At 34.7% G+C, this 72,089-nt stretch overlaps 4 protein-coding genes and 1 pseudogene across 6 annotated transcripts in view; 3 read left to right on the forward strand and 2 right to left on the reverse strand.

Annotated features, from left to right (window-relative positions):
* The window catches only part of LOC132299553 (jacalin-related lectin 3-like), a 17,576-nt gene extending 13,496 nt beyond the window's left edge, over positions 1-4,080 (forward strand). Inside the window, exons 3-4 of the mRNA XM_059796259.1 lie at positions 2,407-2,883; positions 3,591-4,080. Of these exons, the coding sequence (XP_059652242.1) occupies positions 2,407-2,883; positions 3,591-3,854 (741 nt within the window). The 3' untranslated portion in view covers positions 3,855-4,080. The remainder of the gene's footprint in view (positions 1-2,406; positions 2,884-3,590) is intronic.
* Positions 4,081-33,640: 29,560 nt separating this feature from the next.
* Positions 33,641-38,300, forward strand: LOC132274110 (probable 2-oxoglutarate-dependent dioxygenase AOP1; annotated as a pseudogene).
* A 624-nt stretch (positions 38,301-38,924) lies between these two features.
* On the forward strand, positions 38,925-39,359 carry LOC132274119 (S-protein homolog 5-like). Its single transcript, XM_059775292.1, has one exon. It carries the CDS (start codon positions 38,925-38,927, stop codon positions 39,357-39,359), a length of 435 nt encoding a protein of 144 aa, XP_059631275.1.
* A 2,236-nt stretch (positions 39,360-41,595) lies between these two features.
* On the reverse strand, positions 41,596-47,220 carry LOC132299563 (probable leucine-rich repeat receptor-like protein kinase At2g33170). Of its 3 annotated transcripts, XM_059796289.1 has the most exons (4): positions 46,976-47,219; positions 43,629-46,820; positions 43,409-43,504; positions 42,096-42,255 (listed from the first exon to the last, which is right to left on the reverse strand). In XM_059796289.1, the coding sequence occupies exons 2-4, from the start codon at positions 46,347-46,349 to the stop codon at positions 42,238-42,240; spliced, it is 2,835 nt and encodes a 944-aa protein (XP_059652272.1). In that variant the 5' UTR covers positions 46,350-46,820; positions 46,976-47,219; the 3' UTR covers positions 42,096-42,237. The 3 variants fall into 3 exon arrangements, with proteins under 3 accessions (XP_059652253.1, XP_059652263.1, XP_059652272.1); XM_059796270.1 differs by having other exon boundaries at positions 41,596-42,255; positions 43,409-46,820; positions 46,976-47,220; XM_059796280.1 differs by having other exon boundaries at positions 41,596-42,255; positions 43,409-46,820; positions 47,094-47,219.
* A 16,904-nt stretch (positions 47,221-64,124) lies between these two features.
* Positions 64,125-72,089, reverse strand: part of LOC132299579 (beta-glucuronosyltransferase GlcAT14A-like) — a 19,082-nt gene continuing 11,117 nt past the window's right edge. The window contains exon 4 of the mRNA XM_059796299.1: positions 64,125-65,078. Coding sequence (XP_059652282.1) covers positions 64,570-65,078 — 509 coding nt within the window. The 3' untranslated portion in view covers positions 64,125-64,569. The remainder of the gene's footprint in view (positions 65,079-72,089) is intronic.

Here is a 72,089-nt window from a genome sequence, read left to right on the forward strand (position 1 = left end):
TGTTTTGTGTCATTTGTACCTTTGTAATCAGCCCACCATTTTTGTTTTTGACCACACACACATCTTTATTGAAGCGTACATCATTTCCCTTTTACAGAATCTGTCCAACACTTAAAAGATTGTATTTAAGACCTGGAGCATAATATACTTTAGTAATCTTCTGCACTCCCTTCTTGCTTTTAACAAAAATGTCGCCTTTTTCCTCTAACGTAATGCCTTTTTATTATTACTAGTTTTGACTTCACTTAGGATAGATTCATCCAAATTTGCAAAGGCATTTTTATCTCCAGTAACATGATTGCTGCAATCACTGTCGATATACCATATATTTTCTGAGACTTCTTCTTATGTATTGCAAGCCAACATGAAAATTCATTCTTCCTTTTCTTCCTCCTTTTGTATGAATGTCAAACTGCTGCTTGCTTCATTGGCATTCTTTTTGAACCAACAATCTACTTGAAAATGCCCCAATTTTCCACAATTGAAACACTGGAGATGATATGAGTCACCGTGACCTTTACCTTGTCCTCTGGCTCGGCCTCGGCCTTGACCTCTATTCATTCCTCTTCCTCTTCCTTTATTAGGAGGAAAATTAGCATTTTCCTTAGACTCAAAAATTCTTCCTTCACTATTTATTCCTCATCCTCAGCCACCTCGATCACTTCTTGTTCCCCTCGAATCTTCTCTAAAAGAAGTTTGAGTATGAAATGCTTGTTCTAGAGGCGTTGAATCAAAATTCTTTAATCGAAGCTCATGAAATTGGAGTGATCCCATCAAGCTATTTAATGACAAAGTCAACAAATCTTTCAACTCTTCAATTGCTACAACAATGTGTTCGAATTTTCTAGGCATACTTCGGAGAATTTTTTCAACAATTCTTTGATCTTAAATATCTTCTCCATTCACCTTCAATTGGTTAGTGATCGAAAGAATACGATTAAAGTATTCTTCTACACTTTCAGAATCTTTCATCTTAATCGTAACGAATTCAACTCGAATAGCTTGCAATATCACCACTTTAACTTTATCTTCACCCTTATAAATGGCCTGTAACGTATTCCACGCTTGCTTTGCTGTAATGGCTGTCGAGATTCTTTCAAAAATTACTTCATCAACTGCTTGATAAATGAAAAACAACGCATTCCTGTCCTTCTTTCGATTCTCCTTTAACTCATTGAGTTGTGCATGACACAGCCCCGTTTAATTCTCTGGTTCTACAAAACCGTTTTCAATAATTTCCCATAAATCTTGGGATCCATACAACACCTTCATTTGTATGCTCCACTGATTATAATTCTTCCCATTAAACTTGGGAAGTTAAGGCCGCAACATGTTGTTAGACGCCATTTTTCTTTGTCGATCTTGTGACAAGGCTCTAATACCACTTTATTGGAGTTTGGTGGGCAAGTGAACATAAATGGGATACACTCACGTGTATTCAACTGAATTAGCAAACACACAATTCAGAAACATTCACTTCTACATTACTGAATTCTTATATCTTGTATTGCTCAATTGTTTGTGTGTCTATCATTCACTAACATGACTCACCTATTTATACTACTCCAAGGATACTTCTAATACATGAATTTAATACATACAATGAACCATAATATTTCATATGAACCAAAATGTTCCATGTACTAGTAATTATTATGATAATCTTTCTACCTTCCCAAGTGTCACTTGGTCTTCTTAAATGAATCTAGACAAGTCTAAATTAATCTTCCAACAAAATTTCCTATTTACAATACACGACATCAAAACCCTAGTATTTATAATTTTATGATCTGTTTGTCTATCCCCTTTCTCCCTCATCTCTTTATGGTTATATATTTGGCCCCGAACAGAGGCTCTAATAAAGATTTCATACCCTTTAATCAAAACCTTATAGTTTTGGAGGAGTGACAGTGAAAAACAAGAGAATATCTAAAATCGTTATTCCTATGTTCTAATGAGTCAACCTTAATTCATTCCAAGTATACTAAGAAGAAGAAGAGGAGCAGTGGAGTGGAGAGAGAGTGGCTGTGGCATGAAGAGTGGCAGTGGTGGTGCGGCGGCTGAGGAGTGATGGTGATTAAGGTTTCGGAATGAAATACTCCTCGATCTGTAATCCCTCATTATATATATATATATATATATATATATTGGTACACATGTCAATCTTTTATTATGACACATCACCCATTAGAAGAACTTCCTTCTTATAAAGCCTAAGGTAAGTATTATCCTTTAAATTTATCCTACGAAAATAACTCACTTTTCTTTTTTTGCGCTTTTATGCTTGACCAATACTTTGGTAAAACTTGATCTCATTATAAATTTTTTTATTCTCTATTGTGTAATCACTTGCAAATCTCAATGCTATTGCCTAACTTCCTCATTTTGGTCGATCAATCGTTATAGGTCAAATTTGACTACCGGTCTGAATATCTCCTTTCAATCTGGGGCTATTATAGTTCGGATTGTGCACTGACATGTGTTCAATCTCTCACAATTGAAAGTAATCAGAGAATATACGGACCATTTGGTACAGAGAAAGGAAAATATTTCAAGTTTCCATTAACAAGTGGCAAGATTGTAGGATTTCATGGTAGATCTCATCACTATCTTGATTGCTTTGGAGCATATTTGGAGCCAAGTTCAGATCCCAATCAATCCAAATCTGTTGAGTCATTCCCATATACACGCCAACAAACAGTTGTTGGACCTTTCGGAGGCTACGGTGGAGATCAGTGGGACGATGGTATTTACACTTCAGTGAGACAGTTTATCATATATGCTGGAGTAGTGGTTGATTCCATACAGATTGAGTATGATAAGAATGGAGAGTCAGTATGGTCTCATAAGCATGGAGAAAGTACTGGCGGGAACAAACAAACGGTTAGTCCATTTTCTTCCATTTGATATATACTCATATATATATATATATATATATATATATATATATATATATATATATATTTCTGATAGATATTCACATTTCACACAAACGGTTAGTTCTTAATTGTTTCTCAATTTTCTTTTCGGAAGATAAAGCAAATACACACCAACAAATTGTCCCACTAGAAGCTCCAACTCTTTATCTCTCGTCTACTATTTGATGTACACAGAGTGATAGAAATTGTTTTCAAAGTAACATGTTTTCAAGACACTCTGAAATGATCTCAATCGTTCTCAGTAAAAGAGTATGGGAGAGAATTTTGTTTCATGTGTAAATACTATATTTTGCCATGTGAAATAAATGTCCGCAAGGCTGGTAAATAACCTATATATGTCTATATATATATATATATATTATTTATCAAAAGAAAAAAGAAAAAGAAGGCGATAATATTCGCACTCCACTTTTCTTCCATTGTACTTCATTATACTTTTTCTTTTAAAAAAATGACAATAAGGTCCCTAAGCTCATTAAAACATTATCCCTTCTGATAATATTGTTAAATTTCATTCTACTTTTTCTTTTAATTGGCTATATAAAATATGAGGTGTTTGTAAGAATATTGTTAAATTTTCTTCTCTGAAGGTATTTATATGTTATGCTAAAAATGGTATCCTTATTAATTTTGTTAATGGGACTCTTGTAGGTTAAATTTGACTATCCAAATGAATTTCTTCTTTCAATCTCGGGCTACTACAGTTTGGAATCTGCATTTGTTGCACTCCAGTCACTCACAATTCAGAGCAATAAAAGAACGTATGGACCATTTGGCAGTGAAATCGGGAACCATTTCACATTCCCGACATCATATATTGGCAGCAAAATTATTGGACTTCATGGAAGGTCTGGTTCTCATCTTGATGCGATTGGTGCATATTTAATGTCAAGGCGGATTTCATCTCCAAGCTGATTTGGGAAGATTGTTGAGTTCTGTGGAAGGTCCGGACACTGTCTTGATTCCATCGAAGCACATTTTTAGTTGTTCGAACCACTTTAATTATATATACTAGTATTTGGATCAATAAACCTGTGCTTGCATTGGATGTGATCAGAATAATGGATGCTCTGTGTTGTACTTCCTTGCTAAAGCTAGCGAGGTGCAAATAGTAAAGGCAACACAGTAATTTCCTAGTTCATGATGTTCTTGTTTTCATATGTATATATGCTTGTATGTTTGATTTGGTATTTTATCCTGTGAAAATATTTCTACGTACCTTGTAATAAGATATTAGAGGAACAACCTGGTATGTTGTCTCTGATTTCTCTTATAATAAAGGTTGGTCTATTTAATATAATAGAACTTCTTGCTGGGTCTATCAGGTGAAACTCATTTCCATAAATTATTTTGTGACATTACATATATATATATCTTGTGTTGTTATTGTAGATTCGGAGATAAGGAGTATGAGATTTGAAAAATAAAAAAATAAATAAATAAAAAATAAATAAATAAATAAAAATTATATAATATATATTGTAATAAGACTATCGAACTCCCGACTTATAGATGAGGGTACTTGAAGGGATGACCCTTAACCCTCCAACAACACTGCCACACCTGTAATAAGACATCAATAGAATCACTCCTTAAACAGCTTTGCCTTGTGTGATGAATTCCCTTATTGCTTTTATGATCGAATTATCAATGGTGGGCCACGATTGTAGAAAGAAATGCCTATCCATCAGCTCCTAGGGCCTTTTCTTTGTTAAGTGAGGACATACAATGTTTGACAACTTTGTAGTATTTTTGGTTGCTTATGATTGGAACTCATTCTGGGGTAAAAATTTAGCCTTTATGTCACGCCCCGCAACTAAGAGGCTACGCCATGCAAGCGCCACACAAACGCCCAACAGACGATGACATGGAGCCTGCATGGACCGGAGCTTTCTAGACTTCTCTACAAAAGTATAGAACTTTCCAGAATTCTCTAGATTAGTGTGGAGTTGTCTAGCCTTTTCTAGACTTGTCTAGAGTTATATAGAATTCTCTATAATTCTCTAGACTTGTCTTGTACATTGTAGATAGTTCTAGAATTGTGTAGATATATTTTTGGAGGATTCTAGACACTTAATCTAGGCCACACATTTATACACATCTAGAATGTTCTTGTAAGGCCAAAGGCCTATAAAATAGGAGGTGGGAGTTCATTTGCTCCTCACCAAGCAACCTAAGTTGTAATCTTCTCTCAAGTAATACAAGTGTTCATACATTCCCAAACTCTCTTGCTCACTTGCCTAATCTCTTCCTACACACCCAAGTAAGCAAAGTATTTGTCTAGCCTTAGTCTTCACTAAGCTAGCACACTCAGGTAGGCTGACTTAGCGCTTCAAGGGGGCTTGAAAGTGTCTAAGGCCGCACGTGAGCTTGGAAAGGTCCAAGTATGTGACATTTAGTACTGTTCAGGACAAGTTGATGTACTTAAACCATCAAAGGGAATACCTAAGCAATGGACTATCAAGTTTCTCTATCAACATGCCATGAAAACCACTCATAATCTTATTTCCATTGTCGCCATGAAAATGTAAGCATTAAGATTAATATAAGGATCATCAAAGACAAGATAATTAACTTACATCAATCATTTATGAACATTGAAATTCATTACAAAAAGTAATATGCTCTAGATTATGAGAAGACCAAAAATTATACATATTTATCCCCAAAATAGAGCCTAATCTAAAACATGATTACAAGGGAAGGCATCATCACCTCCCTAGATGGAGGTTTAGTTACCCATTAATGCAAGGGGTGGAGAGAAGGAAGAAAAAGAATTCTCCATTGTTGCACCTTAAGCTCCAAAAACACCCAAAAAGCTTTCCACCTCCCCTCTAGCTTTTTAAATTTGAGATATGAGATATATATGATCATACCCCCTTCTTATCCTTCCAAAACCTACTCCCCATACTCCAAAATCCCGAGCTCCCCCCTCTGGCTCAATCTCCACCACATAAAAGGAAGATAAGGGAACAAAAATGCTGAAAAAAAGGGGCAGGTGAACTGCTTGCAGAGGGCCGGCGGGCTCTCGCGAGGCGTCGGCGGGCGCCCGTCGAAGCTGCGGCTCGCGAGGATGTTACTGGCATGTTTGGCGGGCGCCCGCGAAGCGATGGCGAACGCCCGCGGTGGTGCGCGGGAGCTACTGCGGGGGCTTCTGCAAGGCACCGCGAAATTAAACAGAGAGGTGAGGCATTCGGCCGGCGCCCGCGAGAGCTTGCCTTTGCAACATTATCAAGGCTTCTTGCAAGCCTTCTTCAAGCCGGACCGTGGATGAACTCCCACGACGAACACTCAGTCATGACTTCATAAAATGGCAACAGGAGAAGTCAAGTCCAAAAGATGACTCCCCGGCACAGCGCACGTATTTTAACATAATTGATGCCAAAACCGCTTCTTTGATCAAATTCAGGGAGACCGACCTGAAACAAGACAAAAGTGAAAAAATAAATTAAAACTGTACATTCTACTCCATTAACAGACTTAACTAATGCCAAGAAAAGGGCGCTTGAATATGCAATATTCAGCGCTTATCACACCCCCAAACTTACATTTTGCTAGTCCCTTAGCAAAATAAAATATAGAATCTAGGAAAAATGACAACATGCATCAATCATTAAGCAAGAAATTTATCTATGAAGCTCCAATGTAACATGGAATGACAAAAAAAAATAGAGGAAGTTCCATTAAACAGACTACCTTGCATATATGAAGCCTTAATAATCAAAATGGCAAAAATGAGTTCAATCTTAAATGCATCAATCATTAAGCTCTATATAAAAACTTCAATTATCATCTCTTGAATAACATGAACTCTAACTTCAGTGATAGTGGGCCGAATTCCCAATATGCGGCTTTTACCCTCTTTTTCCAATCCCAAGAACACATTTTCACATCCTTAAATCTCCTTCAAAATGAGGTCCCCATGGCATAATTTTATTCACAATGCAACTTTTATTACTTATTGAGAATTCTATTGTTCACACAAAAGAAAACTAACTATTGGTTGTGCAATGCCAAAATCCCTTAAGCTTTCTAACCAACCCATGTAGCAAGCGTTAGGCCAACAACTCCCAAACCAGATGGCTTTAGGGTGCTAAGTGTAGAAACACTCCTAGGGCTTAATAACTCGAGCTGGAAAGGCTACGAACTTCGACGAACCAAATTTATTTATTTATTTTTTGAATAACCGTGCAATGTCTAGGTTCTTTAAGCTTTCTAACCAACCCATATAACAAGTGCTAGGCCAACAACTCCCAAACCAGATGGTTTTAGGATGCTAAGTGTAGAAATACTCCTAGGGCTTAATAACTTGAGCTGGAAAGGCTACGAACTTCGACTGGTCATTGATTGCTCTCTTTTTTTTTTCTTTTCTTTTTTTTTTTCTTTTTTTTTTTAACTTAAATGCCAAGGGTATCCATTCATTAGGGTCATTAATTCAGATCACTGAGTCCCGATCAAGGTCAATTCGGGTTGCATGCCTCACAATTAGGTTTCCGATGTGCAAATATGCAATGTGAAGCATAAAAGAGTATGAACTCTGACAGAAATTTAATTAAAATCTTTATACAAACCAACTATGAATCAACATGTTTATTTCAAAAGTTTCCTTATTTTCAAAAATTATATTGGCTTCTATACACAAAGTATTACGTACATGCTTCAACTTTCAATAAGTTCCATAGTTACACTATCATTGCTTTAAACAACATGATTTTATTAACTTATGAGCATAAAAAATGAGCAAAAATCATACGAATGAAAGCACATGCACCCCCAAACTTGAATGTCACATTATCCTCAATGTGAGAAGACAAAGGATAAGAGAATTAGAAAGAAAACTGGAGAGTGCGAAGAACAATAGTACCAAGTTGAGGAGGAATAGAGTAGCGGTGCAAAAATAAGCCACTTTGTGAATTCCAAGAGCATACCCCCAAACTTGAAATCAAAAACCTGTCAAAAGCATCTATATAGAGCAAGAATCAAATGAATCCAAAAATTACTAACGATAACTGCAATTTATTTCAAAGCTAGAATCCATGCAAAATAACAAAAGAGATGCAGTTAAAAGTTGAAAAGAACTTGGAAAAGAAATGCCAAACGCGGCCCAAAAGAAGTCTAAAAGTAGTACTACTGCAAAAGGGAAATAAAATGAGAAACGGGAAATCAATCCTCCATCGGCATGGAGGAGGAAGCACCAGGTGCGCCTGGCGCTCGGTCTATCAATGACTGGAGCATAGCCTACAAAATCGCTTGATTCTCTTGGGTTTTCTGGACGGTACCCTCTATAGCATCAAAGCACAAGGAAAAAGTATCGAGACAAGCATCCAAGGCGAGATAGTCGGCGCGAGTCGTGACATCCGGCGATGGGACAAAAGTGGCAGCTGGAGAAGCGTGGGCACCAGGAGAAGGAGGAGCAGGAGCCACAGGGGGGGCCGGAGCACCCCAATCCAACTCGTCACCAATGCGGGCCTGACGAGACGTCTAAAGTTGAGCTGTGCTGGACTTCCAGACTCCAAGGGTGAAGTTCAACATAATTTTCTCTTTCTGTTCACCACGGGGAGCTCGGAACCCCATATTTTTAAGCAACCTTGTAATAAGGTATGGAAATGGGAATACCCAGGTTATGGTGGTGCGCGACCAAACCAAGATTAATTCCTTGTAGATTTTTAGCAATTGGTCCCAGACAAGTTGTGGGATACAAAACCAACACTCATTTTCAGCATAGTAGAGGGTTTTCAGAAATTCCCCCTTTCGCTCAGGATGGCCTGGCACGGGTAGGACGTTCTTGGCCAGGACCGAATCGAGAAACCATAGCCGGCAAGGTAAGAAAGATTTATTGGTGCTTGTGGTTCTGTTTCCGGTGAATTGACCATGACAAATTTCTCCCACAATGTCCGCTAAGGTAGGCTGATCAGGACCTTCAACATAAAGGGGGAGGCCCGCCTCATCCACTGGCGAAATCAAAGGGCAATCCATAGCCATAGCAAGGTCATCGAGGTCGAATTCATAATCATTATCATCAATGGTGGTTTTGATTTTGTCTGATTCCTCACATGAGTGGACCATGTTGGCATAGAATAGACGGACCACACGCGGGAAGTAAGAATGAGCGCGCGGTTTGAAAATAGAGGCTACGCCACGAGCCCTTAATTCGTGGACGGACTATGCGGTCTCCACATTGCTCTCGAAAGTAGGTGTAATGTCAAAACGAGCTTCGGTTTCAATTGGCCATTCAGCCCAATTTAGGGGCAGAGGAGCATTAGAAGGGCCCTCGGATGACCTAGCACGCTCGGAAATAACCCTAGGAGCCATTGGAATGAAGAAAATTGGTTCAGGACTTTTGTCAAACACCTGGTATGTAGCAAAAATTAGAAGAGAGCAAAATTAGGTTAGAAAGGTGAAAATTCCAAAAATTTGCAACTAAAATCAACCATGCACAATCCCAACAAAGTCTACAACCTTCACCACATCAATGCCATCCTCCATTGATCCACAAATTGAAAGAAAAGAAGAAGAAGACTTACCTCAAGTTGAAGAATCAAAAACTCTCTTGTTGGGGCTTGGGGATGGAAGATTAAGAGGATGAGAAAGATGGATGGAGATTAGGATGGAGGAGGATCGATGATAATGAAGCGAGAGTGAGAGATTTAGGGGTGAAGGAAGGTTTGGGGCGCAGGTTGAGAGAGGAAGGAGGGTTTATATGAAATAAAAATGGGGGAAAATGGGCTTAAAAGCCCATTTAATCTGCCAATGATGGGTGACGGGCGCCCGCGGATGACCTGAGTGTACTGACTAGTTTGGCGGGCGCCCGCGGGAGCTTATGAAATGCTGCCTTGTGCAGCATAGTCAGGTTTGGTCAACCCACGGACGGAAGCACATGAACTTCCAGCATAGATTGGAGAGCAACGATATCATGATGACTGCAAAGAATGAAATGGAATGAACTAATTCACCACGATAGTCCTACGATGCAAACTTTGGATAGAACGGGAGATGTGTCCAAACGACTTCGAATATTCCCCGAAGTTGAACAAAGATTTGGATATAATGAATAAAACCAAATGGAATTGCCGGAATGCCCAACATAACAATTCAGGAAACATGCACATTCCTGGTCGACTTCGTAACTTCCTGGGAAAGTCTTGGCACTGAACGTGTAGAACACAGAAGCTAAGAATTCGGAAGAATTGCTTCTCATGAATGCTAAATTTAATGTCGATAGCTAGACGAACCAGGCTTAGCATGGCGCACTAGTCCTCATAAATTGGGTCCGTCAATAGGACCTTCTCAACTTTCCGGATAGGGACTATACCATCAACATAAGGCTTAAGGCGTTGGCCGTTAACCTTGAAGAAAGATTCATTGGTAGGATCTTGGAGTTCGACTGCACCATGAGGGAAGACGGCGGTGATGATATATGGACCATCCCACCGTGAGCGGTATTTACCGGGAAAGAGTCTCAATCTAGAATTGAAAAGCCAAACCTTTTGTCCTGGGGTAAAAGACTTTTTGACAATGTGCTTGTCATGAAAAGCTTTAATCTTTGCCTTATAGATTTTGTCGCTTTCATACGCATCATTTCGAAGTTCCTCAAGTTCATTGAGTTGCAATTTACGAGTAGAGCCGGCTTGTTTGAGATCAAAGTTGAGTCTTTTTATGGCCTAATAAGCACGGTGCTCTAGTTCAACTGGGAGATGATAAGCTTTTCCAAAGACAAGTCGATATGGTGACATGCCAATGGGTGTCTTGTAAGCCGTTCGGTAAGCCCAAAACGCATCGTTTAATCTTAATGACCAATCTTTGCGGTCCGGTCGAACCGTTTTTTCCAAGATATGCTTAATCTCCCGATTAGATACTTCCACTTGACCACTCGTTTGAGGATGGTAAGGTGTGGCAACCTTGTGGAGGACGGAGTACTTGGAGAGGACGGATTTAAGATAACAGTTTCGGAAATGAGATCCACCGTCACTGATGATTGCTCGGGGCGTACCAAAACGACTGAAAATGTTTGATTAAATGAATTGGATCACGACTTTATAATCATCGGTTCTGGTAGCCTCGGCTTCAACCCATTTGGAAACATAATCCACCGCTACAAGGATATACTCATAGCCATAAGAAGATGAAAATGGTCCCAAGAAGTCGATCCCCCACACATCGAAAATTTTGATAATTAGGATTAGAATGAGGGGCATCAGGTCTCTCCTAGACATGGATCCGAGCTTTTGGCAGCACTCACAAGATTTGCAGAAGTTGTAAGCATCCCGAAACAAGGATGGCCAATAAAATCCACTTTGAAGGACTTTGTCGGCTGTCTTTTTGGCACTAAAATGGCCGCCACAAGCAAGGGTATGACAAAAATTTAGAATGCTAGTGGTTTCAATTTCGAGAATGCATCGCCGGATGATTTGGTCCGGGCAATACTTGAACAGTTCCGGATCTTCCTAAAAGAAATGCTTAACTTGGGAGAAGAAACGGTCTCTTTCCTGTTTGCACCAATTGGAGGGAATTTTGCCTACCGCAAGGTAGTTGACAATATCTGCAAACCAAGGGAGACTTGAATGGGAAATCTGGAAAAGTTGCTCATCCGGAAAGGAATCACGGACGGCAGCAAATTCTGAGGATTTTTCAATAAGTAAGCAAGAAAGATGATCAGCGACAACATTGTCAGTCCCTTTTTTGTCCTGGATTTTGATGTCAAACTCTTGAAGTAAGAGTATCCATCGAATTAGGCGAGGTTTGGTCTCTTTTTTCGCTAACAAGTGCCATAGAGCGGCATGATCCGAGAAGACTATGACCTTGGAACCAAGAAGATAGGAGCGGAATTTATCCAGGGCATACACCACAGCTAGCAATTCTTTTTCAGTGGTGGTGTAATTTAACTGAGCATCAGAGAGAGTCTTCTTCGCATAATAGATGGCATGCGGAAGCTTGTCCACATGCTGGCCAAAAACCGCACCTAATGCATAATCCGATGCATTACACATGATCCTAAAGGGGAGAGACCAATTGGGCGGTTTCATGATTAGGGCGGATGAAAGAAGAGTACGAAGTTTAATGAAAGCTTCCATGCAAGCTTCATCAAAATTAAACAGAACATCCTTGGCAAGAAGATTACATAAGGGCCGAGAAATTTTGCTAAAGTCCTTGATGAAGCGACGATAAAATCCGGCATGACGAAGAAAGGAACGGATTTGACGGACAAAATTCGGAAGAGGAAGATTAGAGATTAACTCAACTTTTGCCTTGTCCACCTCAATTCTCCGTTTAGAAATGACATGTCCTAGAACAATGCCTTCTTGGACCATGAAGTGACTTTTCTCCCAACTTAGAATGAGATTTGTTTCCTTACACCTTTGAAGCACAAGGGATAGATTGTGGAGACACAAGTCAAAGAAGGATCCAAAGATAGAAAAATCATCCATGAACACCTCTAAGAATTTTTTAACCATATCCAAAAATATGGACATCATGCATCTTTGGAACATGGCCGGAGCATTGCATAGCCCAAAAGGCATGTGTCTATAGGCAAAGGTTCTGAAGGGGCATGTGAGTGTGGTCTTCTCTTGATCTTGCGGATCAATTGCCACTTGGTTATAGCCGGAATAACCATCAAGGAAACAATAAAAGCTTTGGCCAACTAACCTCTTTAGGATTTGATCAATGAATGGGAGTGAAAAATGATCCTTCCTAGTGGTGGAGTTAAGTTTCCGGTAGTCAATGCAAACACACCAACCGGTGGTAGTGCGTTGTGGCACGAGCTTTCCTGTGGAATTTTCAACGACGGTGAGGCCGGATTTCTTAGGAACAACTTGACTGGGACTCACCCATTTGCTATCAGAGATGGGGTAGATGATTCCCGCATCTAGCAATTTTATCACTTCCTTCATTACCACTTCCTTTATGCTAAGATTTAACCGGCGCTGAACCTCTCTAGTAGGCTTTGCGCCCTCCTCTATATAAATGCGGTGCATACAAATGTAGGTGTCAATTCCTTTCAAGTCAGCCACTGCCCAACCAATAGCTTTTTTGTGCTCTTGTAGCACCGCTAAAAGGTTGGTTTCTTGGTCCTTTAGAAGGTCCGATGCAATGATGACCGGGAGAGTTTGATTTGAACCAAGGAATACATACTTGAGATGGGCCGGGAGTGGCTTAAGCTCAAGTTGTGGTGGAGATTTCAGAGATGGAACCGGAGGAGTAATGGAGAGCTGAGGAAGTGGCTCTTTTGGAATTTTCCAAGGGGGAATGTCCATGATAGCATCAACATCAAGCAGAGAATTAACTTCTTGGATGGATTGATCAATGTCAAAGTTTGAGAAGTCGAAATGAGACATGCAAGTTTCAAGGGGGTCCTTTCTTAGAATGAAGGGGAGAGATTCTTCGACCACTTCATCAATGACATCAACAAAGAAACAATCATCCTCATTGGAAGGATGTTGAGTTGCATGAAAGATATGGAGTTTGACTTGCATGTTTCTAAAAGCAATGTTCATCACCCCGGTTTGACAATTAATTGAGGCATTAGCCGTAGCTAAAAATGGCCTACCAAGGATCACGGGAATGTGCTTTTTTGGATCATGGACCGGTTCCGTGTCAAGAACCACAAAGTCTACCGGGAAATAGAATTTGTCCACTTGGATGATAATATCCTCAAGAATGCCTCGTGGATGCTTAACCGATCTATCGGCAAGTTGCAAAACCACGGAAGACTGTTTTAGATCTCCCAAACCAAGATGTAAGTAAACTGAGTATGGAATTAAATTCACACTAGCTCCTAAGTCAAGGAGGGCCCTCTCGATTTTGTTGTCACCAATGACACAAGAGATTGTGGGGGCACCCGGATCCTTATACTTTAGGGGAGTGCTGTGCTGAATGATAGCACTAACATTTTCAGTAAACCTCACTTTCTTTGGCAAATGATTTTTAGAAGTGCGCTTTTGAGTGCACAAGTCTTTGAGAAATTTTGCATAGAAAGGGATTTGCTTGATAGCATCCAAGAAGGGCAAGTTGATCTTCACTTGCTTAAAAACTTCCCACATGTCTTGAATATTACAATTCTTGTGCCCAATATGTGTTGACTCTTGAAGACGTTAAGGAAACGGAGCTTTTGGCTCATAAGTAGTTTCCGCATTTGGGTTAACATGTGTGGGATTTCCGTGAATGGTATTTGGACGAGAAGAGCTTGGAATTTGATTGGAAGAGCTTGAATTTGGATTTTGTAAAGGAGGTTCTTTTTCATTTTTGTCTCCATCAACCTTATTGTCAACCACTCTACCACTCCTAAGGGTGGTGATTGCTTGAACATGCTCATGACTCGGCCCACTCGATAGAGGGGTTTCATCAATCACATGCATCCCTCTAGGATTTTCAAATGGTTAAGCGAGAAGCTTACCTTTGTCCTTTTGAAGTAATTGGTTCACAGAGTTAGCTATTTGGCCCACTTGATTTTCGAGCTTAGCTATGGATTGAGTATGAGAATGAACCATTTGAAGAGTAGGCTGCAAAGATGTCAAGAGTTGCTTGTTGGAATCCATAATTTGCTTGTTTAATGACTCCATCATTTGTTTGTTTGTAGCCACAATTTCATCAGTTGGGTACACCGGAGGTTGATTGGAGACATTTGGATTGTACGGAGGTCGGTAGCTTGAAGAGGCTTGAATGGTCTACCTTGATATTGCGAAGAGGGTTGATTTTGATGCCCTTGATGTTGGAATTGGGAATTTTGTTGAGCTTGTTGCCTCCACGAAAAATTTGGATGATCTCTCCAACCCCGATTGTAGGTATTGGAATATGGATTATTCCCGGATCTTGAGAACATGGCATTAACTTGCTCTTGATTTGGATTGGAAAATTGCTCCAGTGTGGGGCAATCTTCCATGAGATGGAATGGACTAGTACATGATGAGCATACCGAACTTGCCGAATTTTGAGATAATGAAGGAAAGAGATGTGGTGCCATCAATTGATAGAACTTATGAGCTATGGCATCCACTTGAGATGATTCCTCCCTTATTGATTTTGGTTGACAAGGGTTGGTGTTCTTTGCATTGGTTGAGGTCGGGGCCCTACGAGAATTATGTTGAAGTGAATTTTCGCTTAAATTCTCTAGTAGGGTCCAAGCCTCATCCGCATTCTTGGACATGAACATCCTACCACAAGAAAAGTCAACCATGAATCTATGGGGTTCAGTTAAGCCAACATAGAAAGCTTGCACTAATTGCCATTTTGGAATCAAATGATGCGGACATTTTCTAAGAAGATCTTGTAACATTTCCCAAGTCTCATGGAGTTGTTCTCCATCCGTTTGAGAAAAGCTAAGAATGGAACGCCTCATTTGGTTGGTTTTACTCACCGGATAATACTTCTTAAGGAATTCTTGCTATAATTGAGCCCAAGAAGTGATGGAATTTGGAGCGAGTGAGTTCAACCAATACTTTGCCCTATCTTTTAAAGAAAATGGGAAAAGATGTAGATGGAGTGCATTCTCAGGGAAACCTCTTAACCGGATGGTCGAACAGATTTCAAGGAATTCATCAAGATGCTTATAAGGATCTTCATTATCAAAACCATGAAAGGATGGAAGCATTTGAATGGTACTGGATTTGATTTCATATTGAGCTGCATCAATGTTTGGCATCACTATGCAAGAGAGATAAGCATAAGTGGTAAGGATGACATGGTTCCTAAGAGTCACGGGAACCACATTTGGAATATCGGCCCTATCATTATTATTTCCCTCGTTTCCGACATTTCCTACATTTTCATCCATTGTGTTAAATTTAGTTTCAAGCTCTCTTATGCTAGAAGATTCCCTAAGGGTTCGTCTAAGAGTTCTTTCAAGAGAATTTATATCAACCGGAGATTCAAGAGTTGGTAGGGAAAGTGATCTACGGCCAAACATCAACGACTCACAACACAATCATCACAACAATTTATCATCATCAACTCCACATACGATGTTCCCTTTCTCCTCAATTATCAAGATAGGAATTAAATGGTCACGACAAGGACCGATGCTTTGCAATGTAAATTCACAATAAGTAGCCTCGACAAGGGCTTCACAGTTTAAGTATTGCTAATTTTAACACATGCACGATATTAACAATGTCGAAACTAGAAGGTCGAGAGACTTACCTGGAGTCCTCTAGACTTACAAATTTGCTAGCGTTCCCTCGGCAAGCATCAAATCCCTAGAATCTCACAGACAACTTACAACACCAAAATGGTCAAAACCACACAAGAAATATTCGCAAATCACAATATTAACAATCAATCCAAAATTAACCCTAGAACTTTGGTTACAAAAACCGTTTGCAGTCCCCGACAACGGCGCCAAAAATTGATCGACGGATCGATTACAATTATAAATCAACCCATTTTGCAATAGCACAAATCATTGTAAAATAGGGCTATTGGTCAGGTAAGTCGAACCACTGGGACTGCTAGTTTATGGCAACCTAAGTGTCTAAAATCATCTTTTAGAATGACAAGGGAGGTTTATAGAGGATTTGTTGGTTTGTCACTAAAACTATGAATTGAGAAATGCATAAAATGGTAATGCTACGAAATAAATAGGCAAAGACAATTAAAAAGAACTAGGGAAGTGAATCCGCACTAAACCCTAAACACATGCTAAATCAAGACTAAATTGGGGATAGATAATATATATATAATGGTCAAGAATTATATAGCAACACATGGTTACCCTATAATCAACAAGAAGTTCATTAAATCAAAACAAGAATGATCCATCAAAAGTTCATACATTTGAACTACCTAAACTAGGGTGTAGCATTAAACCTACTACCTTAAGCAAAAGACCATCAAGCCATTAATCAAATAATAAAGCACATGAAGTTAGGAATCAAGTATAAACCATCAAAGGGAATACCTAAGCAATGGACTATCAAGTTTCTCTATCAACATGCCATGAAAACCACTCATAATCTTATTTCCATTGTCACCATGAAAATGTAAGCATTAAGATTAATATAAGGATCATCAAAGACAAGATAATTAACTTACATCAATCATTTATGAACATTGAAATTCATTACAAAAAGTAATATGCTCTAGATTATGAGAAGACCAAAAATTATACATATTTATCCCCAAAATAGAGCCTAATCTAAAACTTGATTACAAGGGAAGACATCATCACCTCCCTAGATGGAGGTTTAGTTACCCATTAATGCAAGGAGTGGAGAGAAGGAAGAAGAAGAATTCTCCATTGTTGCACCTTGAGCTCCAAGAACACCCAAAAAGCTCTCCACCTCTCCTCTAGCTTTTCAAATTTGAGATATGAGATATGTATGATCGTACCCCCTTCTTATCCTTCCAAAACCTACTCCCCATACTCCAAAATCCCGAGCTCCCCCCTCTGGCTCAATCTCCACCACATAAAAGGAAAATAAGGGAACAAAAATGCTAAAAAAAAAAGGGGCAGGTGAATTGCCTGCAAAGGGCCGGCGGGCGCCCGCGAGGCCTCGGCGGGCACCCGAGGTGGTGCGCGGGAGCTACTGCGGGGGCTTCTGCAAGGCACCGCGAAACTAGACAGAGAGGTGAGGCATTCGGCGGGCGCCCGCGAGAGCTTGCCTTTGCAACATTATCAAGGCTTCTTGCAAGCCTTCTTCAAGCCGGACCGTGGATGAACTCCCATAATGAACACTCAGTCATGACTTTATAAAATGGCAACAGGAGAAGTCAAGTCCAAAAGATGACTCCCCGGCACAGCGCATATATTTCAACATAATTGATGCCAAAATCGCTTCTTTGATCAAATTCAGGGAGACCGACCTGAAACAAGACAAAAGTGAAAAAATAAATTAAAACTGTACATTCTATTCCATTAACAGACTTAACTAATGCAAGAAAGGACGTTTGAATATGCAATATTCGGCACTTATCAACAAGGGGCAGTATGCTGGCAAAGGTGGGGGAGACAAGAGTGCTGCACCCCACAAGGATTGGTCCCGTAAGCCAGGTAGTGGCCACGGTGGCAAAGAGGGAAGGGAGAACAAAGAAGGAGCACCTAAGCCTAAGGGTTCTTGCTTCATATGTGACGGGCCACATTGGGTGAGAGATTGCCCTAAGAGGAAAACCCTCAATGCCATGACAAGCCACTATGAGGAACAACAACAGCAACAGGAGGCGCAGATGGGTTCACTGCAAATCCTTAACGCTATCAAGGCTAAAACTAAAGTCCCTAAGGCAGCAGCTAAGGGCTAATGTTCGTAGAGGCGAGCATCAATGGGACACCCACACGAGCTTTGGTGACACCGGTGCATCCCAGAACTTTGTGAACCTTGACGAGGCCAAAAGGTTGGGCCTCAAGTATAGCAAAGAAGGGGGCTCTATGAAGGCAGTTAACTCAGCGGCAAAGGCTATACATGGCATGGCACACGGCGTCAGAGCATACATTGGCGAGTGGGGTGGCCACATAGACCTATCGGTGGTACCCATGGACGACTTCAAACTAGTCCTTGGGTTAGAGTTCTGAGACAAGGTGAGAGCCTTCCCCATTCCTTTTGCTAACACTATGTGTATTATGGAAGGCAACACAGCATGCATGGTTCCGGTGGAGCGAAGCACCAAGTTGGAAGCCCAAGCCTTGTCAGCTATGCAGTTCAAGAAGGGAGAGACTAGCTACCTTGCTACGTTGCTGGAGACACTTGATGATGAACTAGTCCCTTCCCCACAAGAAGATGTGCCTAAGGAGATACGAGCTGTGCTAGACGAGTACATGGACGTGATGCCTAAAGAGCTGCCCAAGAAGCTTCCACCTAAGAGGGAAGTGGATCATAAGATTGAGCTAGAACTGGGTTCTAAACCCCCTACTTTGGTGCCCTACCAGATGCCACCCCCAGAGTTGGAGGAGTTGCGGAGACAACTTAAGGAGCCGTTAGATGCGGGCTATATTCGACCCTCGAAGGCCCCATATGGCGCACCGGTGTTGTTCTAGAGGAAGAAGGACGGGTCCTTGCGTATGTGCATTGACTACCGGGCACTAAATAAGGTGACTATCAAAAACAAGTACCCCATTCCTCTTATTGCTGATCTTTTTTATCAGGTTGGTGGAGCACGCTACTTCATTAAGCTAGACTTGTGCTCGGGGTACTACCAGGTGCGGATAGCGGACGAGGATGAGCCTAAGACTACATATGTGATGAGGTATGGCTCTTATGAGTTCCTTGTTATACCATTTGGTCTCACCAATGCACCTGCTACTTTCTGTACTTTGATGAACAAGCTCTTCCATCCCTACCTAGGTCGCTTTGTGGTGGTGTACTTGGATGATATTGTTGTGTATAACACCACTCTAAAGGAGCACGTGCAGCACTTGAGGGTGGTCTTCCAAGTCCTACGGGAGAACGACCTATATGTGAAGACGGAGAAATACTCATTTGCCCAAGAGGAAGTGTTGTTCCTAGGGCATAAGATATAAGATGGCAAGCTGATGATGGATGAGGCAAAGGTGAGGGCCATTCAAGAATGGGAGCCGCCCACTAAGGTGACAGAGCTACATTTATTTCTTGGGCTTGTTAACTACTGCCGCCGTTTCATCAAGGGTTACTCGACGAGAGCAGCCCCATTGATAGACCTTTTAAAAAAGGCGCATGCTTAGAGTTGGACAGAGTCATGCCAGGGGCATTTGATGACTTGAAAAGGGCAGTTACAGAGGAGCCGGTACTTAGCTTGCCCGATCACTCCAAGCCATATGAGGTGCACACGGATGCATCAGACTTTGCTATTGGGGGCGTCTTGATGCAGGAAGAACACCCCATAGCTTATGAAAGCCGCAAGCTTAATGACGCCGAGCGGCGCTATAAGGTGCAGGAGAAAGAGATAACGGCGGTCATCCATTGCCTACGTACTTGGAGGCACTACTTGCTCGGGGCACAATTTGTGATCAAGAAGGATAATGTTGCCACCAGCTACTTCCAGACACAGAAGAAGCTTATCCCTAAGCAAGCTCGATGGTTGGACTTCCTAGGGGAGTTCACTTATCATTTTGAATACAAGCCGGGCAAGGCCAATGTTGTGGCGGATGCGCTTAGTCGCAAGGCCAAGCTCATAGCTATTAGTCGGCCCCAGCACCCTCTTGTGGAGCGGATCAATGAGGGGTTGCAGCATGACCCTCTAGCCAAAAGTCTTATTTAGCTGGCTAAGGAAAGGAAGACTCGGCGCTTTTGGCTAAGGGATGATTTACTTCTCACTACAAGGGACCAACTCTTTGTGCCCAGGTGGGGCAACTTGCGAAAGGAGTTGATACAGGAGTGCCACGACACCAAATGGGCTGGTCACCTAGGTATGCGGCGCACACTAGCACTCCTTGAAGATTCATATTATTGGCCTCGGATGCGCGATGATGTGGAGACATATGTGAGGACTTGTCTTGTGTGCCAACAAGATAAGATTGAGCAACAGCATCCTGCAGGCCTACTGGAGCCATTACCTATTCCAGAAAGACCATGGAAGAGTGTCTCTATGGATTTCATTACTTGCTTGCCCAAGTTAGAAGGTTGTGGGAGCATTATAGTGGTGGTAGATAGGTTCAGCAAGTATGCCACCTTCATACCCGCACCAGCAGATTGCACAGTAAAAAGGGCAGCAGAATTGTTTGTTGACCATGTGGTCAAGCTTTGGGGAGTTCCGCAAAACATTGTCAGTGACAGAGACCCGTGTTTCACTGGTAGATTTTGGACGGGGCTCTTCAAGAAGATGGGGACGGATCTCAACTTCTTTACGAGTTTCCACCCCCAATCAGATGGGCAGACAGAGCGCATCAACGCTCTCCTGGGGCTTTATTTGAGGCACTATGTGAGTGCCAATCAGTGAGATTGGGCCAAACTCCTTGGGGTGGCACAGTTTTCTTACAACTTGCAGCGGAGTGAGGCTACCAATCACAGTCCATTTGAGGTTGTTACTGGACAACAGCCTATAACACCCAACGCCATTGCTTCAACTTGCGATGGTAAAAGTCCAGTGGCCAACAAGTTTGCCAAGAGGTACCACGAGCAGTCCGACTTGGCTAGGGCGTACCTTAACAAGGCGGCAAAGAAAATGAAAAAGTGGGCTGACACCAAACGAAGACGAGTGGAATACATAGTGGGAGACCAGGTGATGGTTACGCTACTACCCCAGCAGTTCAAGTCTCAACGGAGCGTTCATAAGGGGTTAGTAAGGAAGTACGAGGGCCCATTCCCCATTGTCAAGAGGGTGGGCAAGGTCTCCTACATGGTGGAGCTTCCACCCAAGTTGAAGATACATCCAGTCTTCCATGTCAGCATGCTCAAGCCTTATCATGAAGACACGGAAGACCTTACTCGGGGCATATCGCAAAGGGCACCCACAGCCTTTGTCACATCCTTTGACAAGGAAGTTGATTTCATCCTTGCGAATCATGTGATAAGCAGGAGAGGTGTGCCCAAGTATACAGAGTACTTAGTGAAATGGAATAACCTGCCAGATAGCGAGGTGAGCTGGGAACATGAGGATACACTTTGGCAGTTCACGGAGCATATCCAGCGGTTCAAGCAAGAAGACGCGACGAGGGCGTCACTAGCTTAGGTGGGGGAGAATGTCATGCCCCGCAACCAAGAGGCTACGCCACGCAGGCGCCACACAGACACCCAGCAGACGATGACATGGAGCCTGCATAGACCAGAGCTTTCTAGACTTCTCTACACAAGTATGGAACTTTCCCAAATTCTCTAGATTAGTGTGGAGTTGTCTAGCCTTCTCTAGACTTGTCTAGAGTTGTATAGAATTCTCTAGACTTGTCTTGTACATTGTAGATAGTTCTAGAATTGTGTAGATATATCTTTGGAGGATTCTAGACACTTAATCTAGGCCACACATTTGTACACATCTAGAATATTCTTGTAAGGCCAAAGGCCTATAAATAGGAGGTGGGAGTTCATTTGCTCCTCACCAAGCAACCTAAGTTGTAATCTCCTCTCAAGTAATACAAGTGTTCATACATTCTCAAACTCTCTTACTCACTTGCCTAATCTCTTCTACACACCCAAGTAAGCAGAGCACTTGTCTAGCCTTAGTCTTCACTAAGCTAGCACACTGGAGTAGGCTGACTTAGCGCTTCAAGGGGGCTTGAAAGTGTCTAAGGCCGTACGTGAGCTTGAAAAGGTCCAAGTACGTGACATTTAGCACTGTTCAAGACAAGTTGATATACTTACTGAAGTCCTAGATTCACAGGGACAGATATGTGAAGGGTTCAGTGGGGCATTCGTTTTCATTAAAAAATTTATTATTGTATTTAATATCTTTAAATTTATATTTTCTTGTATTTATATCCATAAAATTTTAAAATTGTTCCCACTAAAATTATGAAAAAATCCCTCTATATAAATCCCTCCTCCCCCATATGAATTCTTTGATTTGTCCTTTTCACATCATGGATGTTATTTCTTGGACATGTCTAGACTATATTTTAAGATATGTAGTCACTCCATATAACATGAACGTTTTATAAGATATATATATATATATATATATATATATATATATATATATATATATATATCTTAATGTTACATGATTATTACACTATTTGTTGCATACATGTTATTATTTTCCTAGTTTATGATAATTTTCTCGTATTTATATTTCTTTTCCTATTTATGGCTTTTTTGTCAATTTATAAGAAAAAGGGCATAAGTGTGCATATTTTAAGGGGGAGAATTGCTTGTGGGGGGAGATTACTCTAATTGCAAACCACGTAACATTGCCTTTGAAAGCTTACATAAAGATTTAAGATTTAGTTTGCACAAGGTAGCAATTAGGGTTTTAAATTTTAAAATTGTGAACTAGACAAGTTTGACGGTCGCAGTTTTCCCAATCGGTCGCACTTGGCCACTTTGTAAAATTAATATAGTGTTGCAATTAGCCAAAGTCCAACCGGTCCCACTTTTCCTGGCCAACCGCAATTCTCGGATTTCAAAAAGCAAACTGCAATTTCGGTAGGATTCAAACTTCCTTTTTGGCCAGATTTTAGAGAGGTGACTTTGTACGACTTTAACTTATTTTCCAACTTAGAAAATGAGTACACTCAAATGTCTATAAAAACATTTTTTCTCTCAGAAATCATTATAGACTTAAAGATTAATATTTTTGCAATTGAAAGATTTGTTTGAGAGTATTTTTAGCAGAAAATGGCCTTGATTATTTTGTGTATTTCTTAAAGCATGTACTATTACACTTAGGTGAATTAAAATGGCGTTCTCTATCTGTTCGGAGTTCAAGCTTACCAGTTGATTTCGTTTAGAAGCAAGGTTTTATCATTTCAACTTCGTATTCAAAGGAAGAAGGATTCAAACATACTACGTGGGACAAAGTTTTAACGAAGCATTTGTGTTATTCCAACAACCCGTCTATAAGGATTTAGAAGTAAGTTTCACATTTGGGGTAATTGGACGAGGATTCACAACTATAAGACTGGGCTTTCAATAACATGTTCTTGGTAGAGTGGAGTGGGTGTGAACCCGAGATAGAGTTTGTTGTACTTTCGTTTGAGATAGTGGATTATTTGCTCGAGATAATAAATTCTCCGTTATTTTTTCCCAAAAGAGTTTCCACACTAAAATCTCGGTATCACTCTTAAACTTTACTTTATTTACTTGCTTTGTGTTATTGATTTAATTTTAATTAAAAAAAATTAAAATAATAAAAAATGGAATAAATGAGCAAAATAAACCTATTCACTCCCTCTAGCTTTTTGTTGTATATCAAACTTTTCACATCCATTGCATAAGCGCAACTCAAATTTTGCTCCTCGGTTTTTGAGATCAAATGGGAGTTGTTTTTCTCGTGAAAGTCCGTTTACTTTGTCTCACCAAACACCAATACGAAGTATAATTTTTAAAAGGACTTTGAAGGCTTAAAGCCTTCCAAAGCCCCCCCTAAACACTACTTAACACCTACATTTGAACCATAAAATATATTCTCAACTTGGTCGAGCTTATATATTAATTACTCCTTTTGTCCCAAAATTTTTGGGGTGTTTCGAGAATCCAACTTTTTATGCTAATTGGTTTTTAATACTTTTTTAATATATTAATAAGAGTGAATTTTTAAATTTATCTTTATTAAAAGACAAACGAATGCTCGTAATTAGTACATTTATTTAATCAACTTAATGTCAAAAGAATAATTTAGAAATATTATAAAAATAGTACATCTATTTTTAGAATGAGACAAATATTTTAGGACATTTCAAAATAAAAAGATGGACAAGAATTACGGGATGGACGAAATATGTAAGTGTAAATATTTGCATACTTAAATAGTCAATAATCTTACAAGTTTGTGTTTGGTTAGGACGTGTCCACCAAGTTCTTTATTTGTGTTTATTTCTTTCCATTCTACTTGTTTACATGATTGGATTATTATATATCATCTCAGTTTCTTTCTTCTAGAAGGATTAGAAGCTTTGTAAAGATGTTGGGCTGGTCTTCAATATTCGATGGGCCTAGCCTCGTCCTTCCCATGTTTGGATTGCTCCGTTTGGTTGATGGGCCTAATCTTTTCCCGTTGTTTTGCCCGTGTGCATCTCCATTAGTTCTTCTCTTGCCGACATGTCTCGTTTCTATTTGGAGGGGAAATTTCCCTCCATACAGTATATTTAAGAGTAAAGTGTAAAAAAAATAAATAAATAAATCTGTACTGTTGATATAGTGTAAAAAAATTTCTGTATAATTTAAAACCTTCATATACTGATTAATTTGGTGTAAATACTCCTTTAAAACATAAAATAACTATAATGCCCTCATGTCAATAAAATAAATTAATAAATAAAAATGCAGGTCATATAAAAGCCATTCTGTCCAATTGTCAAAGGAGTTGTTTGGGACAAGAATCAATCAAATCTAACCCTATTAGAGAATGCCACCTTATAAAAATAACAGTTAATTACAGTGACACCTCTGGTAATTTGTCTTATTGACAGACAGATAGTACTTAACTTATTTTTGGACAATGACACCCCTGTAAGGATGTGAAATATCTAAGTTGCCCCTTATTATTTAATTAATTTTTAATACAAAATATCATACTTACTAAATTACTTAAATGCCCTTAGAAAGACAAACCCCAATTCCCTACTCATTTTGCATCTTCCAACCAATTCTCTCCCCAAATTCCAACATCTCTCTTTCTGATCGTCCATGGCCGATGATGAATTATGTTTTGCGGTGGGAGGCCTAATAAGCCGCTAAAGGCGAGGAGTATGTGGAGGGTGCAGGGGGTAGTACGAGGAAGAGGTCGGCGGCGAAGAGTAAGAATCTGGACTGCTGTGGCTTCCACAAGAGGTGGCTGGTAGTGGTGAAGGGGTTAATGAGAGCGCCGATGATGGTGCTAAGCCAAATAAGCCAACCGGCGGCCACATGCTCTCAATCCACGTACTTCTACAAATTACCCAACCGAAAGCTCAAAGACTCACCACCACAATCGTGAGAACTCGCCCTCCACGATTGACTTAGCTCGCTCCCACTCAATCCAACTCAATCCTCTTCTTCATCGCCACTTGAAACCCGCGGTCTCCTCCGTCACCCGTAGCGGCGAAGAACACCTCTGCCTCTGTCACGTTCTCCATGTACTCTTCAAAAACCTACTCTTCTTTCTCACCTGACAACTTGAATCGCACTCGCAGATTTCAATTATTTGGACTGGTTTATGATGATGATTAGCTTGAGGTGAAGAATGAGAAAAGCAGTCCCTTGAATATTTTATGGGTTTTTATTTACAGTGAGGAGAGAGAGAAATCTAAATTGTTGATCAATCACAGGGTGTATATGTGCGTGTATGTGAGTACGTGTATCTAAATATTTTGGTTCATTAAAATATTTGTAAATGTTAAAATTGTAAATTCGTTATTTAAATAAATTAATTCACAAGGGCATTAAGGTTAATTTACATCATGTCAGACCATTAAAGGGGTGTCATTGTTAATTTTAACAACCGAGGAGGTGTAATTGTCGAAAAAAAGGCTAAGTTTCATTTGGCTGTCAACAGTGCATACTAAATTAACCCTAAAAGTAATGTACATTAATGTAATTTCAAAAAAAAAAAAAAACCACTAATATATCCACATTTTTTTTTCTCTCTCTACCGTGTACTCTCTCTCTCTCTTCATATTCTCTCCCCCTTCCTGCTGCCGCACCGAACATAATTTTTCATCACCGACTATGGTGTCGCCGGTGCAAGTGTGGGGATAGTGTAGGATTGTGCCGCCGTTGTGGGGGTGGAGCTAGTGTCTCTGGTGTGGGGATGGCGCGGCCAATTTGGGTTATTTTCTGGTTGGTAGTTTCGGACATTGGGGTCGATGGCGGCGGCTCTGTTTCGGCATTTGAATGGTTCCCTCCTACTGTGGGTAACCTCAAGGGAAACTTTGAGATGTAGTTTAGGCAATTTGATTCGTATTGCCAACAGACCGTGAGTATTCACAGCCGGCGCGACTGGGCTCTAAGGATCCGACACTGGTTGACGCAATTATCTCACCACCGTATCCACATCGTCGCCGACCAACTCTGGTTAACACCCGCCTCGCATCGTCTACATACTTCTCTACCACAACGAATCAAAACTCATCGTCGTCGACAATCCTCGCGTCTTCAATTTTTCCTCGCTGTCATTCCTTCATCCTTCGCCGGAATCTACTCGCTTCCATTGACCTCTCGTCGCCGTCCCTACAATTGTATCGCGCCATCATCAGAAAGTTAAGTCTGATAAGTTAAGTGGCTTTGTGATGTGGCTTTGTTCGATGACACACTGAGTCAACTCAATAGATCGGCACCGAACTTTGGCTATAAAGATTTCATTGCCGGCTACGGGGTTGAATTGAATGGCCAGTGGTGGTGGCAGTTGTGGGGTTAGTGTAGGATTTTCATACTATGTTTCTTATACCTTTGTGGCAGTTGGAAGTTCTCATTTTATATTAAGACTCTGCTATTATATTAGTTTATTTTGTTTTATAAGTGTAACAAAGAATTTTAATTTCAAGAGTAAAAGAGTGTTTAGGAGTATTAATTTGTGTAAGGAAACCCTCCTTTTGTGAGTATTAAGAAACATTTTACACGAGTACCAGATAAAATTAATATATAATGATATAACTTTCACGTGAAACTAAAATTTTTGCACTAACCAAATGGCTAAAAATTTTTAAAAAATTTTATTTCCTTGCTCGCTAATTCAAGCTAACCAAACTAACATGATTTTCTAAAAAAATGATTTTCTAGCATGCATTTGCTTAATATGAAAATTTATCTAAGAAAATTATAAAAAAATATTAGTTTGTTAGGTTGGATAGCATGAAAGTGAAAAGAAAATACATACCAAAATTACCATTTGAGAGAAAAAATTAAATATTTCACCATATAACTATATCTATATCTATATCTATACTATTATTAAATGTGCAAAGTGTTTCAGTATTTCAGTATTTATTTATTTATATAAAAAAATATTTATTAATTGATATAAAAATAGTTTCTACAAAATTTTAAAAATTACCTAATAAAATCAATCACATTCTATATAAAACTCTTATTTTTAGTTATTTTTTATGGATAATTATAGTTTCTATAAAACTCTAAAAATTAACTAATAAAATCAATCACATTCTATATAAAACTCTTATTTTTAGTTATTATTTATTTATATAAAAAAATATTTATTAATTGATATAAAAATAGTTTTGTAAAAATAGTTTCTATAAAACTTTAAAAATTACCTAATAAAATCAATCGCATTCTATATAAAACTCTTATTTTTAGTTATTTTTTATGGATAATTATAGTTTCTATAAAACTCTAAAAATTAACTAATAAAATCAATCACATCCTATATAAAATTCTTATTTTTAGTTATTTTTTATAGATAATTATCACAATATAACCTGCCCGCCCAATTATGATTATGTCATTATCAGAAAAAGACACATGTCATCATCCTATTCATCCAAGAAGCTTATAAATAGAGGCATGGAGGAAGAAGGAAGGGGTACAGAAATTCAGAATTCTATAAATTCAGAATTCCAGAGTTAAATACAGAAGCTCTGCCAAAGAGTTTCAGTATTTCAGTATTTATTTATTTATATAAAAAATATTTATTAATTGAGTCGAATTTCAGAGTAAAATACAAAAGCTCTGCCAAGAGTTTTCAGTATTTATTTATTTATATTAAAAAATATTTATTAATTGATATAAAAAGAGTTTTAATCTATATTATTATTAGATGTGTAAAGAGTTTCATTATTTATTTATACAAAAAAATATTTATTAAATGATATGAAAAGAGTTTTTACTAAAAAAAAAAAAAAAAAAAAAAAAAAAAAAAAAAAAAAAAAATCAATAAAACAGTAAAATCTACATAATAAAATTTAAATTAACCTATTTATCTATTTATTATTATCCATTTTTAATAAAAGAAAATCTAATTAGACAAGATTTATTAATATAAAAAATATTTATTAATTGATATATAAAATAAAATAATTTTTATAAAAAAATATTTATTAATTGATATAAAAAGAGTTGAATTCCAGAGTAAAATACAGAAGCATTGTCAAAGAGTTTGAGTATTTCAATATTTATTTATTATTTATTTGTATAAAAAATTATTTATTAATTGATATAAAAAAGAGTTTTTATCTATACTATTATTAGATGTGTAAAGAGTTTTAGTATTTATTGATTTATGTAAAAAAATATTTATTAAATAATATGATAAAACACTAAAATCTACATAATAAAATTTAAATTAACCTATTTATCTATTTATTATTATTAATTTTTTAATAAAATCAATCTAATTGGACAAGAATTATTAATATAAAAAATATTTTTTAATTGATATATAAAAGAAAATAATTTTTATATAACTCTACTATGAGTTTCTTAATAAAATTAATTCTAATTAGACAAGTATATATTTTAAAAAAATAAAATAATTTCTATAAAACTCTATTACAAATTATGTATTTTATTTTCCATAAAACTCTATCAATAGAGTTTCTATAAAACTCTAACACAAATTAACTGTTTATCCATTTATTATGAGTTTTTTAATAAAAAGAAACCTAATTAAACAAGTATTATTAATATAAAATTTATTTATTAACTAATACAAAAAGAGTTTCAGTATTTCGGTATTTATTTATTTATATAAAAAAAATTTATTAATTGATATGAAAAAAGTTTTTATAAAAAAAATAAATAAATAAAAGAAAAAAAAAAACTCTGTAAAACTCTCAAAACTACCTAATAAAATTCAAATTAACCTATTTATCTATTTATTATTATGAATTTTTTAATAAAATTAAATCTAAAGTTTCAGTATTTATTTATTTATTTAAAAAATATTTATTAAATGTGGAATGAGTTTTAGTATTTCAGTATTTATTTATTTATATAAAAAATATTTATTAATTGATATGAAAAGAGTTTTTATAGAAAAAAAAAACTTCTATAAAACTCTAAAATTTACGTACTAAAATTCAAATTAACCTGTTTATTATTATCAATTTTTTAATAAAAGAAAACCTAATTTTCTGAGTAAGATACAGAAGTTGTGCCAAGGTGTTTAAGTATTTATTTATATATATAAAAAAATATTTATTAATTGATATAAAAAAAGTTTTTATCTATAATATTATTATATGTGCAAAGAGTTTCTGTATTTAACTATCTATTTTTATAAAAAAAATATTTATTAATTGATATGCAAAGATTTTTTATATATAAAAAAAAAAATGTCAATCAAACTCTAAAATTTATCTAATAAAATTTAAGTTAATCTATTAATCTATTTATTATTATGAATTTTTTAAAAAAAGAAAATCTAATTAGACTAGAATTATTAATATATAAAATATTCATTAATTGATATATAAAATAAAATAAATTTTCTAAAATTCTACCATAAATTAGCTTTTATTATGAGTTTCTTAATAAAAATAAATCTAATTAAACAATGATATATTTAAAGAAAATAAAATAATTTTTATAAAACTCTATCACAAATCACAAATTTTATTTTCAATAAAACTCTATCACAATAGACAAAGATATAATATTTAAAGAGTTTCTATAAGATTTTAACTCAAATTTTCTATTTATATATTTATTAAGTGTTTATTTAATAAAAGGAGATCTAATTAGACAAGTATTATTAATATAAATAATTATTTATTAATTGATCTAAAAAGAGTTTTTAAAAGAGTTTCTATAAAATTATATCACAAATTACCTATTTATTTATTTATTATGAGTTTTTTTAATAAAAGAAAATCTAATTAGACAAACATTATTAAGATAAAAAAATATTTATTAATTAATATAAAAAGATGTTTGGAAAGAGTTTCTATAAAACTCTAACACAAATTACTTTTTTATCTATTTAATATGAGTTTTTTTAAGAAAATGTAATCTAATTAGACAAGAATTATTAATATAAAAAAATATTTATTAATTGATATAAAAAGTGTTTTTTAAAGAATTTGAATTAAACTGTAACACAAATTACCTATTTATTTATTTATTATAAATACATTTCCAGAAAATATAATAATTTCTATAAAATTGTACCACAAATTATCTATTTTATTTTCTTTAAAATTCTATCACATATAACTTGTTTTTATCTATTTATTGTGAGTTTTTTTATGAAGGAAATCTAATTAGACAACGATATATTTAAAGAAAATAATTTTTTTTAAAAAAAGAGTTTATATAAAATTCTAATAAAAATTACCTATTTATGTATTTATTATGAATTTTTTAACAAAATATAATATAACTAGACAAGAATTATTAATATAAAAAATATTTAATAACTGGTATAAAAAATAAAATAATTTTTCTAAAACTCTACCACAAATTATCTTTTATTATGAGTTTTTAATAAAAAAAATATATATATTATTAGACAAGGATATATATATTTAAAGAAAATAAATAATTTACCACAAATTACCTATTTTATTTGCAATGAAACTCTATCGCATTAGATAAGGATATATTTAAATAATTTTTATAAAACTCTAACACAAATTACCAAAACTTTACCACAAATTAAGTATTTTATTTTCTTTAAAACTCTATCACATACAACCTGTATTTATCTATTTATTATAAGTTTTCTAATAAAATAAAATCTAATTAAATAAGGATATATTTAAAGAAAATAAAACAATTTCTATAACTCTATCACATTAGACAAGGATATATTTAAAGAAAATATATAATAATATAATAATACATATAAATAAAATATAAATGTTAAAGAATTTGAACAATGCAGTATTTATTTTTTAATATAAAAAATATTTATTAATTAATACAAAAAGATAACTCTATCACATACAAGTATATAACACTTGTATTTATCTATTTTTTATGAGTTTTTTAATAAAAGAAAATCTAATTTTACAAAGATATATCTTAATAAAATAAAATAATTTCTATAAAATTCTACCACCAATTACATATTTAAAGAAAATAAAATATAACCTAAGGTCTTCCAAAAACCACAAACTCCATATAATAAATTTTTATATCAATTTCAATCTAATGTATAATTAGTATAATTGAATTTCTATTTTAAAATTTAATTAAAAATTAATATAATTGAATTTCTATTGTAAATTAAAAATTATACTAAATTTCAAATTATCTAATAAAATTCAAATTACAAATTACCTAATAAAATTCAAATTACCTAAAAAAATTTGTTACTTTGCAAAACTCAAATATTTCACTATTAAAATAAAAAAATTATTATTTAATAAAAAATAAAATATACATATTTCAGTATTAATATAAAAATATAAAAGAATTTATTAATTTAGGAAACTTAAACTCTATCACCAATTTCAAAATATTTCAGTATTTATTTATTAATATAAAATAAATTTTTATTAATCAATATGAAGACAAAAATTTTATAAGTTACAAAATATTCATCACGTGCATCGCGCGTGCCTTTTCCTAATATATATATATATTCATATCCATATGGAATTGACTTGCATTAAAATACCAAATTAAAAGTTCAATATGGTATTCAATAAAACATTCATGCAACAAAAAATTTTCATCAAAATTTAAATAGTAGAAGAACTAGAGAGTTGTTGAAGTAAAAACAAGCATCCCTAATTATAAAAAATTTTAATTTTAGTATGATTTGGATACTGGGTAGTATATATATATATATATATATATATATATATATATATATATATATATATGTATGTATGTATGTATGTATATATATTGAATACTGGGTATATATTTGGAGCAAAAGAAATCATTAAAATAGTATCCTTAATTAAAAAAAAAATCTGATTTTAGTATGATTTAGGAGTATGAGTGGCTAGAATTGCAATATAGAATAGATAATTAAAAATATATATATATATATCTGTATAATTTGCGCTGCGAGAGAAACATTGAGAAAGAATTTACCTTTGGAGAGAACTTTGCAACTATTAAACTGCGGGGTAAAATAGGAACTGCAAATAAATAGGCAATTCTTTCACGCGAAATTTTTTTGAGGGAAAATACTCCACGCGGAAAACTAAATTTTCCATTACGATTCTCTTTCTATCTATCCAAACTTTAAAAAATTTTAAAAAATTTCTCTTTCCTTTCTTTTCTAACTTTTTCCGCCTAACCAAACAAAGCCTTAGAGAAGGGCGGAATAGGAACAGAAAATGATAAATTAGGGTTTTTAAAAAGTGGTCAAATTGATTTATTTACACTTTTTGAAAATTTTATAGACTGAAATGCATTTTTTAAATTTTTTAAAAAGTTGGGATGTATTGTGCACATAACTTATATTACATGAATTTTTTCGCACTTAACACTATATTTAAATACAAACAAATAAAATATAATAAATGTTATCCGATGTCATGAATTCAGCGTTTTGGATTTAATTTAGTATAAATTGTCAATCTGTCATTTAAACATACAAGTATTTATTTGATTCTAATGCAAGCTATTCCCCTTGTTTCGTTTAAGATTGGATGCTTCTTTAAAACAATGAATCTAACCAAAAAAAAAAAAAAAAATTAACATTTGATCCCAATGCAATGCAATTTTTTTTTTAAAGTCTCCCATTGTTTGGTTCAAGATATGATACTTTGTTTTGACAAGTTGACAATGCATTAAAAATATTAACCAGAAAAAAAAATAAGTTAAAGCATCTTGTCAGTACAATACAGTATTATTTTTCCTAACATAGCGAAATTATTTTACTTATATTATATGCAAATATGTTAAAGCATCGATTTCAGTACATTAATATATATCAGTTATTCCCACGCAACATGAAGCATAAAAAAATAGGGTTAAAATCTGAAAACTCTCTTTTTATTTATAAAAATTATCTCTTAACTCCCCCAAGTACAGAAATTATCATAATACCCGTTAATGTTTTTAAAAATATATCATATAGTCACTTTTCCATTCTATTAGTTGACCGTCTAAAATTAATGTGTTCTTAAGTGATGTGAGGATTCTCCATAGCAGTAGTAACAGAAACCTAATTAATCTATTGAATTCTCCAATTGATGATTTGAAGCCCTAATCGATCTATTAAAGTCCCCAGTTGATTATTTGAAACCCTAAATCGCAGCCATTGTGTGCCTTGTTTGAAGCCTTAAACCGCAATCAACCGAAGCCCAAATGTCTTCTTCCACCACACAATCTGTTAATCGGCCGAACAGCGATCTGCGAGGACGAGACATGCGTGCCGGCGATCGTGCTGAGACTGATGAAGGCATCGACTGCGGCGACGGAGCATGGGATTGTGCTGCTATGGAGCTATGCTATCGGTCATGGATCGGATGGCGCATGACCAGAACCTATTCATAGAGTATTTTGGTTGAATTGATATGCAAGAAAGAAGGTTATTGCCTGTGTTTGAACTGCTCGATGAGTTAGCTACAATATAATTGTTATAAGTACTATAATTATGTATATAATTCCTATAATTCCTATAATTGCTATAATTCCTATAATTATATAATTGCTATAATTATTATAATTATATAATAATTACTAAAATTATATAATTCCTATAATTATAATTATATATACACTCACTTGCTATATATGCACATTGGTGGTGCTTTTCGGGCTATTATGGCAGTGAAAAAAAAAACAAAGAAAAAAAAAAAAAAAGAAAGTTTGCCAAACGACATCGTTCATGAACCCTACAGAGGATATAGCTGTCATTTTAAAAAGAACACATTTAACTACTCCCTCTATCCCTTAATAATAGTCCAATTTCACATTTCACATTTTTTAAAACAATAACTTTTATCATATTATTGGGTTGGCAAAAAAATACATTTTGAAATTTGTCCTTCCCTAAAAAGTAGGGTATTGATTTTTGATGGGGTCCACTTATTTTTGGGTTTCAAAAGTAGTAGTATGGAAAATGAGGTCCACTTATTTTGAAATTTTAATTAGTTTAATCTTTTAGGGGTAAATTAAAAATGTAATAAAAAGTAGTGTATTAATTTTTTAAATGTGACAATTAAAACGGGACAGCAAAAAATGAAATAATGGGCTATTAATATGGGAGTAATATATTATCAAGAGCATTGTTGTCATTTTGCAGACACTTAATGGGTCTATAACGGAATGGGGGTAATGTGGTAGTTTATATTATATCAGGAGTTTTTCAAATTTTAGCAGTAAAAATTATATATACATTTGCTATAGAACATCTTTTAGCTGCTTCAGCCCCTCACTGCCAAAGAAAGAAAAAGAAAAGGGCTCAGAAGCTCTTTTCAACCTTCCTGTCATAGATTTCTCATATCTAAAGCGAGGCTTTTCTGAGTGGGACTCGGTGAGAGACCGAGTTCAGCAAGCACTTCAAGAATACGGTATCTTCCAGGCATTGTTCAACAAAGTTTCTTTTGAGCTTTGAAAAGGGATGCTTGGTGCAATAGAAGAGATATTTGAACTTCCTTTGCAAACAAAATCGGGATTCTCTTCTAAGAAGCCCTTCGGTGGCTATACTGGGCAGTCACAAATGGCACGCATGGAGATCCTGGCTATGGAAGATGTACTCATCCCCGAAAAACTCATAAGCTTCACTAATCGCTTGTGGCCAGAAGGAAATCCCAGCTTTGGGTAAGTTAATTTAATTAGTTTTTGTTGTTATTGCCGTCATTTTTGTTTGAGCAGTGATACCTCTTCCGATATGTTACAGTGAATTACTTAACCAAATATTTATGATATTTTTGATTGGTTATTTATGCACAATATAAATAAATGGATGATCTCATTTCCTTATTTGTTGCACAAATAACCAATTCAAGAAGTAGGTGTGATAATTGACGATAACAAATCGGTAAAAGTATCATAAATAGCTAATCAACCTTACTTTTTTTTATTGGTTATTTACTTATTTGTGCAACAAATAAGGAAATGAGACCGAAACATTATGCTAGGTAATTATTCACTGCAACAAATTAGTATAAATATCACTACTCTTTTTGTTGTTGGTTACGTCAAAGATGTTTTTAGTTACACTCACAACTTTTGAAGTTTGGATTAATTACATATACCAATCAAAACATAGTCTAATTACACTTGACCCCAATATTGAGGGTAGTGGAGTAATGGACATCCAAAATAGGATGGAAATGTCATTTATGCCCTTGACTTTATAAGAATAAAATAAAGAAAAATTTTTGTAAACTAATTTAGTATATTACCCCTATATGAGTCTCTTCGTTTCTCTCTCCACCCAATATAAGGGTAGTTTGGTTTGAAAAAAATGAAAGGAAAAAAAAAAGGATAGAAATGGGGGATATTGTTTTTTAGATTTGGTATAAAATTTTGGAAGGAGAAGAAAGGGAATGGAAGGTTTTGTTATTCCCCCGAAAAGAAAGAAAATGGAAGGAAAGACTAGTAGTTTTAATGAAACTTAATTTGTTAATACCAAATTTACCCTTATTTTTATAATAAACAAAATTTATGAAAAAGGTGGTGTAAATTCATTAAAATAATTTTATTTTCTTTCTTTCCCTAAATATGATTACCATCCATTCTTTTTCCTTTTCTTTTATTAATCAACCAGTAAATCAACCAAACACTTATAACATGATAAGTGATTAACACTATCATCTCATTTCTTTTTTTTTCTCCTCTAACTAATGCAATCTTTTATTTTCTTTTTCATTGTACCAAACACATCCTAATTTCCATCACCGTCTTCTCTCCCCACCTACAACCTTCACCGTTACCATTTTCTCTCCATGACTCCAAAGTTACCGGGGTCAAGCCTTCAATCCAACAGCATCGATTTCATAAAGATTTTCCCCTGAACAACTAAGTGAACGATGGATTTGTAGGATGATACTCTGGCAACTTTACGTAAGGCAGAGTTTGGTTTTTTTGGGGTGATAATGGAAAAGTTAACAAATAAGTCACCCTTACTATCACTCTATAGAACTGTACATGAGATTTTCACCTCATATGGCTCCTCGTTCAATTCTTTCGAAGTCATTGGATCATTTTCCTCGTTCGAGAATCTCCTCCCCTTCTTTTTTTTTTTTTTTTAACCTTGCAAACAGCAACTAGCAAGACATACAATCCTTAGCTGCCAAATCCAGAATATCCCCTGGAAGATGAACAAGAGCCATATCCTGAGGAAAGAAATCTCTGGAAAGTTTCGCAATAGCGTAAGCAACTTCATTGCCATTTCTATGAACATGGCTAAGTCGAGATAATGAAAATCTCTGAAGCGCCACTTGAATATCAAAGGCAAGTGAATGAATTCCTGTCGACCAGGAGCATCACCCGCGACCAGGAGCATCACCCGTCACTGACTCTAAAGTCCTTGTCTACACATACAACATATTAAAACCTTTATTGAAAGACCAATAATAATCTGTATGTCCATAGAGTGACACCCTCTATGAACTCATGTAGTCATGTATTCAAGCACGTATATCAATATATGTAAATATATTAAATGTATAAGTTAGAAATGTTACAAAAATATATTTTCTAGAGTTCTGTTTTTCCATTGAACCCGCTAGGAGATATATCACTGGGTTGGGTTCCCATAATTACAACATTATTGGTTACATGCTTTAAATCTAATTCCTTTAGTTTGAATAAATAAATAAATAAAATAAAATAAAATAAATCTAATTCCTTTAGTTGTTTCGGACGCAAGGTCCCTTCACATGTCTTTCGATAGTGAATTTGTCAAATTAGATTTGGTCTTGAATACTAGTTCCTTTCACATGTCTTTTAATAATGGATCTGCCAAATAAGATTTCGTCTTCACAAAAAACAGTAATAATCCATTAACAATGATCTCCTTTATATCAGTTGTATTTCAATTGCACAGGTCGCGGGAAATGATAGTTATACACCTAACTTGGGTGATATTAAACCATATTTCGATCATTGTGTGTAATTAAGCCTAACCTCGTTAATCTATATAAGAATCTTGAAAATTGAATTTGTTGACAACTTTTTTTTAGGAACCCGAGTTTAAAATAAAGAGTACTGCTACTATGACAACTCTCTCATGACAAGAGGCATGAGCTCTCGCTGAATTGAAACCGTCTTTTAAGAAGTGTAAAAAGTCAAATGAGTTATTTATCTGAACAAAAACAAGAAGATTAGTTTTGACCAGACACTCTTCATTTGGCAGAAAAACAGTACCGTCCTTCTCAAAGCAAGTATCTAAATTAGATCAAACGATCAGGAGGATGATTTTGGAGAGCTTTGGCGTTGAGAAATACATTGAGGAACACACAGATTCGACCCAATACACTCTTCGAGTCATGAAGTATAAAGGTCCCAAAACTATGGAGAGCAAGCTTATGATGACACCCCACACTGATCCCAACTTTTTGACCATATTGCATCAGCTTAATCAGGTAGATGGATTAGAGGTGCAAAACAAAGACGGAAAGTGGATCACTGTGAAATTCTCGCCGGACAATTTCATTGTCATGCCCGGAGATTCTTTCCACGTTAGTCTCTTCACTTGCTCCACTTGCATGTTGACACCAAGATCATGACATTTCTTAAAACTCTAAATTCTATAATTATGTGGGCATGGACAAATGGGCATGTGCATGCTCCGCTTCATTGGGTTGTGATGACTGAAAATGAAAAGGGGTACTCATTGGGGCTGTTTGTGACCCCAAAAGAAGGCTACATTGTAAAAGTCCCAACCGAGCTAGTGGATGAAGAACACACCTTACACTTCAAGCCCTACAAATATTTGGAATATCTCAGATTCTTAAAAACAGAGAAAGGACAAAATGTTCATGAATCTGGCCTAAAACTTTTTTGTGGTGTTTGAGATGATGAAAAAATACTTTTAATCTATTTTTCTTCTAATTTTTGAATATGAATAGGGCACTGCTGTCATTAGACTCTTCAGCCTTCAAATCGTTTTACATATAAATAAGGCATGTATTTGTTGGTTTTTTTTTTTTTTTTTTTTTAATTGATGATGGTAGTTTCGGGTATCTTAAAACACTCCATAATTTATCTCCGTAATTTATCACCAGACACATATTACAATACCCCCTCCTATCTTACATGGCAATTACCAATGAATGGCCTACAAATGCCACTACGAGACTCGACTCCCTCCACAGTCTCCTTTGAGAGATGAGAGGTTATTATACACCGGTAACGGCGAGTGATTTAAACAAAATATTATTATTGTGTTGTTTTTATTAATGTGTGTGGCCTTCAATCTATTTTCTCTCCATTGTATATGCTTGGAATTTGCGTAAATGCGTTCTTACCGTTGAATCACCCAATTCACCCTAATTTCTTTTAGGGCCAAAAGCTAGCTTCTATTGAGAGGACTTCTATTCACCTCTAAAACCCTATTTAAATAAGACACATTCTCTTCTACCCAAATCTCCATTTCACTTCAACAAAACAAAAAAAAAACCAAACCACTTTATATAGCATGAGTTCTTCATTTGCCTACTACAAACAACACCATTATCTGCAAAAGATCATAGTCATCGCATTGTTGTATATAGTTCTATGGGAAGCATCGATCGTGTCCGGAAAAACGACTGTTCGCATTACCAATGTGTTAGGGTTTGGTACAAACCTCACCATTCACTGCAAATCCAAGAATGACGATCTGGGCACCCATGTCATACCTTCTAAAGCTTACTACGAGTGGAGTTTCGAGCCCAATTTCATGCTCACCACGCTCTATTACTGTAACATGAAATGGATGAACAATGATGAGTTTGTGGACGCCTATGATGCAAACAGGGATGAAAAGAGGTGCTATGGAACTTGCTACGTTGATGTTACGAGGCCACAAATCTGTATATATGGCGCCGAGGCCAATGACAACACTATATGTGTAAGGCATAAATTTATTTAGGAATACACGAAAAAATTGGTGGGTAAACCAGACCGGTCAGTTTGGTTCGAGTGGTTTTTTAACGATTTGATTCCCTTCTAATTCCAGAAACTAAGTAGTACTATTTCGGTTATGGTTAGGGGTCCTACAGACCAAACCAAACTGATTGAACAGTTGTCTATATAAATGTATATATTATATATAAATATATATATATATATATATATACATAATAAAAATTAATAGTTTACCTTAAAGCTTTTAAGTATTAAGGGTAAGTATATATTTTACTTTAAGATTGGGGTTTTCAGTGTAGTATATATTCTGTGAGGAGCTTCCCCTACCGAACCCGGAGACAGCTTGGCTAGATTGTAATGCTGAAGACGTTTGATTTTTATTTATGAAATTGTACTTTTGCCAGATTAAAAAAATAATAATAATTTGACGAGAAAGCTTGTCTAGATTGTAATGATGAAGATGTTTGATATTCATTTATGGAATTATACTTTGTCAGATTAAAAAAAAAAAAAAAGACTTTATTATTAGGCTTGAGTTATTGAACCCCAGAATCCAAGAATGAAATCGTTTGGTTTCAGTTTCACGGTTTGATTTGATTTGATTCTATTTTTAATGTAATCGTAACTACAGATTCAATTTTGGTTTGGGATCCTACACGACCAAATCAAACTGACTGAACCTTAATTTGTATATATAAATGTTAATACTATAATATATATATATATATATATATATATATATATATATATATAATAAAAATTATTGCTTGGGGTTTTCAGAGTATATATTGCATTGGGATAGTATATATTCAGTGAGGAGCTTCCCTTACAGAACCTGGAGAAAACTTTTCTAGATTGTAATGATGAAGAATGAAGATGTGTGGTTTTCATTTATGAAATTGTAACTTTGCCAGATTTTTTTTTTCAAAAAATGGCTATATTATTGGGCGCGAGTTAGTTATTGAACCCCAGAACCGAATAACTAACCCAAGCCCAATTATATATAAGGCTGAGATTGAGTTGGGCTCGGGTTGAAGGCCCAAGTAGCCAACTTGAACCCAATCCAGTACATACTTCTTCTTCTGGACCACAAAATGGCACTTCCAATAAAATGAAAGAAAGAAAAAGAAGCAGCAGCAGCAACAAATTAAGGATCTAACTTCTTGATACAGACTAAAAGCTGGCTAAGCACTCTCACACACACACACATGGAGAGAGACGGAGATTTGAAGTTAACAGAATGTCTTTCTAGACCATAATGTTTTCTAAAATTACAATAAACCTTAATGGTTTCAAAATGTTTATATCTTGGTAATTTTATTATTTTACTTGATTTTTGCAATATCTTTTGCTTAAGACCTTCTCCTACTCATCTAGTTATCTTCTTTTTAATAAAAATTAAAAAAAATAATAAATAATAAAAGAGAGAGATCCTAACATACCAAAAGTACCACAAGGCTATAGGTTTTCATTTAGTTCCAAATCTACATATTCAGCTTCCAAAAGTACCATTCCAATCTATATTTATATCTCTAACACTTGTATCACACATCTAATAAAATATGCAGAAGACAGATATCGAATCACCAGTAAAAATATATATTTAGATACTCCTAAAAATTAAAATTAAAATTTAATTCCCATTATTAAAACATGGGCAGTAATAAACACAGCCAATCTGTTTCATCACAATTCAAAATATTTTACTAATTGTCCTCTTTAATGACAAAAGCAATATATAAACTTATTGGTGTTTTGGGAAGCTGTTCAAGGAATTTTGGAACTTAGGTCTACTAATGTGGGTAGCTTTTAAAACATAGGAACAGGAGAAGATTATAATCTTTATTTGCATTACAATGAGAGTGACGAAAAATATTTTTCGTGATGCAATTTTATCACTAATCAGCTAAATAAAGAGCCTAACAGGAGCAAGAAAATGAGTTAGTTAACACCTTAATTGCTCAAAAAAAAAAAAATAATAAGGGAGCTAAAATGCAATATATTATCTCATAGCCAGTGAATTATTTATTTATAAGGTTTCTGAAGCAATGATTTAAAACGAAAATACAATAAGCTGCAACTAAAATCTAGCAGGGGAATCTGCTGCTCAAGAGGAATGACATCGAATTTCATAATCAATTCAATTGTGAAACAAAAATAGATAAATATTCAGAAAATGGATAGAATATAAGCGATCTTAGATCATCATATAGAATAAATGGCCAAACAGCTACATGAACTAATATTTCATGAGAGGTTAAGATACAAATGAAGTTCTGTTGCAACAGGTACATTCTATTTTCCTACTATTATGTATTGATTTCAAAAGGATGAAAAAAGAGGGAGAGAGAGAGAGAGAAAGAGAGAGTAACATCAATTTTGTACTAGAACATGACTGATGAAATCTTATTTGAGAAGAAAAGATGGATGTATATGATGATATTTATCATTTAAATGGTAAATAATACAATTAAGTAATTATGTGTGTTAATGAACCTGGGGAATTGTCAAATGCGTTCATGAGGCATCATCGCACAAAGGGAGATCATCATGAGCTGGAGATGAAATGAAGTTCCCTTCTCGGTCATTAGACTCGATCAGCATCAGCACAACTTCCCGCATGGATGGCCGGCCGGAAGGGGACATACTCGTGCACATTAAAGCAATTTTTAAGATGGTAATCATGTGATTGATTGTTCTCTCGTCCTTGGAACTTAATCGGCAGTCAAGTATCCCTGACGACAATGAATGGTCTCGAACATAAGTCCTCACAACTGTGACAAGATCTCCTCCTTGATCTACTGGCTGTACAGGAGTTTTTCCCGTTAGCAACTCCAACAGAACCACCCCATAGCTATAGATGTCACATTTTTCTGTGACCTTCATCGTGTATGCATATTCTGGCATCAAGAGAAGGCCAATCATTAGTCAGTACAAGAAATAAATTTCAAAATTTTCAATTGTCAAAGCATTCCGACAGTGATGAGCCAGAAATTTATATTATTGGGTGCGACTTTGAAATATTTCCTATTGTAAATATACGATTCCATGTCCAATATTCAATCTAAAAAAAAAAAACATAAACCAATGTGCAACCAGCAACACAAGGTGACCTTAGTTTGTAACAGCTGTGAACAGTGGAGATATTTCCACCAAGCTGTTCAAGGCACATAAGTGATTACGAGGATCACTCGTAATATGAAAATTAATTCATTTAGGGTAAGTTCATGGATGTCATGGAAACTGGATTACACATTGAATTATCCATCGAATGTAAGGAAGAATGCCATGACAGAATGCCAGCACTATAAAAAATGGAAGCATCACCATGTTTTGTATATGACATAAATACAACAGAGCAGCTCAAACTTCAGAGGAGATCTAAATGCATATGCATACTTAATAAAAAAAAATAACTACACTCTTTAGAAACTAGTATAACAGAGAACATATTAAGAAAAAGGAACAGAATAAATAAATATATATATATATATATGTATGTATGTATAAATAAATAAAGTGAAGTTATGTCAGCCAGTAGTATGTGCAAAAAACTAAAAGTTCATGTTTGCATAAATTTTGATTCATTGTATTCTCGCTCAACCATCTAAATGACACCTAAATTAAAGGCTCAATATAAAGAAGAATCCAAAACTCCACCTTAATACAAAATGTCCAATCTTGATAATGACTCAACCCCATAACTACATGTGTACTCCTAAAACTCATTTGAAAGCACAAAATTAGGTATTTTTTGGCATTGAATATATCATGGAATGAAAGAATACTGGCATGTGTTTATCTAAGAGGAACCTTATAAAACATTCAACCATCATGGTACTAAGAACAAAAAAGAGTCTTAAGACTTCACATATTCTAAAAATCTGGCTCATCAAAGTAGAGTCAGAAGGATTTCCAGTTAGGAGATACTTCTCCATCAAATACCTCATAAAAGAATATTCAATGGTATTGATATATAAGTCAATAATGTCAACGATGAACCTAGGAAAAGAAATAAAATACTGCAATGGAAGTGCCAATGAGAGAGCATACCAGGGGCAATGTATCCGTATGATCCTGCGACTGCAGACATTGACTTTGACTGAGGCATGTCAATAATCTTTGCCAAACCAAAATCACCAACATGAGCTTCAAAGTTATCATCAAGTAGAATATTGTTAGACTTTATATCACGGTGAATGATCTTTGGCTTGCAGTCATGATGTAAATAAGAAAGACCATGAGCAGTCCCAAGAGCAATCATAAAGCGTACCGGCCATTCCAAGCTACAAGATGACCCATGAAGCAATTCACCCAAGCTGCCCCTGGCCATGTACTCATAAAGAAGCAGATTGGAACCGTGGTAATAGCAAAAACCATATAGCTTCACAATGTTGCAATGCCTAATCTTTCCCAGGGTTGAAATCTCAGCTTGAAAGCCGCTTTCAATGTTGTTCCCCTCTCTGTTAGATGCAAGCTTCTTAACAGCAATTGTTTCTCCAGAATCCATAACAGCCTTGTAAACTGTCCCAACAGCACCTCTTCCGACAACATAACTGTCATGAAAATTGTTTGTCGCCTCAACCAGATCTTGGAAAGTGAACCCCTCCTTTGGAGGGAAATAAATATCCGAAGCGGGAAAGGGTATCTCTTTATCATTCAAGGAAGCAACCACCTCAGCCGGACGCCTCATGAAATATATAATAATTACAATTAGAATAAGAGAAACTCCACCTACAGTAGATGCAACTGCAATAATGATTTTACTACGACGCGCATCCACACCATCCACAGAACGTGGGACTGAGTTAGAAGATGAAGGTCCACCACAATCCCCAAGAGGCCCGCCACAAAGCCCTTTGTTTCCAATAAAACTACTGACAGCCAAATTCCGAAACAAAGGTATGGAAGGTAGAGGCCCAGTAAGGTTATTATATGAGAAGTTGCACCCCTGTAAACTTGACAATTTTTCAAATGAGCTCGGAATTTCACCGCTCAAATGATTGTTATTAAGCAGGAGGAATTCAAGTAAAATAAGATTTCCCAACTGTGGAGGAATGCTGCCAGAGAGATTGTTATAACTAAGATTCATCGCAATTTGCAAGCTTGTGAGAGCACCCAACTCTGATGGTATCTCACCAGAAAAGGAGTTGCCACCCATCTGCAACTCCGTCAGATGAGAAAGATTACCCAATACAGCTGGTATATTTCCAGAAAACTTATTTTCTGAAAGCATGAGACGCTCCAAATGTGAAAGGGCACCAAGCTCATTTGGTATAGCATCTACAAAACTGTTTCGGCTCAGATCAAGTCGTTGAAGCATCTTACAGTTAAGAATTTCTAGTGGAATCCATCCAGTGAACATGTTAGATGAAATGTTAAAACTGACCAACTGTGACAGATTTCCAATCTCCCTTGGCAACTTAGAAGAAAAGAAATTGTTCGAGAGATCAAGCCTTTGCAACTTTTGGCAATACCCAACCTCATGAGGAATAGGACCGCTGAAATTGTTCTGGCCCAGTTCAACAGCTGAAATGTTCACCAATTGGCACAACTCTGAAGGAAAGCTCCCAGTCAACATATTTCCATCGAGACGTAGCTGCACCATTGTTTTGCAGCTTGTGATCCCAGTAGGAATATATCCATACAGTTTATTGGACCCCAGATTCAGCAAAAACAAGTTAGAACGGCGACAAATATACGGAGGAATTCTTCCTGTTAGGTGGTTGTCTGAAAAATCAACCACCCATAGTTCACTGTAAATTCCAAGCCCTTGAGGAATACGACCACTCAGAGAATTGCTGAAAAGCTGTAATTGGATCATTTTGGGTAGATACTGAAATCCGAATGGTATAGAGCCTGTGAGGTTATTAATTGAGAGGTCAAGTTTTGTCAAGTTTTTCAAGCCTGTAAGCTCTATTGGAATAACCCCTGTCAGATGGTTATCGAAAAGGTAGAGTAATTCTAGACCTTTTATTTGGCTAAACTCTGTTGGAATTTCTCCCGTTAATAAGTTCTCTGAGAAATCGATCTCTGTAGCTAAAGAAAGATTCCCAATCTCCTTTGGAATTGTTCCATTCAGTTTATTCCTGTATAGATATAAATTCTTCAGAAACTTGAGGCTTCCAATCTCCACAGGAATTTCTCCTACAAGACTGTTCTGGTACAAAGCAAGGGTCTCTAGATTCGTACAATTGCCGAGCTCCTTCGGGACAAAACCAGACAGCTGATTATCCATAAGAATTAGATCTGTCAAGCTCCCAAGCAGACCAATCTCTTTGGGTATATCCCCTTCTAAATTACTTTGGGCAAGACCAAGATACTTCAAGCTCTCACAACCACCTATTTCCGAGGGTATGCTTCCAGAAATCTCAGTCTGCCCTGCTCGAAATTTTCTCAAACTCTTCAGATTTCCAAGAGAACGAGGCAATGGACCCGAGAGGTTGTTGGTGAAAGCCACCAATTCAACCAGTGAAGAAAGCTTTCCAAGCTCCTCCGGAATGGGGCCAGAGATCTTGTTATTGCACAAATTCAACTCTTTTAAACAAGACAGATTACCCAATTCAGCAGGAATTTGTCCATTGAACTGATTATTGTTCAAATAAAGAATCTCCAGTCTTGAGCAGTTCCCAATCTCCCCGGGAATACTGCCCGTAAACCCATTGTAAGAAACATCAAGATAAGTTAGGTAGACCAGACCACCAATACTTGGGCTTAAGGTCCCCAAAAGATTCATGGAGTTTAAGTCAAGTGACCAGACCACCGGATCATAATCGGATGTGCAATTCACACCACTCCATCCACAGGGTGTCTGATCAGTGGAATTCCAATTTCCCAGATTGTTAAATTTATCCTGAATGCCACCCTTAAACTCCAAGAGGTAAAGCCCCTCCGAATTCAACCCCTCCGAAGTGCAAAACACTAGAGCAACAACAACTAAAATCCCAGTAAATCTTAAAACCAAACCTCTCATTGATTCGAAAAACCCAGACATCACCGTAACCCTCCACCAAATCAAACTTACAGCATAAACTGATATGTTAACAACTCCAACAAGTCAAAACAATCATAGCCTCAACCAATAAGATATGGAATCCCTCATTTCTAGAAGAAGGTTTAAATTTTCAGAAACCCAATCACCAAAAAAGGCAATAATTAACAAGAGAGTGAGAAATCAATCATTTGTAAGACTAGGAACCCAAGAAGTAAGGGTCTTAAGGGTCCAAATTATTTATTGATTCAAAGAAGTGATGAATCAATCAATTTCCTAAAACCCAACAATCCAGAAGTTTTAAAAAGGTTAAAGGGTATTGCAGAAATGACAAATACAAGGAAGTGAAAGGAATCCCACAACACAAAATTCAAAAACCCATCAAGGATCAAGGCCTTAACATACCTTTTGAGTCCTTCACTCCCCCAAAAAGAGGCACCCAAAACAGCAATACCAGCATTATTCAAGTCATTCCTTGAGAAGATGACAAAGAAAAAACCATAAGAGTTCAAGTATTAGAAGACAAAATAGATACAAATCCAAGTTCCAAAATTTTCCAAGAATTTTGGATCTTTCAATCCACAAGCAAGCTCTCTTTGAAAAAAAAAAAAAAAAAAAAAAAATCAAACCTTTGCTATGGAGCAACCCTTTTGAAACCCAAAAAGGATGAAATCAAATACAATGAATCCCAGATTTTCTGCGATTATAATATTTGGGAAAGTTTAAAAAGGAAGCAAAGTAACATACAAACCCACATCTTGAATGGTGAAAAATCTTTGGGTGAACAAAGAGAGAGCTCTTCATATGAAGCTCAAATGGGCAAATTTACAAACATGCTTTTTACTTCTCTCTTTCTTAGTAGTCTCTACTTTGTGTGAACATTCTAGGCCAGAAAAAGTTCCTTTTAGCGAGAAAATTCGGTTTTTTGAGGATTAGGACAGGTTGTAGGTAAGGTAGGTACTCGGAATTCCATGCGATGAAAGTGAACCTTTTTTTTTTTTTTTTTTTTTGATGAAAGTGAAGTTGACTCGTTTATGTCTCACTCAGAAAACTCCTTTCTCTGTAAATTTTTTTTTATAATATATATATATATTATTTTCCTCCATCCATTTCTCTTTTTTATTTTATTTTTCACTATTAATTTTCATCTAAAAAGAATAAAAAGATAGTCATCTAAAATTACATTTCTTGAATATTGTTTCACAAAATAAATTTTATAGTGTATTTCTTATTATGTAATAAAAGAATATTATTATAGAAAAACCAAAACAAAGTAGACTCCGCAGTTTTTTTATTTTTTTTTAATTTTTTTATTTGACATTTCATCTTTCAATATCTGTTTGGATGGGTTATAGCAGTATTAAGCAAATATAACACTTCTAATTAACCTTTAAATCATATAGTAGTATAATGCAAATCTTTTGTAGCATTTTTTTTTATGTTTTTTGCATCAATGGTGCTACTTGATTACCCAATTAAACACTCGGACAGCTAATTTTTTTCATGATTTCAATATTAAGCGTAAAACATTTTTTTTTTCTTTTCAGTATTTCAATTTTTCGATTGAAAAGTAAACGAGATGTTATATAGATATGGACACACCTTATTACACACGCTTTCAAAAGCAAAGAGATGTCACATTTATTAGATTATCCTCTTTATTTTATTTTTTATATATTGGTTGTGTTGTACTTATCAAATGACTTATTTTTAATAAAATTCTATGGATAAAAAATTATAAATAGAAGCTTTGAATAAATACATGCTAATCATAAACTTAAAAGCTCATTAAACAAACTTATCCTTGTTTTGGTGACTTAGTGGAACACAACTTAGGTTATGAAAAAGCCTAATAGTGTAGTACTCTACTAATGTCTAATATTTATTAAGCTAACCTACCCAAAAATAAAAAATAAAATATATTAATTTTAAAAAATGCATGATATTTGAGAATTTGTCATAATTATATAAAATGAAAAGGCTATATGATGGGTCTTATCAACTCAAGGGAATGGCATAATAGTAAAAGACTCATAATTTAAAGGTTGAAAATTCAAGTTACTTTGAGGTGTATTCAATTATATGAAATTAGAGTTTTGAAATTGAAATTGATAAAATTTGAAAAAAAAAAAATTATTTAACCAATTTCAATTAAATTTGAAAAAAAAAAATATATTTAACCAATTTCAATTTTATACAATCGAACACATTCTGAAATTATTCTTAAAATTTTTTCTTTTTATAATTATCCAATATATTTTGTATTCGGTGAATTATAAGATATTTTAAAGATCCGAAACTAGCGTAAAGATAATACTATATATTATTATTATTATTATTATTATTATTGGATCTTATACGACTCTTATCTCTCGGAGCACAGCATTCAAATGGTCCCACCCACTATCTGCCAAAAGGGCGGACTGTGAAATTCGATTGATAGCCCATCAAATTGTCCCAAGCACTTGACTTAGTTTATGCCCAAATCAATCATTGTCAATTTAGATATTTGTCCGGGCAATAAATACTTGATCTTGAAAAACAAAAAAAGTAGGGCCAATCAAATAAAAATATAGAATGGAATTGATAGTATATAGTTTGAATTGGTAGGAGAACATGACATCCCTTGACTAGACTTTCACCAATGCATAAGTTAGTGGGTTGTATATAACTCGTAAACAATTAGAGGATTTTTAGTTTAGGGTTTGGCATATTTCCACCAAGTTTCTCAAACATTGGTTATTTTTCAATGTCAATTTGCTATAGCTAAGATATGAAATGTGTGACGAATCATCTTACGTATACCAAAAAAAAACTTTTTCTTTTTGTTTTGAATAAACCCATTAATTTATCAAAGAATAATAATTTAAAATCTCAAAGTTCATAAACTCTTACTGATTTATATGAATGACTATTTATTTATTTATTTATTTATTTATTTGAAGTAAACAACAAAACTCGATTTGTTTAATGACATTTGGCTATAAAAAGAAAAAATGACTAAGATTAAATCAAACCGGTCAAATTTACCCTTGGCAAATGGGCTCTAATACCAAACCCAAAGGACAATATTTTGAAGTACATCTAATGACTTCAGTTGATTTATGTGAATGGGGCTAACATCACATCTTTAGTAACATATTATTAATATTTCTGTAAAGACATCAACTCTTACCCACAAAAAATTAATTAAATTTGTTTTGAATATCGAACTTTTTATCAAAACTGTCGTTGTTTTTGGGCCAAATAATGGACTTGCAATCGATGATATGCAGATAAATATTTTAGTGACCTATTATGAGGGCAATTATGGTAAAAAAGAAAAGTAATATAATAATATTAGGAGAGTTATCTGATTGTGAATACAACCTTCATGCTTTGTTTGGTTAGATTAATGAAAAATGAATGGAAGAGAGTGGAGGAAGGATAGATGAGGCATCTCCTTTTTTTTTTTTTTTACTTGAATGGAATAGATGATAGAAATGATGAATGAGGGTGACACTTTTTTACTATTTGGTTAAAAGTAAAATAAGAGTTTTTATATTTTTTTTTATCAATTCAACCTCATTATATAAAATTATAAAAAGTAGATATCTATTTTAAAATTATATAGAAATATTATAATTGAAAATTATATATTTGTAGGTAATCAGTATTATAGAGTTTGTAGGGACGTTTCCTCCCTCTCTTCCCTTTTAATCAAATATGAAAAAATTCATTGATCCCTCCTTTTATTCATCCCTCCTCAATCCTTCCATCCAACCAAACGCACCTAAATCATCAAATTACACAAGATATACTCATCAATCACTCAAATACTTACATTACCAAATTTCTTATCATATGTATTTAAAATTAATTCACTACATGAAGTATAATAGCTGGACTAATTAATTAGAGTATAATATAGTCTAAGGGGTATTATGTACATAATATAGTTTAAGGAGATTATTTGTAAATTCAAACATAGTTCAGGGAGTATTTTATATTTTACCCTTATTAATATCCTTAATGTCATTATGACATTCACTTAATCAGATTTGTTTGGCCGTTGAGATCTTTCATTTCTAATTCCTAGTGGGTATGAAGATTTATGATTTACTAAACTTGCTTGAAATCTGAATTTATTTAAAAAAAAAAAAAAAAAAAAAAAAAAAAAACAAGTCTATAATCTATTCCATAATCCAACACTAATTAGAATTAGAATATTACTATTAACAAGGACTAAAGGAGATTTGAGAGCTGGCTAGAGTTGACGGCATGGTCAACGCTCATTCTAAGAAGGTACAACTTACCTTCGTTAAACTTAAACTGGTGTTATCTAAATCTCGATCTTATATATATATAGCTTAAAAATTGTGTTAATCAAAACTAGATCGCTAACCATTTAAGTCTTTGACTATGCCTAAATAATCTACCTAGTATAAAATTCTAAATTGACTTGCACTTTCTTTTAGCCAAAGTCATTACACGGTTTGAACAGATCATATAAAAAGCAATTCAAAATTTTCGATCCTGACATTTTTCTGGTCTCACAAATTTAAAACCTAATTCTAATACACAAACCTAGGTTGATGACTCTAGAACCAGGATGTCTCTGGTTTATAACTTACCACACTTGCGCTCCTTTTAGGTGTTCACATTACGCTATGGAAAATTCAAGCACTGAAATTGTATTTATTTTATTTCCCAAAAACAAATATAATAATGACAATAAAAATAATAATAATAAATAAATAAGAATGGTATTAATGTTCTTAATGTATTAAACATCCATTTCTAGCTATATTTTTTTTCTAGTAATGTGTCAGAGTTCTTGAACTTGGGATTTGAGTCAAAAGGTCATTTTATGACTAAATGTTGGTAATAGAAACATAAAGAAAAACACTTATTGTGCGTGTTATAGTAGAAACATAAGAAAAACACTTATTGTGCATGTTGTAGTGATAATACAATATTATTAACTTATTAAATATTAGCAGGTAATTATATGACCTACTAAAATACAGTAAAATATATTTATTTATGTGATACAATAAAATTAGTTAATAACACATATAACATAGTATTAAAGGTACATGAAAGTCTTTATAAGAGAAACACAATAAAATTAGTTAATGACATATATAACAAAATATTAAAAGTGCATGAAAGTCTTTATAAGAAAAACACAATCAAATTAGTTAATGACATATATAACGAAATATTAAAAGTGCATGAAAGTCTTTGCGATAGAAACAACTCCTTTTTATTTAAAATAATTTAATAAAAATAATAAATTATACATCAACTCAACAAAAAGTTTTTCTAAACTACTCGAGTGGGCTCTTGAATCCTATTTTTCATTTGGTTCTATTTAAAGCTGCAATCACAATGAAATGACCTCCTCCTCCTCCTCCTTTTTTTTTTTTTTTTTTTTTTTACCCTTAATATAGACTATATCACTCTTGGTAATAGAGGCATTTAATAATATTTTTTAAACATACCTAAATCATCTTAATTGATTTTCTTTCCTTTTATCCTTAATTATTGCTACTTCAACCATTTAATGAATGTATTCATTTATAATTTTATCTTGTATCTTCTTAGAAGAAATGACTTTTAACTTTAAGACAACATGTTTATTACATACCTTTCTGTTAATCCCAAAGTTTCAACCCAAGGACATTTCGGTAAGTTTAAAGATAATAATCAATTATTGTGAGAATTTAGCGATCTACTTGAGTGCGATTAATTTCATATTATTATTAAAATTCAATTCAAATACAATGCTCAAATGAATTATGATGACGAATTCAAAAACTCAAAATCATTGAAGTTCAAGGTCAAGACCATGGGTAGCATAGGCCTACGGTGATAGCGAGGAGTTTTGTAAAGTAACATTTGTTACATTGGATTTGCAGGCTCTAGTCAAAGAACTAAGGCTATGTTTGGTGTGGATGAATAAAATAGAATATAAGTTGGATTGAAAATAAGAATGAAAATGGAATGAGCTTATTCCATTGTTTAGTGTAACACGGTCAATTATTATGGAATGGAATGATTATTACCATCCTATTGTTTGGTTGACTATTATTAAATTTGGAATAGAATGATTTTCTCAAAAATACCTTTTTCATTGGCTTACATTACTTTTTAATAAAATCAATCTAATTAATATTCAGACAATGAGTTATGGAATGTTATAAGATGCCCAATACTATCATTGAAAAAAATAAAGAAAAATCTTAAAATAAAATAAAATATTATTTTTAATGAGATATTAATTTTAATAAATGACTGCAAAAGAAAAAATATTTGAATTCCCAAAAGACGCAAGCACAAAACCATAGCCACTTCCCAGCCCATGGTCGCAATAGTGTTCTAGAATTAGCTTTAAATCTTTGACAGATTCAAGTTTTACAACTAAACCAATCCACCATGATTGAAGACACACAAATAAATTTGTCAGTACAATTTTATCCAAAAATTGGTTGAATACTGTGGATACTAGAATTTTATGGACTTTTGTTTTGACAAATTGACCCATCAAATATGGATTTAATGTTTAATTAAATTATTTAATTGACCCAAACTTGATCCATTTAAATTATTTAATTAGCACAGCTAGATGATTAAATGAAAAGATAATTATTCCTAATAAAATATGTTTGAAATAATTATTTTTATGAATAATTATCACAAAAATAACCGGCCCGGCCCAATTATAATTTTGTCATTATCAAGAGAGGACATGTGTCATCATCTTATTAATCCAAAAAACCTATAAATAGAGGCTTGGGGAAGGAGGAAGGGGTCCAGAAATTCAGAGACTCAAAAATCTAGAGGGTCCAGAAATTGAGAGACTCAAAAATCCAGAGGACCAGAAATCCATGGGATACACATAAATTCAGAATTCAGAAATCCAAAATTTTAGAGAGAAATACAGAAACTCTGCCAATACTCATCCCCAACATCCAAATCTGAAGACGAAAAACACCAAGCACATCAAATCGTACCGTTCTTCATCAAAATTCCACGGTGATTAACAACAAGCACATCCAAAGTCGTGCCGTTCTTCACCAAATTCAATAAATCATCTCTAAAGACGAAGAACAACAAGCACATCCAAAGCCGTCCCATTCTTCCTCAAATTCAACAAAGAACAACAAGCACATCAAAATCGTGTCGTTCTTTCTCCACGATTCAACAAGTTTGACGAATCAACACACAACACTGTCCGAGATCAAGCTTCGTCAGTCCTCAATCAGAAATCATCGGTAATCTTCTTCAATTACAAATACTTGAAGAAAATTGTCAACAAACAAATTCAAGATCAAGGTCCAACAGCCCTTGAATCCAACCAACAAAGGAGATCGAATCAGATAATATTTTCTTTATTTTGTAAAGAATATCTCAGAGGATTGTACTCAAATTTCATAAATTAATAAATTACTATTTGCTCCTTATTTTGTTCTTTATTTGTAGACTACGAAATTTATGTGTACAAATTTTTTGCACGTCTGGTGGGACATCCTCTGCCTCTCATCTCTTTCTCCTACATCATATCCTCAACAAATTCATTGTCAGATTCTATGACTTCCAACAAGATTCAGACGAAGAGCAAGAATACCCCCAAGAACATTGCAGTCGTGAAAGACAACATCATTACCACCACAAAAGGTGGCAAGAAGGTTGCAACTTTGTCAAGTGGTACAAACATCTCTGCAAGTTCAATGATGTGGAGCATGGTCAAAGCATCCGTTCCTGCCAAAAGACAGCACGATGCGATAAGAGTCGATTCTGCCAAATCTGGCAAAGTAACAACTCAAACTCATACCACCTTCACCTCACTGGGGGCAAGGAGGAAGGTTCCTACAACCTCAAAAGTTGCTCCAGTCACAAGTTCAAGTTCCACCTCGCTAAGGGTAAGGAGGAAGGTTCCTACAATCCCAAAGGTTGCTCCAGTCACAAGTTCAAGTTCAAAGCTCGTCCACCCAAGGCCAAAGATTTTTTCTGACTTCGTTACTATGCCAGTCATAATGACGAGTACTACCTCGTACAAAGAGCAATTGACGAGTATGGCCCGTGTAATTGAAAGATTACAACACTCTCTCAAGGAACAATATCTGAAAATTGCCATGCTGACAGAAAAGCTAAAATTGCATGACGACAATGTTGAGTTAAGCAAAGGCCGAATTCCTCATTCTAATTCCATGCCAGAGATCACTCTAATTGGCGATCACAATGACATGTCCGCCAATCCAACAATTGAAGTTGTCTCCGTCACCACACTTTCAGTCCAACAACTTCAAGACATGATAGTGACTTGCATAAGAGAACAATATAGTGGCGTTCCTCAAAGTGCTCGCATGTACTCAAAGCCTTACATAGAAAGAATTGACATCTTAAAAATACCAGTTAGGTATCAACCTCCAAAACTTCAACAGTTTAATGGAAAAGGCAATCCCAAGCAACACGTCGCACACTTTGTAGAAACTTGCGATAATGATGGTACAGACGGAGATCTCCTTATCAAGCAATTTGTTCGCTCCCTCAAAGAGAATGCATTTGATTGGTACACAGACCTCAAAGCTAGAGGTATTAATAGTTGGGAGCAAATGGAACAAGAATTTCTTATGTTTCTACAGCACTCGTCGTACTGTAAGTATGTTGGAGCTTACAAACACAAAACAGATGAAAGGTGAACCCGTGGTTAACTACATAAACCGTTGGCGAGCTCTAAGTCTTAATTGCGAGGATCGTTTGTCTGAAATTTTTGTAGTTGAAACATATATGCAAGGCATGCACTGGGAGCTTCTTTACATCCTACAAAGGATTAAGCCTCGCACCCTGTCAACTTAGCACGCCACCGAATTGTAACTGTAAAGAAAATTTTGGTCTGTCACCAAATTGTAGCTGTAAGAAAGAAATAAGGCCCACCACCAAAGTGTAGCTGCAGACAATAATTTTGGTTCATCACTAGAATTGCAGCTGCAAAAGGAATTTTATCCGTTAGCAAAATGTCATTGCAAAGGAAAAAGATCTTTGACTTTTTGTTGAGCTGTCGTTCAAGAAAAAAAATTTGCTCGCAACCGAGGTGTTGCTGAAAAAGATCTTTGGTTTTCCATTGAGCTGTCGTTCAAGAAAGAAATTATGCTCGAGGTATTGCTGAAATGAAGAAGTGGCTTTGCATGTCCAATGAAGTTGAGAATTTAATGTCAACTCCAATGAATTCTTCATTAATCTAATCAAGACCGAAGTTGGTGAAGTTGTAAGTGGCTTTGCATGTCCAATGAAGTTGAGAATTTAATATCAAGTCCAATGGATTCTTTATTAATCTAATCAAAACCAAAGTTGGTGACTTCGCATGTAGCCTTGCGTGTCCAATGAGATGAACACTATTCATTGTCAGGACCAGGAAATTGAATGCGTGTCCAAAGAGATGGACAATGAACACAGGCAATTGAATTCGTGTCTAAAGAGATGAATAATGTTCATTGTCAGGATCATGCATTTGAATGGCATTCCGATCAAGAAGTGAGTCAGATACACTTACTGTGGTTCCTTGGCCTCTTCGACTACTTTCGCTCTCTAAGATAGTCATCTTTTGCTTTGTAAAATACTTGAATACCACCATGATAAAACAACAAACAATATTTGAAGCTCGATCGGTGTTGTCTAAAAGAAGGATTTCAATTTCTGCTACAATTGACAAAATTCTCGTTGACATTAATAGAAAAGGTCCTTTCAGGGAGAGTGAAGAAAATAATAATAATAATATTAAATTTAAAAAATCAGTATAAAAAAAAAGGCACTAGTTAAGCATAAGAACAGTGGAGTTTGCCGGACTGAATGGGAGTTGCGAAAGCTTGTCGCCAAAGTATGCTTCGCCGAAAATCTCTGTTTCGTTTGCAAAATTTTCGTCACTTCTTTTGCAAGAATTCTTTGGAAAATCCTTAAAAAAAAAAAAAACAAGTGTCATACAATACAAATATGGTGATGTATCAAGTACATAGTGCAACATGGGAATGAATAAGGTTAAAGTTAACTTGACCAGGCTAACTTCAGCTTGTGGCAATAGAAGAGACAGCTTCCAAGACTCGGTTTCTGAATTCGATGTCAACCATATAGCATGAATAGGTACATATAGACAAAAATAACTTCTATTTGTACTGAAATTTGTATAATTCAATTCAAATTAAAAAAGAAAATTTTACAATTCAAAGTTGGATAGGAAAATGAAAAACAAGTTCCTTTTATTTGTACTAGGATTTCTATAATTCAATTCAAATTACAAAGGGAAATCTTATAATCTAAAATTGGATAGAAAAGCGAAAAAGAAAACTTTACAAATTCAAAGACCAAGTTGAATACTTCAAGTCCCATTTGAAAAAGGAGACAAGTTCTGTCAGATGTGGAACTCGAAGTGAGGGCAATTTGTAAACACTGGAGTTTTATAAACTTTTGTTTTGACAAATTGATTCATCAAATATGGGTTTAATGTTTAATTAAATTATTTAATTGACCCAAATTTAGTACATTTAAATTATTTAATTAGTCCAGCACAGATGATAAAATGAAAAGATAATTATTCCTAATAAAATATATTTGGAATAATTATTTTTATGGATAATTATCACAATATAACCAACCCGACCCACTTATAATTTTGTCATTATCAAGAGAGGACACGTGTCATCATCCTATTAATCCAAGAAACCTATAAATAGAGGCATGGAGGAAGAGGAAGGGTCCAGAAATTCAGAGACTCAGAAATCCAAATGGTCTAGAAATTGAGAGATTAGGAAATCCAGAAGACCAAAAATTCAGGGGTTTCACACAAATTCAGAATTCAGAAATCCAGAATTTCAGAAAGAAATACCCAACATCCAAACCTGAAGGCAAAGAACACCAAGCACATCAAATCGCACCGTTCTTCATCAAAATTCTACAGTAATCAACAACAAGCATATTCAAAGTCGTGCCGTTCTTCACCAAATTCAAAAAATCATCTATGAAGAAGAAAAACAAGCACATCTAAAGCCGTGCCGTTCTTCCTCAAATTCAACAAAGAACAATAAGCATATTAAAATCGTACCGTTCTTTCTCCGTGATTCAACAAATTTGACGAATCACCACACAACACTGTCCGAGATCAAGCTTCATTAGCCCTCGATCAGAAATCATCAGCGATCTTGTTTAACTACAAATGCATGAAGAAGATTGTCAACAAACTGATTCAAGATCAAGCTCCAACAGCCCTTGAATCCAACCAACAAAGGAGATTGAATTAGAGGATATTTTCTTTAATTTGTAAAGAATATCTCAAAGGATTGTACTCAAATTTCATAAATTAATAAATTACTATTTGCTTCCTATTTTGTTCTTTATTTGCAAACTACGAAATTTGTAATATTTAACTTAAAAAGCTAATGTAAATGCAATAAAATAAAATATATATATTTAATGATATATCAATCTCAATAATATATATATATATATATATATATATATATATATAAATAAAAAAGTTTTGAAGTCTGCAACTTTTTGTCAATGGCAGCCCTGAGTATATTCAGAAGAGAGGGAAATTAAAAAACATTTACCACTTTTAATAAAGAAGCTCAATAAACGTGAAAAATGGAATACGAAAGATTTTTTAATGTGATGAAAGGCTTATTGGGAATATTAAAAAAATATTTAATCTTACTATAGGTTTAGTAATGGAATGGATTTTCATTCCAATGGAATGGTCACTCCATTCCATTCCTGCACACCAAACAAATGAATGGTTAGAGGACTTGGATCCTTTAAGTTAAAGATTGTCTAAATTATCGTAAGTTGAATTCCTTATAAAATGACATGTAACATTAAAAACCTATCTATTACTGGTATTAAATCCCGTCAACTAATTTAAAGAAACTTTAAAAACTGCACCGTTTTGAAATAAAGAAAATTTACTAAAATTTAAAAACTGTACCGTTTTAAATTAAGAAAAATTCACCATACTCTAACTACGTTTAACGTCGTTATCTCTCCCTCATCTTTTCCAAAAAAAAAAAAAAAGATCATCCATCTCTCTCTCTCCTCTTTATTCAAATCTGAAACAAGTCGCGTCTCTATTTCTCTTTTAAATAGTAACAAATTTTAGATTTTTTTTCCTAGTTGGTAATCACACCACCATGGTTCCAAACGATTGTTTGCACGAAATTTTTAGATTTTAGAACTTTTTTTTTTATCATTTTATTTTTGATATAAGTAATATAATAAAAAGGTAATGGATCCGTTAAAACAGAATTCAACTCAACGATAGACATAGTTAATATCACTACAAACAGTATTTTGGAGCAGTAACATAGATCAAGATATCATGCATTTGTATTGTCATCATTCTACATATTGTATTAAGATTTTTTTTGAACTAAAATTTGTTACTAGGTATTAGGGGCTCATTACCTTTTTATTGAATTCTGCTTTAACGAATCCATTACATTTTTATTGTATTAGCCAAACCAAAAAATAAAATGATAAAAAAATCTAAAATTTAAAAATTTCGTGCAAACAATTCTTTAGAACCGAGGGTTATGTGAGTACCAACTAGGAAAAAAGATCTAAAATTTGTTACTATTTAAGAGAGAAATAGAGATACGACTTGTTTCAGATATGAATAAAGAGGAGAGAGAGATGATCTTTTTTTGGAAAAGATGAGAGCGAGATAATGATGTTAAACGTCGTTAGAGTATGGTGAGATAACGATGTTAAACGTCGTTAGAGTATGATAAATTTTCCTTAATTCAAAACGATAGAATTTTTAAACTTTGGTAAATTTTTCTTATTTCAAAACGGTACAGTTTTCAAAGTTTCTTAAAATTAGTTGACACAGTTTAATACAGTAGATATGTTTTTAATGTTACGTGTCATTCTATAGGGAATTTCATTATTAGAATGAGCATTCCATTTTATTCCATTTCTGTACGTCAAAAATAGCATAAAGAATTTAAGACCTAACCATTGAATTGAAAATATTATCTTAAGGTCTTTAAAGACTGCAAAAAAAGTCAATTAACTTAGTGAAAGTCACTTTGGCTTTTAGAAATTTCAAATTTACATTCACAAACAACTTAAACGTTTATATGATTTGATTTCGACAGCTATATGGCCAAAATGGAAAATAAGTTTTTGACAAAAGGGTCATATTTCTATTTTCATTATCTGACCATTTACTAAAATTGAGCAATTTTTTTAAAAAAAATTCTCATAGACGTCTACACGATTCTTACAGACATTGTAGAATCTTGTTATTTATTGGAAGTGAGAATCCCTTAACCAACGCTTCTAGTTGTGAACACCCCTTTTAATCAATATTCGATCATTCCTAGGGCCCAATTCAAGAACATAGGAATGAAGCCTGGTCACATTTTCCAAAAAAAAATTGATAACTTTTGGAAGCTATAAATAGAAAGAGTACTTTTTAAAAGGGTAAATTACATGCATAGACACCACTTAAGGTTAAGTTATACTTTAACATTTTGATTTTAACTTTCACTCATATTTCAAAGAATGATTCTCTATTTTACTTACACCTCAAATGTCAGTTTCTAGTAATGTCAAAGTACTTTTAAGTGTAAAATGACTATATTACCCTTTTGACTTTGTATTGACTTAGTTTCATATATAAAATTTCATCCCGTCAATATCGCTTCCACGGCATTGATCAAACAATTCTTTTGCAACTTCAATCTTGACGATTTTTCTATAAAATTCCGATTGTCCACACTTTATGCTACTCGATCAGTCAACCTCCAAGACTTCACCTTGATTACTCAAGCTCCATGCCATGCAATTAATCCTATTGACTCCACCTACAACTTAAGCCTGTTGTAACACATATTAAGACTTCTTGTGTTTTCTAGATTTCCTTCACCTTTGGCTGTGATACCAATTTGTTGGGCAGCGAAAGCGTGCGAAACAAATCGGACGGAAATAAATACACAAATTCACGATGAGAAGTGCAACCTTCATGAACATACAGATTTGATATGCGCCTCTAAACCTCGATATTCCCCATTTCAATATTTTGGTTCCAACAGTTTCCCCCCTCTTCTTTTTCCTCCAACCAAATATAAAAAAAAATCATTCATTCCTCCTTAATCCTACCCTCCAACCAAACACAGCATAAATCATCAAATCAACAAGAAACGCTCATAAATCACTCAAATTCTTAACTTATCAAATTACCTAGAACTTTTGAATAGTTGAGATTTTTCATTTCTACTTCCAGTGCACATGAAGATTTATAATTTACCTTGAATCTTAATTTTTTTTATAGAAAATAACCTCGTTTCTAGAATCTATTCCATAATCCAACACTAATTAATTACAGTATACTATTATAATTATTAACAAGGATTAAAAGAGATTTGAGAGCTGGCTAGAGTTGACGGCTTGGTCAACGCTCAGAGTTCTAAGAAGGCACAACGCACCTTCGTTAAACTTAAATTGGTGTTATCTAAATCTCGATCGTGTGTGTGTGTATATATATATATATATATATATATAGCTTAAAATTTGTTTTAATCAAAGCTGGATTGCTAACCATTTAAGTCTTTGAAAATGCCTTAATAATCCACCAGTATAAAATTCTGAAGTGACTTGCACTTTCTATTTTCTAGGTAATACGTCAGAGTTCTTGACCCTAACTTGGGATTTGAGTCATAAGATCATTTGATGACTAAATAGTGGTAATAGAAACACAAGAAAAACATTTATTGTGTGTGTGTGTGCGCGCGCGTGTTTTGTAGTGATGATATAATATTATTAATTTATTAAAAATTGACATGTAAAATATACTAAAATATAATAAAATATTTCATTAATTGGTTAGTGATCCAACGATATCTATCTCTTATCTTTTAAAAAGAAGTTAAGAATTCAAGTCTCAATAAAAATGGTGTGTGTAAATACCAAACTAAAAAAAATAAAAATAAATAAATACAAACAAACAAACTTCTATTTATGTGATTTTTAATAAAATTAGTTAATGACAGGTATAACGAAATATTAAAAGTTTATGAAAGTCTTTTTAATAAAAACACTTGTTTTGTTTAAAATAATTTAATAAAAATAATAAATTATACATCAACCCTAACAAAAACTTTTTCTAAACTACTCGAGTGTGCTCGTGAATCCTGTGAATCCTATTTTTCATTTGGTTCTATTGAAAGCTACAATCTCAATGAAATGAATGATGTTTTACTATAAGATTTCTTATTAACTTTACCCACATTGACTATTCTTTTTCTTATTTTTTTCCTCTTACCCTTAATATAAACTTAAATCATCTTTATCGATTTTCTTTTATTTAATCTTTAATTATTACTACTTCAACCATTTAATGATGAATGTATTCATTTATAATTTTATCTTGTATCTTTCTAGAAGAAATCACTATTATCTTTAAAACATGTATATCACATACCTTTCTGTTAATCCCAAAGTTTCAACCCAAGGACATTTCGGTAAGTTTAAAGATAATAATCAATTATTGTGAGAATTTAGCAATCCACTTGAGTGCGATTAATTTCATATTTTTATTAAAATTTAAAGACAAAGCTCAAATGAATCATGACGATGGAACCTAAGTTACATAAAGCGGAAGCGAGAGTGAGAGCGGGAGCAAAAGCAAAAGTGGGAGTGGAAGCGGAAGCAGCAGAATTAAGTCATAAACAGTAAGAATTTGAGTAAAAGCGCTAGCAAAATGTGAGAGCGAAAGCACACTCGAAACGTGAAAATAACACCTATTTAAAATGATTGTGTGACTTAGGATAAAACTCAAAATCATTAAAGATCAAGGTCAAGACCATGGGTGTCATAGGCTTATGGTGATTGCTAAGAGTTTTGTAAAGTAACATTTGATACATTGAATTTGCAAACTTTAGTTTAGGGCTAGTTTGGTGCGGTGGAATGAAAAAAAAGAAAATGAAATGGGATGATTTTTTTTCCATTCTCGTGTTTAGTACCAATTTTAAAATTAGAATCATCATTCCCAACTATTCTTGAAGAATGGTCATTTCATCAAAAACATTTCACCTTCAAACAAAAGGAATGACCATTCCATTCCATTTTATTCTCATTCCATTCCCACCTCCATTCTCATTCTATTCTAATTCATTCCACCACACCAAACTAGTCCTAAAGGAATCTAGGACCTAACCATTGAATTGAAAATATTATCTTGAGGTCTTTAACGTATAATTGACTGCAAAATAGTCAATTAACTTAGTGAAAGTCACTTTGGCTTTTAGAAATTTCAAATTTATATTCACAAGCAACTTAAACGTTTATATGATTTGATTTAGACAGTTTTATGGGCAAAATGGAAAATAAGTTTTTGACAAAAGAGTCGTGTAATATCTATTTTCATTATCTGACTATTTACTAAATTAGAACCTATTTAAATTAGAATGTAAGTAAAAATTAAAACTACAATGTTCATCTAAGTAAAATATAATCTAATCTCAAAAGGTGTCTGCATAATTTACCTTTTTAAAAACGTACCGAGCATTCAAACCTTCTTGGTGTAAAGTTAAGCTTTCATCACTTGCATCATCTATTATTCTAGAGTGAGCTCTGATTTGTTTATCCATCCATTGATGGATGTTTATTGTTGTATTGAAAAAATTTTCTAAGGGATAAAAAATGATTTTATTGAAGATGGAGACTGCAAAATTTCTTGAAGATAATCAAAGAAATTTGAAAAAGAAAAAATAAGAAAGAATTACAGAGATTTTTATAAAAAGAGAATTTTAGGGTCCATTTTATTAAATATTACAAAATTATATACCAAATTCCCAATTCAATGGGACACCTGTCCCTTCACACCGGTCGACTCAAGGCGGTAACAATTATTTTGATTAAAGTAACGGATAGTTCCATAAGAATCATTGTCCTAATGTGATTGACATATATGGGTTGGGTGGTGCATATGAAAGAACCTTGAAGGGATAAAAAAGGGTTTTATTGAAGATGGAGATTGCAAATTTTCTTGAAGATAATCGAAGAAATTTGAAAAAGAAAAAGAGTAAAAGAAAAAATAAGAAAGAATTATTGAGATTTTTAGAAAAAGAGAATTTTTGGGGGCATTGTATAAAATATTACAAAATTATATACAAAATTCCCAATTCAATGCGGCACCTGTCCCTTCACACATGAACTAGTTGATACTAAGAGAATCAATCGACTCAAGGCGGTAACAATATTTTGATCAGAGTAACAGCTGGTTCCATAATAACCACTGTCCTAATGTGATTTTTCAAGAGAATTGACCCTTTTTACATGAATGAGTCTCGATATCGGATACCTAATTTACCGAATTATCATCATGATTAGACCTCACAATTGCATCTAAGTTATTGCAAAATAAAAAATAAAAAAGACGACTTACACGGATCACTAAAGGCTCAACTTATACGTTCAAAGCCATTATAGAAGAGTCCTAGAAGGTAATTTGATGTATGGTAAGTTGTTGGATCAGGAGTACAATTTTAACATTAGGCCTGCCAATTTCATTGATAAACTGTAAATTTGACACATATTTAACCAAGACATCACTAGAAAAACAGAAACTAGTCTACCAAATGCTCAATCTACAATCAATTTTCTGCCACGATAGAACTTTGAGACACAAAATCCAAGAGATGGGCCATGCATATGTAACAAAGGAGATACAATTCCACTGATCATGAAAATCTCAAGAACATGACATCCATGTTTACACAAAAAGACAAGTGAAGTACAGAAGGAAAAAAAACCAATATATTCTTAATTAACCACAATTCAATTTGCAACAAACTCCACTTCAATTTGTAATGATAAAACAATTACAACCAAAGCCCTCATTGTGGTATCTCTTCTGCCTTTCAAAATGAAAAGGTGCGGGTTTAAAGTCCAATAGGACAAATGGGCGTGTGAGTTTCTTGCCGATGAAAAAATAATACTAATAATACAACAATTACAAGTTATAAAGTTAATAGGTAACAAATTTTCAAAATCGAAATGGTTAATGGGCAACTTGTGGCAGGTCATTCTTTGCCCTTCTTTCTCCTCCCCCTCCCCCTCCCCCTCCCCCTCTTCTGGTTTTGAAAGGGGAGATCACCTAAAATCACATTGAAAAGCAGTGATTTCTTTCTTTTTTTTCATCCCCTCTTTTAATTTGTGTCCCCCCTTTTGGTCTTGAGGGGAATCAGTTAATTGCACATTGATGAGACTGAAATGTCCCATTCGAGAGTAATGCAAAAACACGCTTTTCAAGCCTTTTTGCCCCAGGTCCAGGCCTCAATATATCAGCATCTCCCCAAACAGTGCACGTCTCATTACCTGGTTCACCTAAACACCAACCCCCAGGCACTGGTTTTCCAGGACCACGGCCCAAAACTTCTTGGTCAATGCGGTTAAGCACTGGGTCATCTGGGAGAAATGGCGAGGCAAAAGCCACTCCGCTCTTGATCAGGTCATCAAAGTCATTGGAGTTGAGATGGAGGGGCTTCTGTTTGGTGTCAAAGGAAGAAAACTGCAGACCGTGGTTTACAATTGTTCTATTGAACTGTCGAGAATTACATAAAATGGTAGGGAAGTAAACAGAATGAGACGAAGGCGTGTTTGCTAGGTATAAGAGTAGAGTCCTCGGAAGGTTGTCTGTACCCAAGATGCAGAAATCAACAAACTTGCGACTCAAAATAGCAGTTGATGAACCTGCACACGAAGGATACATTATTGTCAGTTCTCTGAACTTGTTGATTTTATCCTAAGATTATAGTCTTCCGATATTAAATGTTGCAAAACGTACTGAATAAATACTATCAGGATGACATTAACACTGAGCAACAGACTATGATAGGTTTGCATGTGTGTAATGTCCGGGATAAAAAGTAAAATAATCATAAAGCAAGGCGCAGAAAGCTGCAGAAATTCAGACTAGCTACTAGCGGATATACTATTCTACATATTCATCATAGAACGAATTGAAGAATAAGCATTTCATACTTGGGCTTGGGTCCGTCATGATCTGCCCTTAAACTATACATGAATGTAAATCTAAAAGGCACCTAAATTTATTCATATGGACCTCAAATGTAAACTTTCAACTTTGGATTCCATTACATTTGGCTCCACATGCAAGACAAAGTCAAGTATTTTGGCCCATACATTTCCAAAAGCAATTAGAATTAAGTTGAAACTTTTAGTTAGAACCCGCATAGAAGAAAAAATAATGTACACAATGATGGATAAGAATCCCTTTTAAGTTCACAAAACAAAATCAATAACAGTACCAAACACACAGAAAAAATAATAATAATAATAATAATAATAAATAAATAAATAAATAAATAAAAGAAGAAGAAGAAGAACAACAACAACTACTACTACTACTATCAGAAGATGCAACAAAACCTGCCCCACAAACTTTGAAGGAGGGTAGAAACAATCACTAATATAGGAAATAGAATTGCTCCATGTCAGCAAGAAAATCTGTTCTCATTGGCCAACCAGGGATTCAACACACATCAACTCTAAAGAATCATATAAGTCAGAAATATCCCTCTTAAGGTGGTTGTAACCACAATCCAACAGATTGCAATCTCAAAATCCCACGGTTTGCAACTCGATATTCATATCACCCTCAATCATGCATGATTCAAAATCATAAAAACAGCTCCATTAGGTCTTCAAAGAGCGCATGTCTTCATGTGTACTCCACCTTCATCTCAAAAATTGACCCCACTCCTACTGCCCCTAGTTGCCAAGAGAACAAGGCGCAAAAAAGAACTGTACTCAACTATATCTTTACGCTATAAAAGAGAAAATTTTGTCCCTTTAAAGTAATGCTTGTTTCACCAAATACACCACCACAAGCGTAAGGTGCCACCTCCTGCTCAATCCCCCTACCCCCTGGGGCCCCTTCATGCCCCAACTACTTAAAGGTTAAAGCAGAGGAAGGCATAATCTAGTGTACCCCAAAAAGGAATAAGAAAGTGCCCACAAGTCCATAGCTACCAAGCAGTGGATCAATAAGTAGTTCACTAATTCTGCATTTAAGTTTTTCACATACAGCACCAATTCAGGAGGACTTAACAGCTCCTCACAATATTATTGATTGTCAAAGTCTTTTCTGGCCAGGTGCACCAAATAGCGTAGCAAAGGTAAATTAGGGACCCCCAGCAATCAACACCCTACATAACAACAGCACCTTTAATTCACCGCTCTTTGTGGCCACCCATCAGGTTGAATCCTCAAGTCCCTCTCCCCACTTAAACAAGAAGAAAGAGGTAAATAAAATAAATAAAAAGAAAGCCTCCAACAACTCTACTGCCAGTCCTGCACACCCTACTAGGCAGGAGATTCCAAACCACCCTCCCTCTGTGATCTTGAGATGGTATGCTACTCCCTTCGTCCCATATTAGATGTCCACCTTTGGTATTATAAGTTTTTAAAGGGACATGCAATTAACGCATTGTCCTTTTATGTTTAAATTTGTACATTATCAAATTGTAAGAATTTAGAAAACTTAAAGGGTAATCATGGAAAGATAGATATATTTTTCTTTGACTTTTCAAATGACAACTAATTTGGGACATCCATAAAAAGGAAAATGGACTACTAATATGGGATAGAGGTAGTATATGCTACATTGACACACTTATCCATTACAAGTAGATTGATCAATGCTCCGACCATCTCTCACCTTCTACCCAGTTGTACATCTTTCTAACTTGATTGGGAACAAATTGTTTCAAATCTACTAAATGATACATAAACTCATCAGCAAGACCATTGATACCCATGAAATTCCGTATGGAGCTTCTTTAGCCTTCTCTCAATTAAAGTTGGGATAGGAAATGGGACATAAATATCTTCTCAAGCTAGAAGGGTTTAGTGAAAGTGAGTCAACCCTTTTGAGTCTACTGTCTCTTTCAACCAGCCCATCTCATCTCAGGATTCCACCAATTCACTGCCAGAATCAATCCGCTCTTTCCTAAACTCTCATTTAACCTCATGCTTCAATATATAAAACAAGCACCTTAAAATGTCTCATTCTCACCAATCCACATTTGAAAATAGAAAGCAATGATTCTGACGTCCTGCATTGCTTGGGGGGAAAAGTTGTTGGCATTTATAACTGGGGATGCCTCCTATATGCGTAGACAAATTTTAAAACCAGTAACGCCAAAAGGGTCAGACAATTTCTGCAGTCAGTGTGAGGTGGATCCTGACAATGAGATCATCTGCAAATAAGAGGACTGCATAAGAACTCTCCCAATTGTGTCAAACGCACTATCTACCTAGAGATTCCATCTTATTATTTTTTTCAAGCCAATAAGAACCATATGCAATTCTTCCTTCTTTTCAATAAACATTCCTATCCTCAGTTACCTGGACTCTCCTATTTATCTCAATGTTCTTTGTCAACACGACATGACATGGACATGAGTATGAAATATGTGTTTGATACAAGTACCCAAATCGGACACCTAGATCCTTTAATTATGATGACAGAAGAAGAAAAGTTGCTCAATTTTGATAGTGAATAAGTGTTCCCTACTTATGAGATAGGTGGAATCTTTCTTCTTTTATAATTATTTCCCATTTTGTTTCATTTGATTTAAATTAATATTGAGTATTTTAAAAATTAATATTATGATACATTACACTTTTAAGTAGAGAAGTATGCAAAACGTGTACACATACCCGTATCTAAGTTTTGGACACATTCCAAGCTGAGTCCCCGTATCCTAAAATTTGCAATTAGGGATGTAAGACACAGATACATAACATAGTTCCTATCAATTGCCTGAGTAAAGAGTAACCTTTTTGTTTATTTTCCTAGCATAAACTCAATATATTTTTGTACTACTTAATGTCATAAAGTTTGTTTAAGCACTCTTATATTTCCACACCATACCAATTATTATTCTGATTGAAGAATTGACGTAATATTCTGAATTTCAATACAAATGGTTTACTTGATAGCATGAGGTTCTTAGTTAATTTGTAAATTTGAAATCTATTAAAATTGAATAAAGAGTTTAATTAAACCTAGTGAGAAAGATAAGTATACAAATTTTAGAAACGTCAATATATGTCACAGTATTTAATAAAATTTATTAGTTAACCCAAACATCATATTTTTTTATATTTGGGACTGAAAGGAAAATTATTGTGTTTGGCTGAAATTTATAAGTTCAAGTGGATTTGGATAACAAGTAGAATGAAGAAAACAGTGGAATTAAAAAGGAAGAGATAAAAGCAATCAATTGTGGTGGAAATGATAAACTATTGCAAATAAAGGACTCATAGGCGACGAAGGAATAGATTAGTGGTGGTAAAAAGTAGAAAATATAAAAGTTTAGGGAATTAAAAGAAAGCAATGATGTGTAGAAAATTTAAAAGTTTAGGGGATTAAAAGAAAGCAATGATGTGGTTAGTGATTGTAGAAAATATGTAAAGCTGAGGTGTTAAAAACAAAGAGGTCTGGCATTATCAATAAAATGAAATTTGCCACTTATGATAAAAAAAGAACACAAGTTCCGTGATTGTAAGTATGGAAGATTATGAAGATTTATTAAAATATTCATTATGAATGTACAAGCGGAGACCTCCATAACTATTAGACATGCGTGTATGTAATATAATGACATGTGTGTGTGTGTGTGGGTGTGTGTGTGTGATATTATAATATATGCATGATGCTTGTTAGAGAAGAGTTAGCCAAACCGACTTAATGAGAGAGTGAGTGACAATAAAATAAAATCAAAAAGAGAGAACAGAAGACAAGGAAGCAAATTGTGAACCAAAATGGAATAAAAAAGAATAGTAACCTAAAGGAGTAAATATTTGGGGGGAGGGGGGTTCAGGAGAAAAAAAAAAAAAAAAAAAAAGAGAGGGAAGAAAAATCTTGCTGGGATTTTCATAGGACTTCTGAGGTAAGGAATTCACTATTCTAGAGTATCAAGGTACAAAAGAGAACAGGGCATACCCTCTAGAAAAACAAAGGAAATAAGGATGAAAACATCAATTTCCAATGCAAAAGAATTTTATAAATGGTCTTTTGTTCTCTAAATTATATATACTTATCCTGTTAAATTTTCATGCATAATTTTTTTTTTTTTCATTATTGTCTGTTAATTTGAGTTGTTGAATATATGGTTTTAGATCATCATCAATATAATTATTGACTAATTAAATATTGAGATGTAAGACATGCCTATGATAAATTAAAAAAAAATTATATATGTGTTATTGAATATATTTTAGATTTTTTTTCAGTAATTTATTTTGATCATGATTTGTGAAAAATAATTATTGTGTTTGAAAAATTGTAGTACATACTTATTGATTGAAATGAAGTGGAAATTATTTAAGATTTCTTGAAATTTTGAAATAAAGACAAGTATGAACCTTAGGCGACAAGAAGTGAAATTGAGAGGCATCGGTATCACGAATTGTACAGGTTGTGGTTTTGAAAGAATCTTTCTACGTTAATTGGGGTACAACCCAAGTGAGAACTCCTAAAAAGTTTATATGTTATGAGAGTATGGCCTTTTAAGGAAGTCACCCTAGAAGGTTGGGATGTACAGTCCCTAAAAGATATATATATATATATATACTGTGTTACCTGAACTCGCCACTGGAGGCTGAAGTGTCTATGTCGACACGACACGTTATATCTGAGTCGGATCCTTCATCCTTGCATCGGACACAGCCGATGATGAAATTACAAAAAAAAAAAAATTTTGATAAGTAAAAATATATTAGAAAAACATTCAAAAGGGGAACACGTCCCTAATACACAAAAACGAAAGAGCAAAAGCCAAACCTATGGACCAATAGAGTCCAATAGAACAAAAAAGTCATCAATCGAGGAGCAAGCGCTGCCTTTGACATAACAAAAAAGAGAGCGTAGGATAAAAGACTTAAGGTTTGCAAAAGACAATTCCTTCCCTTCAAAGTTTCTGTTATTTCTCTCTCTCCAAATACACCACCAAACACAATGTGGGGCGACCCTCCAAAAATCACAAGCATGACCAGAAACAGGGCATCTTCTCCAAGCATTAATTAATTGGAAAGAGTGCTTAGGCATTACCCACTGAACGCCAAAAATACTGAATACGAGATTCCAGCAATCAGATGCAACACGAGAATGCATAAGAAGATGGTCTATGGACTCACCATCATTTTTACAAAGACAACACCAATTAACAATGGTATTACCTCTCTTACGCAAATTATCCAATGTTAAAATTTTTCCCCAAGTAGCAGTCCAAACAAAGAAGGCAACTCTAAGAGGAGCTTTAGAGCGCCAAATACACTTCCAAGTGAAATCATATCCAATAAAATTAGACAAACACAAGAACATGGATCGAACTTTGAATCTACCTTGAAAAGAGGGAGTCCACAAAATATCATCACAAGCTCTACCAACATCCTTCTGTCTATACAACAGGTCCAAAAAGACGCAAACTTCAGCTATCTCCCAATCCTGAAAGGAATGCCTAAAACGCACATCCCACGTAACTCCACTGTTATCAAGATGATAACAGTCAATTACATAAGCATGCTTATTCTCGGCAATGCTAAAGAGACGAGGAAAAAAAAGAGACAACAACTGATCACCATACCATAAGTCTTCCCAAAATCTAACATACATACCATTACGAACCTTAAACCGAATATGGGTGGAAAACACATCCCAACCTTTCCGAATGAACTTCTAAACGCCAATGCCCCCTGTAATAGAAATAGGACGAGAGGACCAACCTCCACTCTCTTCCCCAAAACGACACGAGATAACTCTTCTCCATTGTCGATGGCGTTCTTTACCGAATCTCCATAACCACTTCCCCAACAAAGCTCTATTGAAAGGGACTAACTTTCGGATACCTAAATCGCCAAACTTCAACAGTTTGCAAACCTGCTCCCAATTAACAATATGATACTTAAACTCCTCTCCTTTTCCACCCCAAAGAAAGTCTCTCTGAATTTTTTCAATTCGTTCAGCAACAGAATACGGGATCTGAAACAGAGATAAGAAATATGTGGGAAGGGACGAGAAAGTGCTCTTAATAAGAGTGACCTTCCCCCCTTTTGAAAGATACTGTTTTCCACCCCGCCAATCTTTTTTCATACCTGTTAATCACCGGATCCCAAGTCCCCACTATCCTGGAGGAGATTCCTAAAGGTAAGCCGGGAGTGGAAAGGCACCCACTCCACATCCAAGAACAGCAGCTAAAGTGGAAATATTAGAGACCTCCCCCACTGGGGCAAACACACTCTTTCCAACATTAATTTTAAGACCAGACACTGCTTGGAAGCATGTAAGAATGCACCTCAAATACCTGAGTTGGGAAACATCAGCATCACAGAAAACCAGGGTATCATCTGCAAACAACAAATGGGATATCTCAATCTGGTTAGCAACATCTCTGCCAACAGTGAACCCCCTTATGTAACCCAGATTCTCTGCCTTTTTCATTAATTTACTCAATCCCTCCATGACAATAAGAAAAAGAAAAGACGACAAAGGATCTCCTTGTCTTAAACCACGCGAACTCGGAAAAAACCAGCAGGAGAGCCATTCACAAGCACAGAGAACATAACTGATGAGATGCAAGATTCAATCCATTTTATCCATCGATCTCCGAACCCCATTCTCCGAAGCAAATAAAGAAGAAATTTCCAATTCACGTGATCATAAGCTTTCTCGAT

Source organism: Cornus florida, unplaced genomic scaffold (genome assembly GCF_030987335.1).
Source record: "Cornus florida cultivar Cherokee Brave unplaced genomic scaffold, ASM3098733v1 CherokeeBrave_3.0.0_Hap2_Chr01, whole genome shotgun sequence".
Classification (NCBI taxonomy): domain Eukaryota; kingdom Viridiplantae; phylum Streptophyta; class Magnoliopsida; order Cornales; family Cornaceae; genus Cornus; species Cornus florida.

Bases quoted from the DNA above. Each gene is read 5' to 3' on its own strand.
- LOC132274119 (XM_059775292.1), top strand. From the start codon at position 38,925: ATGAGTTCTTCATTTGCCTACTACAAACAACACCATTATCTGCAAAAG.
- LOC132299563 (XM_059796270.1), bottom strand. From the start codon at position 46,349: ATGTCTGGGTTTTTCGAATCAATGAGAGGTTTGGTTTTAAGATTTACT. The intron at 42,256-43,408 runs GTATGCTCTCTC...TCTTGATGCCAG, and splicing joins ATACGGATACATTGCCCCTG to AATATGCATACACGATGAAG.